Below are 72,089 nucleotides of genomic sequence, written 5' to 3'. Positions count from 1 at the left end.
ATGCTAGCTTGAGAATAATTAAAAGAGTGGTCGAAATCGATGGCATGTCTCGTCAATGCAGTATAATTATCCTCATGTTCATGGATATTGCGTTTATGTTCGGTTATCCTGGTGTGTAGTTGTCTACTAGTTTGGCCTATGTAAGCCTTGTTGCAATGATTGCAAGGTATTTTGTAAACTACACCCGAGCGATTGCCCAGGGGTAAGGGGTCTTTACCCGAATCAAACATCGAGGATATATCATGTGCACATTTGCCCACAAATTGAATTTTGTATTTGGAGAATGTTCTGTTAAGTGACTCAAACAAACCCGCAACATATGGGATGGAAATATAGCTTTTTTGAATGGTTTGCGTAGTAGTTGTATCGAAATTGTTGTTAGGGCTGGTAGATGACAAGATGGAATCATATTTAAACTTTATATGTTTGTTAAGCAGGCGAGGTGGATAGTCGTTCTTAAATAGTACCTGCTGAATCAAGGACAAATTTTTATTGTGAAATTCCATACTTGAGAGACGGATCGCTCTGTCAACTAAGCAATTGATCGTTCCAATTTTGTATGATCTGGGATGGTGAGAATGGTAGTTTAAATATTTTTGTGACCAAGTAGCCTTGTGGAACCAATCAGTTTTAATGAGCTGATTGTCATTGATAATCAGGACATCTAAAAAGCTGATTTGGTGATTAGACTCTAATTCAGATGTAAATTGTAGTCTCTCTCATATGAGGTAATTTCTCTTTTATACTGCTTCAACACCTTTGCATATTATTTACATCAATATGTCTTATTGTGTCAAACCTATTTGTATATTATTTTATTTTATTTTGTTCGTGACAGATATTTAAATAAAAATGTTCTGAGGAGGGCCCCCACCAGGGCCGAAACGTTAACACGAGAAAAGTGTTTTGATTTGTGACCTTCATATCCAAGAATAATTTTAATCAATAAATTTATTGCTATAAAGAACAGGAATATTAACAAATTCACTAACTTACTTGCTCATAAAAAATCTTTGAACGAACAAAAAAACTCTTATTCAATTGGAAAAACTACCAAAAAAAATTGGTTAATTAATCTAACTGATACTCCTATTCCAGAAAATGTTACCGAAATAGTACAATTAGGTCACAAATTCGGTCGCACATATAACAAACGTGATCTTCCAGTCTTCAACCTTATTTCCAATTTTGAAGAAAAAATTACGAGTTTTTCAAATGAGTCAAGAAATCAAGCTAGATCCGATTTCACCAACCGTGTACTTGTTTTCCCAAAGTACCCCAAAAACAACACCAATAATTTTGTCACTGATCAAAAAATCCGTGAGACCATGATTTTTAAAAAAAATAACCCTGAAATCATGATTCTAAAAGCTGACAAAGGTAATACGTCGGTTGCTATGTACAGAGACACGTATAATGAAAAAATGAGACAGCAGCTTTCTGACACCACTACGTATAGAATTACTAGATATGATTTGTGTAACTCCTTACAAAATAGGGTGAATAAGCTCTCTTTTAATTGGTTTACCTCTAAATTTATAACTAAAAATCTACATCGAAACATTTCTACGTACAATAGTGTCCCTCCACGCGCATATGGGCTTCCAAAAATTCACAAAGAGGATGTCCCTTTAAGAATAATAGTCTCATTTGTTAATAGCCCGACCTATACCTTAGCCAAAACTATCAATTCATGGCTCACCACCAATATCAAACCTCCCATCTCGAGAGTTAAGGATAGTTTTTTATTAATTGATAAAATTAAGACATTGATTATCCCGGACAATTACACGTTAATATCTTTAGATGTAATTTCACTGTTTACTAATGTTCCTACAGATCTCGCTTTGCGTGCAATAAACAACCGTTGGGATTCTTTAGAAAATAAGATCCCAATTCCCCTTAGTGAACTTGAAAAAGCCTTAATAATATGTTTTGACTCCGCAATTTTTAAATTTAATAACGAGACTTATGCACAACAATTTGGTTTGCCTATGGGATCTCCTATTTCCCCAATCCTGTCAGATCTCGTCATGGAAGACCTGGAAACTTCTTGCATAAACGATCTAGGTTTTAATTTACCGTTCTACTTTCGATACGTGGATGATATTCTTACCGCTGTTCGAAATGAAAAAATACATCACATTCTTAATATTTTTAACGGGTACCATCCTAGAATACAATTTACCATCGAAACAGAAGAAAATAATGCCATCAGTTTCTTAGACGTATTGTTGATACACAGCAATAATAATATTAAGACAGATTGGTTTCACAAAAAAACATGGTCACAAAGATACTTGAATTTTAACTCTCACCATCCTTTGTCCTTCAAAATAGGCACCATCTGTAACCTTGTTGACAGAGCTATCAAACTAGCTAGTACAGAGTTCCAGGAAAAAAACCTGGCGCTCATATACAATGTACTAAGATCGAATGATTACCCTCATGGCCTATTACAACAACAAATTAATAAGAGACGCTCCTACATCAACAACATACTTGACCATAATATTGACTCTGCTTCCGTTGAAGATAACAATAGACCTGCTACTACATATATCCCCATTCCATATGTAGCTGGCCTATTTGAGTCACTTAATCGTTTATTCGCTAAATATAATGTAAAGTTTGTTGGAAAAAATTCAAAAGACCTACAACTAGTTTTTGATACAGGCAAAGACAAGATCCCCATAGGCAAACGATCTAATGTCGTGTATAAAATACCATGCAATGACTGCAATCAAGTCTACATAGGTCAAACGGGTCGACATCTCAATACTAGAATTAGGGAACACCAACGCAACATACATGAGATTGAAGAACGGCACACAGCTCTAACGAAACATAGTATCGATAAACAACACACATTTAATTACGACAACACAAACATCCTTTGTGAAGAAAACAATTACTATAGAAGACTGTTATTAGAAATGTGCAACATTGTAGGTCATACCAATTCCGTTAATCTCAGACAAGACGTTGAACATTTAAGCAATATTTACAAACCTCTAATCTCTGCCCACACAACAAATATTGTTTAACCTTAACTATTTTTATTTTTTTAAAAAAAATTATTTCGTCTCCATTTACAGTCCTTTCTACATAACTTTTCTTACAAAATATTTATTGTTTTTTGTATAATTGTTTATAATAGGTTCACCTTCACTCTGGATTATATTGTTTTCTCCCATCAGTCGTTATTCACCTGTTGATCCAATTGGTTCAACCAACAATCTTTCGTTAGACATGTAGAACTTAATTATAAAGAGCCTACCTCCACTTAATTGACACCTGTGAATTAATTTCATTGCTAAAACGACCTTCTTTAATAACCTTTTAACACTATGACATACTGACTGTGAAGAAACATAGTTCTTTAATCTTTTTAATTAATGACTACCAACTTTTAACTCCCACATATAAAATAACTTGAAGATTGACATTGTCTACCGTCACTCAAAAGAACACTGTTTCCACCAATTGTAATTGTGAATTCGACTACATCTTATTACACTTACTTAATTCAAAAGGTAAATAACACCAAAAAACATCCTTATCTCAATTAATCATAAGGTCTTACTATCAACAATATTTAATAGCTCTAAGAGTATTACATCTACAATATTTAGGTCCGATTACTTCTAGTATTATGATTTATACTATAAAATTCTTTTTTTGTTATTTTTGACAGTTTTTTAAAATAAATCGTTCTGAGGAGGGCCCATATCCGGGTCGAAACGTTAACTAAAAATACGTTTTCTTAATTGACCGATCACCAAGAATCTATAATATATAATCATCGACAAGATTGTATTACGCTAAATAAAGTACGCATGGAGTTTCCCAAGTGTAAGGATTTAGTATTTTCCAATTTTCAAAACAAAGGCACCGTTCCGTTTGTCGTATACGCCGATCTCGAATGTATATTAATCCCTGAACCTGTAGATGAATTTGAAACTCATAAGACTTGTGAAATTCAAAAGCATATCCTGCACAGTGTAGCGTACTATGTACATTGTGCGTACGATGAGACTTTATCGGAGTTCCACGGTAAACGCGGTGTCGATTGCATAGATTAGTTTATGCAACAGCTTAAAGATTTATGAATTCAAGTAGAGTCACGCATCAAATACATAATTCCGATGGAGTCTCTTACCCAAGTGCAACGCGATCGTCACATGCGCGCAAAGAATTGTTATATTTGTGGAAAACCGTTTACCCCTGAGGAGAAAAAGTGTTACGATCACTGTCACTTTACGGGTAAATATCGTGGTCCTGCTCATAATCGGTGTAATTTGAATTTCAGAGAGTCGCACACAATTCCAATAGTTTTCCACAATTTGTCCGGTTACGATTCTCACTTTTTAATAAAATCCCTCGCGTCAACTTTTCCCGGTAAAATTACACTGCTACCCATAAATAAGGAAAAATACATATCCTTCACGAAACGCGTCGATGGAACAATGATGCACTTGAGATTCATCGATTCGTTTCGATTTATGGCTAGAAGCATCGATAAACTTTCCAAATATTTGACCGATACCGATAAACGCATAACACGCAAATTTTATAATAACCCGACTCAGTTCAGTTTGATGACCCGCAAAGGTGTTTTTCCCTATGAATACGTCGATTGTTGGGGGAAACTCGATGAACCGCGATTACCTGCAAAGAAGCATTTCTACTCGCACCTCTGCGATGCAAATATTTCAGACACCGATTACGAGCACGCGAAAACTGTTTGGAGGGAATTCCATTTAGAGTCATTGGGGGGCTATTCAGATTTATATTTAGAGACCGATGTTCTTTTGCTTGCCGATATTTTCGAAAATTTTCGCGCTAGCTGCTTCAAAACATACGATTTAGATCCGTTGCATTACTACACTGCACCGGGACTTGCTTTTGACGCGATGCTCAAGCATACTAATGTAAATTTGCAACTTTTAGACAACCCTGAAATGGTGTTATTTATTGAAAGAGCCATTCGAGGCGGCGTAGCGCAATGTTCTAATCGACACGCTCGGGCCAATAATAGATTCATGGGAACAGATTTTGATCCAAACAAAGCGGAATCGTATCTCATGTATTTTGAGGTGAATAACCTGTACGGTGCAGCTATGAGCGTGCATTTACCAATCGGTTCGTTCGAGTGGGAGTATCAGCACATCGATATAACGAACCATCCGGACGATTCGCCGATCGGTTACTTTCTGGAGGTAGATTTGGACTACCCTGTAGAACTCCACGAGGATCACAAAGACTTACCTCTTTGTCCCGAACATTTCACTCCTCCAGGTAGTGAAAATGCCGAACTCGCGACCACCCTTTACCCCAAAACAAAGTATATATTGCACTATAAAAATTTGAAACAGCGTTTGAGTTTAGGATTGAAATTAACGAAAGTGCATAGAATTTTGAAGTTTGCGCAATCTCCATGGCTCGAGCCGTACATCACGCTCAATACAGACATGCGTAAGCAATCTAGGAATGAATTTGAGAAAAACTTTCACAAACTCATGAATAACGCTGTGTTCGGCAAGACTATGGAGAATGTGCAAAATCATAAAGATGTTAAATTGGTTACAAAATGGGAGGGAAAAGGTGGTGCGAGAACGCTTATTGCCCGAGCAAACTTTTACAGCTGCACCGTATTTGACACTGATATGGTTATCATTGAAATGAATCGTGTCAAAGTTCACTTCGCCAAACCTATTTACGTCGGCGCATCAATTCTATATCTGTCAAAAATCTTTTTCTACGACTTCCACTATAATTATATTGAAACCAACTTTTCGAATAAACAGGCTAAATTGATGTATACCGACACAGACAGCCTTATTTATCAATTCAATGTGCCTAATATCTACGATATCATCAAACGTGATGTAGATACAATGTTTGACACCTCTGACTATCCGCCCGACAATGTGTATGGTATTCCCCTTAAAAACAAAAAACAACTAGGGCTAATGAAGGATGAAAATAATGGTAAAATGATGACAGAGTTTGTGGGACTGCGAGCAAAGCTGTACACATTTACTACGATGTGTGAGGATGGGGAAAAATATGACGGTGGCGTAAAAGTGAGTAAGCGTGCCAAGGGTGTGAGAAATTCATCGATAAATAGCATCACGTTTGATGATTATAAGCGCTGTCTGACGGCTTACCGAGAGTTGACTCTTCCACAGTGTTTAATATCCAGCAAAAAACACGAAGTAAGCACGATCGTACAAAAAAAATTGGCTCTGAGTTGGCAGGATGACAAGCGGCAATTGGTACCCGGACAGACCGACACCGTACCTTGGGGGTTTGTCCCAGCCCCCCAATAGCTATAGGATAAACTGTAGACATAGAATTGATGTAAATATTTGATGTTTGACGCCTCGAACGATCCACCATCGGGCGGAAACGTTTCATGATCAATACGATATTTAATGGATTTGAAGTTTCAAAATGCGAATTCATATACTCAACAATTGTTTATTCATTTATTATTAATATATCAAGCAATTATTCATATTTATTCGTTTACCACGAGAAAAGTTTTCAGAAAATGAAAAAAAATTTTCAGGAAACGAAAAAAAGTTTTCAGAAAATGAGAAAATCTTTTCAGAAAACGAAAAAAAGTTTTTAGAAAACTTTTTTCCCATTTGATTAACACGTAAAAAAAGTTTTTAGAGAATGAAAAAAGGTTTTCAGAAAATGAAGAAAAGTTTTCAGAAAACGAAAAAAAGTTTTCAGAAAATGAAAAAAAGTTTTCCAAAAAATAAAATGTGTAATAATCGTATGGCAAAATTGCATATCATCATTATTATTATCATTATTATTATTATTATCATTATTATTATTATTATTTTCGTAGTACAGAGTATGGCACATGTGCGCACAAAGGAGATAAAATGTGGAAATATTTGTATATTCAAAATCTGTTATTGTAATTCGGAAAATACATACAAATTATGTTACATGTCTGTTTTATTCATCCAACTATTGTGTGAACTATCAAAACCCAACCACTTCACATAGAACAGATTCCCCCGCTTGCGTAATACTTTCTCCACAAGGTAGCCGTTGGGATATTTTACTTTGGCGAGCATTTTCTCGTAGAAGCCCCCCTCGATGGGATGATATTGATAATCGGTAAGTTTGTAGGTGGGTGGATTGGTATTTTTCACCTCACTCACGGTGAATATTTCAGTCGTCCAATTGGGTGTATAGCCTTTTTCAAATACATTCTTGTACTTGCTGATTCGAACTCGATCGCCTACACTAAATTTCCGCGCTCCATCACTTCGTTTGATTTGCCGAGGCTTGTACACGCTACGATACAGCTGTTTTTCATTCTCCGTGCTAACATCCACCGGTTTCATCCGAATCGTGCGATGTTTGGTGTTGTTGTAGGACTTCATTAAATCACCCAAAATATTAATCCACTCGTACGATCCTTGGAGAGTGAACCGCTTCCACATTTTATTCTTCAATGTTCGATTGAAACGTTCGCATATTGACGCCTTTAAGTTGCTAAATGTCGAATACATGTTGATATTGTGATGCTTCACGAGGGCTTTGAATTCGCTGTTGTAAAATTCTTTGCCTCGATCAACGTGCAGATGTGTAGGTATACGACTCTGGATCAGTACAGATTTCATGGCAGCGGCAACATCTTTCCCACTCTTGGACTTGATCGGCACCGCCCACGCGTACTTGGAATATATATCGATGATTGTTAGTAGGTATTTGTATCCCTTGTTGCACGAGCTGTATGCGGTCATATCGACGAGATCAGCTTGCCAGGTCTCATCCAGTCCGCGTACATCTACAAATCGGCGCGGATAGTTGCGTCGAGCCTGTCTGTGAAGTTCGGCAGCTATGGCAGTCTCCATTGTTCCCAACTCTTCACCTATCAATTTTTCGAATTGCTGTCCAACCACTCTAGTTCCTCAATCGATACTAATTCCCTGCTGGTCTATCCCAACGTTGGTGTTGCCTGCTCCCCAATATGTTTGATGCGATTCAACGTATTTTCAATGATTTTGTTATTTATGCGTAGCTGTTTCAACTCCTCGTTGTGATTATGCGCGAAACTCTCAAAATTTGATTGAAAAGTATCCACAATATCCACAGCCATAGACTGTAAAGCAGTATTGAGAACTTTTAAGGAAACGGCGTCGGTGGAGTGCTGCGGATCGGCTATGTTACACAATCGTTTACCGTCCAAATCATACTGATTGTCGCTGGTGGTTTTGAATCCAACGCCCGGAGGCCCTCGAATAAATTTTTTACCCCCACCACGCTCCGAGTGTCGCCCGAATATGTCTATGCTCATCACTGGACGGTCACTGAACAAATGATGATTTTATGTTTACACGCCGCTAATAAACGATTCCAGCCTCACGCAACTCCACAATAATGGAGACTATTTCGTTGGAATGACTGGTATTGCCTGCAGCCTGTGACGCCATAAGCAGCCGGAGACGATCTACAATTTCATTTGGATCATCCCAGTAGACGTAATCGACATCTTGCCCCTCCTTTCGCGCAATCTTATAGACGGGTAAGCCTTTACCTGATTTTTTCGGCGAGCCAACGTGTTGTGCAATGAAATTTCTATACTTTGCACTTTTTAAATCATCTCGAAGGCTTTCATCAGCTTGGTAACGTCTTCGATGCGCATTTGTCGTCGTTACAATTTTTATACAATTATTCTTGTCCGCGTCATTTACAACCGATGCATCGGGTGATTTTTTGAACAGTAATTCGAGTAATCCAGGTGTTCTCTCATAACTTTTATTCCCCACATTGACCAGATTATCAGTGAAATTGATCGGTGTATCGCCAATCATCATACCGCTTGTCAACTTTCGAACGCCGTATGTAGTATCCAAATCCCTCTTTTTACTTGAGCTGAACATTTTCAAATATTGTGCTGTGGAATCCGTTGTTTTCTTCACCGGTGTACTTGTAGTAGAAATTTCACCAAACTTCAGTGTTTTATCATTTGCATCCATGAAATTCCCCACATCCATATCCTCATCCTCCTCATCATCATCATCATCATCCCCGGCACTCTCGTCATCTTTTTCCTCTTCTTTTTTCATTGTCACATCCGGTAGTTCCGTTTTAATTTCACGTTTAATATGCTGCTGCTGCAGCTTTGAAGTATCCATCAATTTTTGCAGCGGTGTTACTAAAGGCTTGAATACCTCTCCCATAACCTGTTCGGTCGTGTCCTTGTCCAACTTGAGCATCTTATGCTTCAGCCGTATGACATCGGATGCTTTTGATATTTCACTCAATGTATCGCTATGCTTACGAATCTTGGCACTCTCCATGTTGCAGGCTCGATTGTTACAACGAAACTGTGCAAGTTCATGTCAGTTTATGCTTATAAAGCAGTCAAACCCCTTCCTATATCGCCCCTCATTGATTTCGCTAACCTTGTCAATTACGGTAAAACTGTAATTGTCATCATTCCAGCATGCCGAGCACAAGTCTTTAAATTGCTGATACGTCATGTCCGTGTTCACATGATCGTTGTAAATATGTTTCAGATTCATATCATCCTGCCGAAATAGCACCAATAAGTTTGCATTGTCACGCACTAGGTGTTTTGGAATGCGCGCGTACGTTTGACTTAGATAAAAGCTATCGATATCGCAATGCCTGCCCATGCTGAAGTATGCTCTGATATTATCCTGCTTTTCACAAGCCACATCGTCGAAAATCATAATAGAGTTGGGGCGAGCATCTTCCGGTTTCACAACCTCATCGTTCTCGTGAAACGGGAAATAACCTACTCCCTGCACAGGTTCTAGTAACTTTTGCAAAAATTGATACTTTGGTTGGATGAGAGATTTCGAATAAACGTAGACATTTTCGAATCGCAATCCATTGCCGTGGGTGATGAGTGCGAGAAGAGCGTTAGTTTTACCGCAATTGGATGGCCCGCAAAAAATTGCTCTCACGGTATTTGGCAGCAATTTTCCATGTCGTTTTTCTATCTTCCTCTTACCACGTCAAACCATTTTATCGAAATTTGCGATAGGTCGTTTATCAGGCTGATCTTGAAATCTCATGATGCTTCGTTAGCATGACAACGAAAACTGAGATGACGGTATATAAATTCCGCCTTTTATAGAAGTCACGTTAGTTGTTGCCTGACTATGAGGATGTGCACACGGAAAAAACGCGGTGGTGGTTTGTTAAATAAAATCATCAATCATCTCCCAGTTGAATTGCATGTGCCAGGGTATCAGTACTGTGGACCTGGAACGAAATTGGCAAAGAGGTTGGCTCGTGGAGATTTGGGGATCAATCCGCTGGATGCCGCGTGTAAAGACCACGACATTGCATACGCAAAGAATCGCGATACCGCAGCGAGAAATCTTGCCGACAAGCGCTCGCTAAGAAGGCGTGGAATCGCGTCTTGGCCAAGGACGCTAGTGTGAGTGAAAAGGCGGTAGCCTGGGGAGTCACCAACACCATGAAAGCTAAATCTAAACTCGGAATGGGCTTAGCTGCAAAGCGGCCGGAACTTGGAGTGGCTGCGAAAAAGAAATCTGGAACTGACGGGAAGAGTAAACAGCGGAAGAGAACTGTGAGTCTCAAATCCATCATCACAGCGGCAAAGGCCGCCATGCGACCGGGTTATAAAGCCGTCGAGTCGGCGTTGGCGGGTGCTCGTGCGGCCGCGCGTGGGACTGGGAAGAATATTCGTATGCCTCGCGTTATACCTGTGCCTGATAAAATTGGCGGCATCCTACCGTTTCTCATTCCAATTCTGGCCGGTCTAAGCGCTACTGGGGCTCTTGCGGGTGGTGCTGCGGGTATAGCTCAAGCTGTCAACGAAGCTAGTGCCAACAAACATCAGTTGAAAGAGGCCAAACGGCACAATGCAACAATGGAGGCGATTGCTTTGGGTAAGGGATTATACCTGCGACCCTACCGCAGCGGAATGGGCCTGTACTTACGTTCGGCAAAAAACTAGTGAAGCTGCCACACCGAGCTCTCACCAACATTGATTTACGCAACTATGCTAAAAATATGAAAATTTCGCATTTTCGAGGTGTTTTCATGCGGAATGATCTGCCGAAATCAGGACCAAAAATGCGAAAATCCGCAATTATTAATCTTGATGATAAAAACGGTCCAGGGACACATTGGGTTGCGTACACGAAAAATGGTGACCATGTTGTGTATTTCGATAGTTTTGGTGATTTAAAACCACCTAAGGACTTGATGAGGTATCTCGGTGTTGGCAGCGTTGAATACAATCATAAGAGGTATCAAGAATATGATACTGTGATTTGCGGCCACTTGTGTCTCAAATTTCTCAGCGAACAACTATAAAAAGACAGGTGTTACATGAGCAAGCATTAGTCATGCCGGAATCGTTGACGTTAACACTGTCAGGTACATCCTCCGTGCTGGAGGCTCGATATTTCCCCCCAATCGAGTTATCACCAGAGAAGAACTATGTTCTCGGACTCGTCGAGTTCCTGACATTCAATTCAATACCCAATATTCATGAGAGGTGTAATAAATTTTACCTGAAACGGGCGGACAACAGCAGAGAGAGCATCGTGATACCCACGGGATGCTATGAAATTGAGGATATTGAAAATTTTCTTCATAAGGAGCTACCCTCCGACATCACCCTCAGTCTGACAGCTAACAACAACGAGCTGAACAGTGAAGTCACATGCAATCATGTGGTAGACTTTAAGCCCAAAGATTCGATCGGCCGATTATTGGGATTTAAGGCGGTTGAGCTATCACGAAACGTTACTCATAAATCTGAATTACCCGTAGCCATACTGAAGGTTAATACTTTACGCGTTGAGTGTGGCATAACCACAGGGGCGTACATAAACGGGCGTCGAGCTCACACGATTCACGAATTTTTCCCAACCGTTCCATCCGGATATAAGATTGTCGAAGTGCCTACCAACGTCATTTACCTGCCAATCGCCGTACAGTCGATACATCATTTACAGCTGAGAATAGTCGATCAAGACGACGAGCTGATTAATTTTCGCGGCGAAACGATTACTGTACGTTTTCACGTGAAATCACTCAAATAATGGGAATCGTGTTTGAGACAAGAAAGTTGGGCAAAAGTTATAAAACTCAAACGTCATGGCCAAAAATCGTCAGTCGCCCGACACCTCTGACAACGTTTACACCGCCTACGAGACTGACACCTCTGAACGCTCGGTTTCTCCAGAGCCTAGGTCTTCGATTACGTGGAAATTCTGGAAAATAAAAATTCGTGTTCGCTGCATCCTGTGTGTTACCATGGAAGAAATAATAAGAATACAGAAACCTGTGGTATTCGATGAATCGATCGCGCACTCTGAGATTCATGCTCATCAACCGTTTGCATCATCCACCTTCCAGAACAACGATGAAATCCATATTGTTGTTCAACATCAAGACTTGTGTCTACTGCCCAGTAAAAGCTCTCTACACATTCACGGAAAAATCACAAAGGATGATGGTGTGGCTGCGGTGACGGTTACGAAATTGATCAATATGGCCGTTTGTCATTTGTTTGAGGAAATTCGCTACGAGTTGAACGGTGTAGAGATTGATCGGAATAAAAATGTCGGCATCACCAGCGCCATGAAGGGTTACGTATCCTTGACTCCAGGCCAGCAATATAGTCTGGAGAATACCGGGTGGTTGAGTGGGGATAAGGAACTAACCGATGCCGCTGGAAATTTCGATGTTGTCTTGCCGTTAAATTATGTGCTAGGCTTCGCCGAAGATTATCGTCGAGTCATCGTCAACGCTAAACACGAGTTAATTTTCACACGTTCCAACACTGATTTGAATGCCGTGATTCAGAGCTCGGCGACGGAAAACTTTAAAATCACCCTGAATAAAATCGAGTGGTTGTTGCCCTACATCAAACTGGCAGATAAACCGAAAATCCAGCTACTCAACTACATCGCCAAGGATCCGGCCATATCCATGAGTTTTCGTTCTTGGGAAACGTACGTGTATCCGATGCTCCCGTCAACAACGCGGCATATATGGTCAGTCAAGACATCGACGCAGCTTGAGAAGCCGAGATATGTCGTTCTAGGATTTCAAACTGCAAGGAGAAACGAGCCGCTGAAAAATGCTGGCGTATTTGATCATTGTCGGATCAGAGATGTAAAACTCTCCCTCAACTCACAGTGCTATCCCTACGGAAATATGAATATTGATATATACAATAATCAATACGCCATTCTCTATGATATGTATGTTCGGTTTCAAATGAGCTACTATAACAAAGAAGCTGAGCCTTTGCTATCGAGACGTGAATTTGTAAACCAAGCTCCCCTTATCGTCATCGATTGCTCCAAGCAGAACGAAACATTGAAAACTGGACCTGTGGACATTCGATTGGAATTTGACTCTAGCACTACGTTCCCACCACACACTTCTGCCTACTGCATGATCTTGCATAATCGCATTGCTGAATATAATCCGATCAGTGGTACTGTTAAAAAATTGGTTCAAGTCAATTTTGGAATAACAATATGTTTAATTAATATGGATATTGAAAATAATATGTATAATTTTACCCGTTAAAATTTAGAATAAGATAATTGAGAATACAATAAGAAAACTAAATGTAATTGGTGTTAAATAAAAAAATTGTTAGTAGCATTCAAAACGCCATTTTAAACCTTCCTTCAGGGGTCATTTCGTGGAATTTTTTCAATAGATCTAGCGGCTTCTTACCTTATCTGATTTATGTGCGGCTTTCCGGCGCCAAACAAGTCTCGACAGGAATTATTTTGTGTGTGTGTGTGTGTGTCAAATCCTATGGAAATAGCCGCCGAAAATGACCGCGGGGGGGGGGGGGGGGCTAGGGGGGGAGCTAGGGGGGAACTAGGGGGGAGCTAGGGGGGAACTAGGGGGGAGCGCCGCCATCTTTGGATTAGAACTCTCATATATACACTACTGTAATATCCCCAAAAAAGAATATTTAGAATTTGAAGATCATGCAGAAATCATAATAGGATACACCCCAATACCTAAACAACATAAAAAAAACACTAAACTAAAATCAAATGAATCAAAATTAGTAACATAAGGTATTGTTATTCAACAAATCAATATTAATATTAATATAATTAAAGAAGATAAAAAATAAGGAAAAAAATTTGATATTAAAGGAATAGAAAACTCCTTAGAAAATAATTTAATAGCATCAGAAAATGGCTGTAAAATACCAACAATTCTAACTTTATTAGGTCCTTTACGAATTTGAATTAAACCTAAAACTTTACGCTCTAAAAGAGTTAAAAAAGCTACTTTAACTAATACTATAATAAGTAAAATTAATCTTCTTAAAAAACTATAATCAATTCATTAATATAAATTACTAATTGTATAATAAAATATACATAAATAAATTCTAAATTTATTACATTAATCTGCCAAAATAGTTAACAAATTTAATAAAATTCATTTTAAATAAAATTATAATAATTCAAAATTATGGTCCTCTCGTACTAAAAATTTTTAATAAAATTAAGGATAGAAACCAACCTGGCTTAAACCGGTTTGAACTCAGATCACGTAAAATTTTAAAGGTCGAACAGACCTAAATTTTTAAGCTTCTACACCCAAAATAAATTTTAATCCAACATCGAGGTCGCAATTTTTTATGTCAATAAGAACTTTAAAAAAAATAACGCTGTTATCCCTAAGGTAATTTAATCGAATAATCTAAAATATAGGATCAAAAATTCATTAATTAATGTAAAACAAAATAAAAAGTTTATTAAATTTAATTATCACCCTAACAAAATAATTATATTTATTTCATAAAAATAAATTAATTAATAAAATAAATTTAATTATAAAACTCTATAGGGTCTTCTCGTCCTCTAATGAAATTTAAGCTTTTTAACTCAAAAATTAAATTCAATAATTAATAATTATAAGACAGTCTTAATCTCGTCAAATCATTTATTCCAGTCCTAAATTAAAGAACAAATTATTATGCTACCTTTGCACAGTTAGAATACTGCGGCTATTTAAAATTTTCACTGAGCAGATTAGACTTTTTATGTTTTATCAAAACGACATGTTTTTGTTAAACAGGCGAATTAATTTTTTGCCGAATTCCTTATAATTAACTATCATATAAATTTATATTTATAAATAATTATAATATTTACTAATTTAATCATCATTTAAATTAAATAATTATTAATTAAATTATTTTGATAAAAAATTAAATTAAAACTAAAATATATAATATATATATATATATATATATATATATATATATATATATATTTATATATATATATATATATATATATATATATATATATATATATATATAATTTATAAAATTATTACAATTTTCAAATTAAAACTAATTCTAAGCCTAAAATATAATTATATAATTTAAAATCAATTATAAAATTAAGAATTAAAGCTAATCCCTTGAAACTTTTATATCAAGAATAATTATTTTTATTAATTCAAATAATTAATAATGATATTTAAATTAAATTTATTTATCAAAAAACTAGATAACTTAAAAAACGAAAAACATTTCATTTCTATTTAAAAATTAAGAATAATTATTAAACATTAAAAATAATTTAAAATTAAATAGATCTTTTCAATTCGAGAAAAATATTAATTTATATTATTTTTTTAATTAACCCTGATACACAAGTTACAATAAATAAAATATACTTTTTTAAAAATTTTATTTTTCAAAATATTTCAAATTTCTATCAATATACAATTAAACTTTAATTTAAATTATTTTTTCTTTTAACAATACTAAAATTATAAATTCAATAAAAATATTTTTATTAATAAAAAAATTTTAAATATAAAAAATATAATTTATTAATTTCAAATTAAGTTGAATTAAACAACTATTTAATTTATTGTGAATAAAAAAATCCTTCTAAGTAATTTGAATTCTAAATACACTTTCCAGTATATTCACTTTTTTACGACTTATCCCATTTTATAATGAGAGTGACGGGCGATTTGTACATATTTAATTCTTAATTCAAATAAATATAATTGTAAATTTTACTATTAAGTCCAATTTTAAATAAATATTTCAATTTAATATCCGAAAATAAAATTTTTATTGTAATTCATTTAAACTTTAATATAAGCTACATCTTGATCTGAAATAAAATTTCTATAAAATTTAATGAAAATTTATAATTTTAAAAAAATATTCTGTTAACGAAAATAAATAAACTCAATTAATTAAAGTAAGATTTATCGCGGATTATCGTTTAATAAACAAATTCCCCTAATTAGTTTTAAATACAGCCAATTTTTTTAATTTTACAGAACATAACTATTAATTATTAAAATATAATATTAACATCTAAAATAATAGGGTATCTCATCCTAGTTTAAATCTTAGATTTCATAAAATAATATAAATATATATATATATATATATATATATATAATAATATATATATATATTTATAATCAAAAAATTTTATTTCACCATAAAATTATTTTTAATTAAATATCAATAAATTAATACAATTCATTAATTAAAAATATTAATTTGTATAAAACGTTTGACCGCTACTGCTGGCACAATTTTTTTGTCTATACTTTTATATTATTCATAATTCTAAATTTCTTTAATTATTAAAATTAAATGCTGCAAAAAAAAATATTTCTAATTAATTTAAAAAAATACATGCAGAAAAAAATAATAATACTAATATAAAAACCAAAATCAAACTTTAATAAAAATAAATAAAAATTATAATATATATCTTAATATATATAAATCTCGTGTCACGATGTTTGTCCTCAATGGACTCCTAAACCACTTAACCGATTATAATAAAATACGCACACCATGTGCAGTTCGATCCAACTTGAGAGATAGGATAGTTTAAATCTCAAATTATAGTCGCAATTTTAATTTATTGCTAATTATTTGTCTGTTATTATTTGACAGTCACAATTATCTGTTAACTCCAAATGATTCTAACAGATGTCGATACCTTTCGACTGGGTTGAGTAAGTAATCAATAGATGGCGCTGCTATGGTAAATCTACGAACGTGTCATATAAGCTACATTTTAACAGCATAATTACCACGTGTTGTTGACGCTATAAAATTAATTAAATTTATTTTGTAGTGAACGAAATACCGTACAATTCAATTATTTCCACTTTTTAAATTTTTGGTGTTAGCATAGCCGGCCACGTGTTACTTAGACTGAAGTGTAAATTGCATTCATATTATAATGAAGATAATACAGTGAAATTAATCCTGTTTTTTACTTATTTGTGCTTCATTGATCAAAACTTTATAATTTAACAAAAACTTTAGCCACAGCAACGCGTGGCCGGGTCATCTAGTATATATATATTATTTAGTGTAATAAGCATAAAGATTTTTGAAGTCTTTAGAAATAGTTTAATTCTATTATTAATAAATAAAATTAAAAAACAAATTTTTATTTAAGACTTTGAAGGTTATTAGTTTAATTAACTTAAAATCTTAATTTTATAGTTAAATATATAACATTAAATTGCAAATTTGAAATTATAAAAATTATTAAAATTTTTCAAAATTATATATTAAAATATAATATAATAAAATAAATTATTAATATAAAAAAAACATTGAACAAAATAATTATAAAAAAATGAAAATTAGATATAAAATTATTTAAATTTAATTTGAATATTAATTTTAAATATAATAAAGTAGGTAAAATTAAATTTATCTAATAAAATAAAACAATTAATGTAAAAATAATAAAAATCAAACATTCAATAAAAAATTTATTATTTACTATTAAAATAAAAACAAAAAACTTTGAAATAAAAACAAATATAGGTGGAATACCAGCTATTGATATGAATATTATTATAACTATAAACTTCATAAAATATCTTATATTATTAAATTTATAAACTTGATTCAAATAATTTATATTAAAATAACTAAAAAAAAATACAAATTATTAAATTATTTAAAGAATAAATTATTAAATAAATTAATAAAATATAAAAATCAATTAATATTGACATAAACATCCAAGATATATGATTAATAAAAGAATAAGCTATAATCAATTTTAATGAAGTTTGATTTAATCCTAATAATGAACCTATAAATCCGGACAAAATTATTGATATGTAAATAATTATTCTAATATTATTATTAATTAAAATTAATGAAGGAGCAATTTTTTGAATAGTTAAAATAAAAAAACAATTTAATCATCTAATGTTATTAATAATCTTCACCAATCTTCAATGAAATTGACTAGCTCCTAATTTTAAAATTAATCTAATTTGTAATAAAATCATAAAAAAATTTATATTCATGAAAATTAAATCCATTTTTATTATTAAAATTCTTATAAATAAGAAAGAATAAGCCCCAACTTGAATAATATAATATATCATTAAAGAATTATAAAATTTAGACAATTTATTACTACTATTTATTAATAAAGGAATAAATGATGATAAATTTACTTCTATACCTATTCAAGCACCAATCCATGATAAAGAATTAATAGTAATCAAAATACCAAAAATTATTATTAAATAAAAATATTTATTTGAACTAATTAATTGTATAAATTTTTAAAAAAAAATTAAATTTATGACTAAAAATTATAATAATTATTTATAATATATACTATAAAAGTAATTATTATAATATTACATAATTTATTCTATCAGAATAACCCTTTTTCAGGCATTTTATATAAAAAGAAAAAAATTAAAATTTTTATCTATGAGGTATGAACCCATTAGCTCAATAAGCTTATCTTTTTATACATTAATATAATAGAATATAAATGGAGGTAATGACGTTATATAATTTGATGAAATAAAAAATGATTTATTTAAATAAATTATATAATAAATAACGCAGGTGCCGATAATATTCCAGATGCCCTGCGATTGCGAGACCAAATGATCCAACTCGCCCAAGCAGAAGGCTTTCCCCTTCGCAAGTGGGTTGCCAACACTCCCGAGCTTCTACAAGATCTGCCTCCGGAAATGTGTTTGCGTCCATCATGGGTTCGCATCGGTGAAGACGGACCTGTAAATGAGCTGGGAATTCACTGGGATCCTCAGGCTGACAACTTTCGTTTGGCTCCACCACAACTCGCGCCTGTGCAACGCACAAAACGCGAGATACTTGCCGCGGTCGCAAGCATCATTGACCCATGTGGATGGCTTGCACCCGTCACTTTATTGGCCAAAATGTTGATGCAGGATCTGTGGCGGGCTGGTCTGGATTGGGATCAACCGTTACCGGCGTCAATGTCAAGGCGCTGGGACAGTTTCAAAGGGAACTTGGGACGGATTTCGGAAGTCAGTATTTCTCGTTGGTTAAGGACCTCACCTGGGCATGCTGTAGAAATGCACGCCTTCTCTCACGCCAGTTGCCGTGCAATGGCTGCAGCTGTATACATTAGAGTTTCTCAAGATCCATCCGTTCATACTGCATTGTTGATAGCCAAGACCAAACTGGCTTCAATCAAGAGCTTGCGTCCTAAGGAACAAACCAAGCCTCGGATGACTATTCCACGACTGGAATTAAGAGCAGCTGTAATAGCTGTAAAATTACTAAGAACTGTAGCCGAAGATTTAAAGATTTCCAATGACAATTGCTGCGCTTGGACCGACTCTAAAATCGCCCTTCATTGGATTTGCTCGGACGAGCCTGTCGGCAATTCGCTGGTGGACAACTACGTGAATCAAATACAAGAAACGTTTCCCCGCGCCGCATGGAGACATGTATTCAGCGAATTAAATCCAGTAGACGTCGCCATACGAGGAGCTGAATTGACTCAACTCTTGCACGAACGTTCATGGTTTGACGGACCCACCTGGCTCTCAAATCCGTCTACTTGGAAAGAGATCCCGTCACATCCTACTCCAGAAGCAGTGACCAGCCATGCTACCACCGTTTGCGAGAATCTGAACTTGAATCCATCTTTCGTGAACAAATTTTCAAGGCTACTGACTCTGCTGCGATTCCTAGTGAGATTACGTCGTTGGATACGAATTCGGCTTCAACGCACGCCCACTGCCGTTGTTCTGGGGCCCATGACTGCCGTTAAGCTTCACGAAGCCTTTCTCGCATGCGTTCAACTCAGTCAAAGCCAATACTTTGCTTCTGAAATTGCGAGTCTTCGGAGCGGGAACAATCTTCCCAATCGCAGCGTGCTACGAGGATTAGCCGCTCACGTTGATTCCAAGGGCATTCTTCGCGTAAGTGGACGCTTGCAGCACTTCCTACTATCCTACGATGAACGTCACCCACCAATATTGTCTGGAACTGATCATCTGGCTTGGCTGATCATCAACTGGGCGCACGAGAAATCACTTCACGGGGGCTTTCAATCAACATACGTCCAAGTCGTTCGTCGAGCGTGGATCATCGGTGGCAAAAGAAAAATTCTGACTTTCATCCAAAATTGCGTGATCTGCATCCGCTCTTTTCCCCGCCCATTGGAACAAGTTATGGGCGGGGAGAAATCCGGCTCAAAGGACCATGAATAAACTACGATGTTGGCTAGGCGAATAAATGAAACTCTAATGTATACAGCTGCAGCCATTGCACGGCGACTGGCGTCAGGGAAGGCGTGCAGTTCTACAGCATACTTATTGGGGCAAACTTTCTCCCGACCTTTATGCGGTCCGGGGTCCTGCGGAAAGACACGACAATGGCTATTAACAATGCAGTATGAACGGATGGATCTTGAGAAACTCTAATGTATACAGCTGCAGCCATTGCACGGCGACTAGCGTCAAAGAGGGCATGCTGTAGCGCGCAGCGGCTACCACAAACGAAATGGAAAACAACAATATTCTTGCCGCTCAGCAGGCGCTGCTTACAGTAATTCGCAACTTCACTCAATTTGTGATGAATACGCCAAATGATCAATGGAGCCTAGGACAGGTGCAGGTGCGATTTGAAATGCTGAACACCTATTGGGCAGATTTCCAAGGCAACCATCTCGCATTGATCGAGGCAGGTGCAAACGCAGCAGATGGCTACAACGGCGACGCAATCTACGCAGAAATCGAGAACCTCTACATTCAGTCGCAATCAAAACTCTACAACCTTCGCGATCAGCTGATTGCAACTTCGTCTAGAACCCCAGTCGCCCCAGGAGAGATAACACTATGCTCCCAGCACTCAAGGTCTAATAATAGCCGTTTAGCACCGATGAACATACCTACGTTTTCCGGACGCAGAGAAGACTGGGAAGCATTCCGCGACGGATTTTTCGCTATTGTTCATGAAGACGACCAACTCAGCGACGTGCAGCGATTATTTTACTTACGCAATCATGTTGAAGGAGAGGCCGAACAAGCCGTATACAGTTTCCCAGTCACTGGAACGAACTACGCTGCAGCCTGAGAATTGCTGACTACTCGATACGAGCACCCGAGGCTATTGGTGTATGATCATCTCAACTCCATACAAGACCTACGTAAGCTCACTAATGAAAACTCCAGTGATCTTCAGCATCTATGTGATTCTCTCGAGCGCCATAGAAAACAACTAAAAGCTCTAGGCCGTCCAGTCTCTAATTGGGATGATTGGTTCATTTCGATCGCAGCCAATCGTCTAGATCCAGAAACACGCGGCAAGTGGCAAGAAGAACTGGAAAGATCAGATACAGCTACCGTTGATCATAGAACAAGAATGCCGACCTACACCACACTGATCAACTTCCTGAACAGACGATGTCAAACACTCAAATCGATGGAAGGTCCAAAATGCACTCTAAAACCTTCGGCGAGACACCCACCAGGTCCTTCATTCGAGCCAAGAAAAGTCGCATACCCAGTTAAGTACCCTAACGCTTGAACGTTTTTCACTAAAGGCTCAGAAAGCTGTGGATATTGCCAGAGTGATCATTACAGCGGGCACTGCGAGGGATTTCTTGCGCTGCAACCTTCAGCACGCCGTGACCTTGTGGCAAAAGCAGGATTATGTTTTAATTGCCTTCGATCAAATCACACTGCTCGATTCTGTCCATCTCGACTGGCTTGCTCTGTGTGCGGAGCACTGCACCACACTTCTCTACATGAAGAACAGAAACGAGCGGGGCCACCTGTATCTGCGCCTATTCCTATCAAGCGAAGCAAAGAGAGTGGAAATTCAACCAATAATCTGAAGTCAACGACTCCTCCATCCACCAATATGTGACTAGCTATCCTGCCAACAGCGATGCCGCAAATTGGCAGCGATCGTGGAAGAACCATCTCTGCTCGAGTAATGCTAGATTCGTGCTCTGAAATATCACTGACTTCGATTTCTTTCATTCACCGTGTCAGTGCTTTGGCAAAACGTGTAGACATGAGCATCAGTGGTGTTGGCGGAGAATTCATCGATCGCTCGCAATTCAAATCACGTCTACAGATACATCTTCCCGACTTGGACAGCCCCGTTGATTTTGAAGTATACTGCATAAAACGCCTCGGTCTGAGTACGCCAACTACTCAGATCCCTCAGAATGTTCGAGAGCTTTGGCGTCCCTTGCAATTGGCAGATGAACATTTCGATACACCAGGTCCTGTGGATATACTTATTGGGGCAAACCTTCTCCCGACCTTAATGCGGTCCGGGGTTCTGCGAAAAGACACGACAATGGCACAAAACACCGCATTTGGATGGATCATTTCGGGCTGCATCGCTCAACCGACGACGTCAACCAATACTCGACTCTGCCTTACACAAGCTGGTGTCAAACCTCATTGGTATCAACAACTATTTCAACTTATTCAGCGATTTTGGGAAATTGAGAACGTGCCCCATGTCGTGAGACAGTCGCCAGATGACAAGATTTGTGAAACTATCCTCAGTCAGCATCAACGTGACGCTCAAGGGCGTTACATTGTACCACTGCCTGTTCGGACAAACCTCCTTCATCTGCTCGGCGAAAGCTTACTCGGTGCTCTGGCTTCACTGGCTGCGCTTCTCCGACGAATGAAAAGAGATCCAGCACTGGCTCGAGCCTGCATAAATTTTATGAACGAGTATTTGAGATGTGGCCACATGAGAGAGCTACCTGAGGAAGAAATACATCAAACTGACTCACCGATATACTACATACCCTTTCATGGGATTTGGCAGAGAGGAGATCTCGAACAGAAGCTGCGCGTAGTATTCAATGCGTCACGGTCTACGTCTAGTGGGTGCAGTTTGAATGACGTTCTGTACACCGGCCCTAAACTCTAGACCACCTTGTGGCGCGTGTTAGTTATATGGCGTATTCATCAAATCGCCTTTAGTACTGACGCTCAAATGATGTACCGTCAAATACGCATAGCAAAGGAGCACTTGAGGGAGCTTTCCAGTGTGAAATTTTCAAAAAATCGATTTTTTTTTTTTTGCTTTATCGAATAGTATACACTCTACCGAATATTCCCTGAAATTTTCATGCCGAAATTCAGATTATTTTGGTTACTGTACAGCATTTTTTGAAAGAAGGCAACGGAGCGCTACAGCTGACGCGTCGGCCGTCTGCCCGTGCGACCGTAATTTCTATTGTCTCGTTCCTACCTGCACGTACATGAACTTGGCTCACCAATTGTCGAAAATGTGAATTCGGACTATTGCATAATTTGCCGTTAATTAGCCGTAAATTAGTCGCGCGACTTATTTTTTTGTCGCACTCAATTTTCAAAAAAAAAGCGAATGGCGTGCTAAATTCTTGAAAATCAATCAATCACTGTGTGTGGCAACTAGCCCCAAAGCACGTATTCTGCGGCAAGCAGATAGTAGAAATCGCTACGCAGTGTGCTGTGTGCACCTTCAATGAAGGTTACGACCCAATTTTAAAAATTTTGAAGACGATGGGATGCACGATAGGGCCGAGCGTCGCAGATTTCGCCGCTAAGTACAAGAATGCGCGCATCACCCAAGCAAACCGCCGGACGTCCCTGGATAGCAAAGAGGCGAGGACAGCTCGTCGGACTGAACAATCCATTGAGCACGATCTTTTCGAAGAAGCAGAAGGGATATTGTATGGACCTGGCATCGCTGATTGACCGTAAGTAAACGATTTACCTAAAATTTCCTCACTTGAAACTTTGAACGCGTTTTTCTCGAAACAGCATTTTTCAAAACGGTGTCCAACTTGGAGGGCAGAGTTTTAATGCTATCGAGTTGAATTTTTTACACAATATTCTTAACGTCATTGTTTATCGTGCTATAGAAGCTTTTTTTTTTTTTTTGACATCTTCCTATTTTTTTGTAAAAAAAACTGCAAAAAAAAATGCTGAAATCGATACTTTTTGTTCAAACCGGCGCCATTTTTGCAAAAAAAAAAAAAAAGAAAAAAGCCTCCATAGCACGAAAGCCAATTATAAAGCGATCAATAATCTTTTTGTGTTTTTTGTTTCAGATCAAAATTGTGACCCCCAACGTGGACACCACATCCAAGTGCATTTTTTGCAACAATTGTTTCATCATTTTTATAGATATTAATTAATAAATGAATCGATCTTCAAAAAATTGTTTTGTATTCTTCAATATCCAATTAATATACAAAAAAAAAAACCAGACCGATTAGATTATTTTTTCTTTAAGAAAAAAAATCGCGAAAAACAGCGATTTTTCGGGCTGTCACACTGGAAAGCTCCCTTAAACTTACAACAAATTGTTTGGAGTACTCACGAGGATTTACCTGTCAAGCATTATCAGCTCCTCACCGTCACTTATGGCACGTCATGCGCGCCCTACCTCGCTCTTAGGGTGATGAAACAATTATGTGACGACGAAAAGGAGGGTCGTGAGGATGCAGCGAGAGCTTTACTCCACAAGAGGTACATCGACGACATTTTCTCTGGTGCCGATAATATTCCAGATGCCCTGCGATTGCGAGACCAAATGATCCAACTCGCCCAAGCAGGAGGCTTTCCCCTTCGCAAGTGGGTTGCCAACACTCCCGAGCTTCTACAAGATCTGCCTCCGGAAATGTGTTTGCGTCCATCATGGGTTCGCATCGGTGAAGACGGACCTGTAAATGAGCTGGGAATTCACTGGGATCCTCAGGCTGACAACTTTCGTTTGGCTCCACCACAACTCGCGCCTGTGCAACGCACAAAACGCGAAATACTTGCCGCGGTCGCAAGCATCTTTGATCCATGTGGATGGCTTGCACCCGTCACTTTATTGGCCAAAATGTTGATGCAGGATCTGTGGCGGGCTGGTCTGGATTGGGATCAACCGTTGCTGGCGTCAATGTCAAGGCGCTGAGACAGTTTCGAAGAGAACTTGGGACGGATTTCGGAAGTCAGTGTTCCTCGTTGGTTAAGGACCTCACCTGGGCATGCTGTAGAACTGCACGCCTTCTCTGACGCCAGTCGCCGTTCAATGGCTGCAGCTGTATACATTAGAGTTTCTCAAGATCAATCCGTTCATACTGCATTGTTGATAGCCAAGACCAAACTGGCCTCAATCAAAAGCTTGCGTCCTAAGGAACAAACCGAGCCTCGAATGACTATTCCACGACTGCAATTAAGAGCAGCTCTGATAGCTGTGAAATTACTAAGAACTGTAGCCGAAGACTTAAAGATTTCCAATGACAATTGCTACGCTTGGACCGACTCTAAAATCGCCCTCCATTGGATTTGCTCGGACGAGCCTGTCGGCAATTCGCTGGTGGACAACTACGTGAATCAGATACAAGAAACGTTTCCCCGCGCCGCTTGGAGACATGTATTTAGCGAATTAAATCCAGTAGACGTCACCACACGAGGAGCTGAATTGACTCAACTCTTGCACGAACGTTCATGGTTTGACGGACCCACCTGGCTCTCAAATCCGTCTACTTGGAAAGAGATCCCGTCACATCCTACTCTAGAAGCAGTGACCAGCCATGCTACCACCGTTTGCGAGAATCTGAACTTGAATCCATCTTTCGTAAACAAATTTTCAAGGCTACTGACTCTGCTGCGATTCCTAGTGAGATTACGTCGTTGGATACGAATTCGGCTTCAACGCACGCCCACTGCCGTTGTTCTGGGGCCCATTACTGCCGTTAAGCTTCACGAAGCCTTTCTCGCATGCGTTCAACTCAGTCAAAGCCAATACTTTGCTTCTGAAATTGCAAGTCTTCGGAGCGGGAACAATCTTCCCAATCGCAGCGTGCTACGAGGATTAGCCGCTTACGTTGATTCCAAGGGCATTCTTCGCGTAGGTGGACGCTTGCAGCACTCCCTACTATCCTACGATGAACGTCACCCACCATTGTCTGGCACTGATCATCTGGCTTGGCTGATCATTAACTGGGCGCACGAGAAATCACTTCACGGGGGCTTTCGATCAACACACGTCCAAGTCGTTCGTCGAGCGTGGATCATCGGTGGCAAAAGAAAAATTCGGACTTTCATCCAAAATTGCGTGATCTGCATCCGCTCTTCTCCCCGCCCATTGGAACAAGTTATGGCTCCCCTGCCTCCAGAGCGCGTCATTCCGAGTGATCCCTTCGCTTACACCGGTGTTGACTATGCAGGCCCACTTAACGTTCTTGCGGCCAAGGGTCGCGGTTGTCGTGCAACTAAAGGATATGTTGCTGTATTTGTGTGCCTTCGATCAAAAGGAGTGCACTAGGAACTCGTTGGTGACCTTACAACAGAAAGCCTTCAAGCGGCATTGGAACGATTTACCAAGCGACGTGGCAAACCTAAAGAAATTTGGAGCGACAACGCCACGCACATTCATCGTGCGGACCGTGAGATGAAACAAGCTCTCCGCTTTCTCAATTGGGATCAGGTTGCAGACGCTCTCGCCACTGAAGGTATCACTTGGAAATTTATTCCCCCTGCTGCTCCTCACTTCGGAGGGCTGTGGGAAGCTGGCGTGACGTCCTTCAAAAGACATCTCAAACGAGTTGCCGGCCCAAGGAATTTGACATATGAAGAGTTTTCCACGTTGCTTATCGGTATTGCAGCCGTACTGAATCGCCGGCCTCTCTCTCCGCTCTCCAGCGATCTCGATGATCTAGAAGTTTTAACAGCTGGCCATCTGCTAGTTGGAAGACACCTTGGGTCGATACCCGAAGTTCCTGCAGATGACAGCAATCTAGACCACTTGACTCACTGGAAGCTTGTGAAAGCAATGCGGGACGAGTTGTGGAAAAGATGGAGCCGAGAGTATTTAAACACGCTACAACAACGCCAAAGATGGTTGCGTCAGCGCCCCAACTTAAAGGTCGGGGATCTAGTTTTCATCTTGGCTCCGAGTTTGTTACGTGTCAATGGCAGATGGCCTTTGGGACGCGTAATTCAAGTTCATCCGGGACCTGATGGGAACGTCTGCACCGTGACCGTTCGTGCTGCTACTGGCGAATACGTCAGACCTATCGTTAAGTTGGCTCTTATCCCACTCGCCGATCCTGCTAGGCCAAATGGTTCTCACCGCTAAACGAGTCTGGCTTTGGCGGGCGGCATTTGGACATCTATTTTCGTTCACGGAACGAGGCGGGCGGTTTGTTGGATTTTCTGCCGCTGCTACTGAGCTGTGAGCACGGGCCGCTGCTGCGCGCGCAGCTCCTCTCTGGAGTCGTACGGCCGCCTGGCTTCGCTGCGGCGTCAGTCCTCGCTCCGTCACGCTGAGCTACGTACGCTGCCTTCGATAGCGCCTACTTAATCTTATATTCTTTAAACATTTTGAGATCCAAGTTCTCTCTTGTATATGTCAATCAGAGTGATTCAATTTTCTATTAAAATAAACCTGAACTAATTTGGAGCAACTCAGGAGTTTCATTTATTCACCTAGCCATCATCGTAGTTTATTCAATATATATATATAGTAATATTATTATTCTTAAATTGTTTTCGCTTATTGTTAACTACGACTTTCAATTATTCTTTCAATTATTGTTTACATTGTGTGCTCTGAAAAATTTTTTTTTTTGTATTTTCTTTAGGCCGTTAGGGGATTTCAATCCTATGGCTTGTTTAATAAATTACATTACATTACATCATTATTATTATTATTATTATTGTCACGTTCTGGGAAGAACATCCCGAGAAATCCTTCACAATTTCTCGTTTAGCCTGTCCTTGTTTGGAATTTTGCTGTATGTCGTGCCAACTATCACTGTGCGTGATTGAAATAACTCGCTCTGCACACACTTCAATTCAAAATTCACGTTTATTCAATGTAATATGTTCGTTAACTGGTTTTCGAGGTATGGGTTTGTAGTATTATTCACTTGTGAATAGAAAGTGTTCTTCCTTTTAAGCAACAACTGTAAGAATGTATGTAAGTGTTTTTACATTTTGGAATCTTACTCTTCTGATGCGAAGCCCGTAAGACAGTCAATGACCGTCTAATAATTGAAATGCGGATATGCATTATCATTAATTACGAGGACTTTTAATTGTTGAAGATATAAAATTGATAAATTTGATAAACTGGTAAATTCGAAAAATTAACGGCAGAGCCTGGAATCGAACCTGGTATCTAGAGATGCTTTACCGGAGCCTTACTCCACTAGACCACCTAGCCGCCCTGACTCTGATGTCGTTAATTCCTCTCATCACCAGTTATTCCAAATTTGTTTTCTTGTGCTTTTGTATGTGTGAATAGAAAGTGTTCTTCCTCTTAAGCAACAACTGTAAGAATGTATGTAAGTGTTTTTACATTTTGTAATAAATTGTAAATAAAATGTGTGAATAAAAAGTGAATTTCTATTCACACATACAAAAGCACAAGAAAACAAATTTGAACTAACTGGTGATAAGAGGAATTAACGACATCAGAGTCAGGGCGGCTAGGTGGTCTAGTGGAGTAAGGCTCCGGTAAAGCATCTCTAGATACGAGGTTCGATTCCTGGCTCCGCCGTTAATTTTTTGAATTTACCAGTTTATCAAATTTATCAAATTTATATCTTCAACATTATTCACTTGGTTAACTGTTCTGAAGTTCGAAGCTTCTGAAGATAAGTGCTCTATGAATGAACGATAATTGACGTTTTGGATTTCGAGGTGTGCAATGGTCTGACGTCTCAATTGGTTCTGTTTCTTCCGATGTCTGAAGTGATTCTAATTTGCAACTGTCTAGTTCAAAAAAAGATCTTGAATAGTGGGAGGTCTGGAAGAGACTCCTGATTGGTTTTTGGCTACGTCAGTGCAAGACGATTGGTCTTAAAGAGGCCAATCGGTGCATTGCTGACAAGATAGTTAGTTGCAAGAATGCAATTTGAATTCTCAGAATGATACTTTGTAAACTGCTTGTCCTGTCTTCTCTCACGTTCCTTAAGTTTGATCAGTGAGAATTCGCGAGCCTGAGTTAAAATTGAAGATATAAAACAAAGAAATGAACATGATACATAAACGATTGTCCGTGCGAGATCATTGCACACCAAGATAATAACCCAACCTATATCTATATGGTTCTTAAAGGCTATGGTATGAGCCGGTGTGTTCTCCTATGATAATTGCATGTCGGTCGGTTACAATACAGAGAGGGTGCAGGCATAATTATCGGCTGGGACGTAACATTATTATTATTATTTGTTTAGTCGCTTGACCAGAGTTCTTCTCTAACTCCAATCGGGATGAGTGAGTGAAAGGGTGAATCAATAAATAACACGACTTCGCGGGAAAGACAAGATGCTTGCTTCGGCATAAAAACCCTCACGGGGTAGAGGGCAAAGCCGAAGCAAGTCAAATGTTTATTAACTGCAAATCGAATTACCATAAGACAGGATAATACGGTCGCTGGTGCGTTCCTTGTCAACTGGATTAAATGATCATTCAATAATCTTAAGTCAACTCCTCAAAAACTCATATGAGTAAACCATAAGCCGCAACTTCCGACGCGAACGTGGAAGCGGGTGATGGGGAGCATCAAGGTAGCCCGTAACCATGCAAACAGTGGTCCCGACGTCTCGAGGATCCAACGCTGAAGTGCTCGGGTGACAATATGTCGCTGCGTTGACGCTCGCCCCGCAGACGGGCACTTTCGATCACCGGAGGGTGAACCGCGTCTCCCTAGACCAATCTCAAACTCATAAATCCTAAAACTACGTGAAACAGAATAATCGACGTGCGTGGGTGAAGGAAAAGCCTAACACGTCCTACCTATTTGAGCGCTCGAGACTAACTAATTTGCGCTGCGTCCTCACTGGCCAAGCGAACGTACGTAACAGACACTTCGAGTCTCGGCCCGCGACCTTCTGACGCGGACAATACAATAAATACGTAATTTGAATCACTATAACGTTGAACTGATTTTAATGTGAAATAAGGAAGTAAATCTGTTGTTGTGACTTTTTTTCACCTTATACGTGATGAATAGGTACAGCATACGAATATAACGAAAACTAAGATATTTACTGTCATAAAATTGCAAACTAACATAATAATAATAAAGTTGCGTGAACATCCCGCTCGCTTTCGTCCGACGGACGAATCCTCACGCCTCTGACCTCGACCTACGCACCCTTGCCGCCACCTTCGAGATCTAGCGGGCATAGACAAGAAGTATGCCGTCGTAGAGTGGTAGTTGCAGTTTTAATCGTCACCACCCACACAAGGCTATCCGGACCCGGGTGGAGTTCGATTATTCTTCCTAGCAGCGACTTCAACGGAGGCTGATTGTCATCCCGGATTAAGACAGGTCTCCCAATGCAAAAGTTTTCGTGAGTCTTTCTCAATTTTTTGTTCTTGCAAGTGAAGTAGATACTCAGAGGACCAACGTCTCCAGAACTGATTTCGAATGCGCTGTAGTAACTGAAACCGGTTTAAACGGTTCTTAGGTTCGTCCGAGAGATCGTCCTCTGGGAGTACGGCCGACGTGCTTCCCCCTAGGAAGTGGAATGGTGTCAACGCATGGAGATCCTCAGGATCGGAGCTTAGCGCACCCAGTGGCCGTGAATTGAGACAGGCCTCAATTTCAACAAGAACCGTCGGCAACTTTTCAACGGTGAGAGTATGCTCGCCCATGACTGTTTTCAAGTGGTGTTTCACCGAGTTGACTCCTGCTTCCCATAACTCTCCGTAATGGGAAGAAATTGGGGATATAATGTCACGAGCGCCGCATATTTACTCAAGACTATATTACCGATTATATCAATTATTATTATCTCTAGAAACAAGGAAGCATAGTTTTAGTTAGTCTATATAAAATATTTTAATTATTTGTTATTTTATTTTGTCTGATTTGGTTTTGGATGACCTTGAACAACACTGTCTTAATAAACTGGACTTCAAGCCTTCATTCTTTTTCAGATACGTAGACGACATAATTACAGCTGTCCCTTCGCATAAAGTCGCAGAAATGCTTTCAGTTTTCAACAGTTTCCATCCGAGACTACAATTTACATCTGAATTAGAGTCTAATCACCAAATTAGCTTCTTAGATGTCCTGATTATCAATGATAATCAGCTCATTAAAACTGATTGGTTCCACAAGGCGACTTGGTCACAAAGGTATTTGAATTACCATTCTCACCATCCCAGATCATACAAAATTGGAACGATTGATTGCTTAGTTGACAGAGCGATCCGTCTCTCAAGTATGGAATTTCACAATAAAAATTTGTCCTTGATTCAGCAGGTACTATTTGAGAACGACTATCCACCTCGCCTGCTTAACAAACATATAAAGTTTAAATATGATTCCATCTTGTCATCTACCAGCCCTAACAACAATTTCGATACAACTACTCCGCAAAACATTCAAAAAAGCTATATTTCCATCCCATATGTTGCGGGGTTGTTTGAGTCACTCAACAGAACATTCTATAAGTACAAAATTCAATTTGTGGGCAAATGTGCACATGATATATCCTCGATGTTTGATTCGGGTAAGGACCCATTACCCCTGGGCAATCGCTCGGGTGTAGTTTACGAAATACCTTGCAATCATTGCAACAAAGCTTACATAGGCCAAACTAGTAGACAAATACACACCAGGATATCCGAACATGAACGCAATATCCATGAACACGAGGATAATTATACTGCATTGACGAGACATGCCATCGATTTCGACCACTCTTTTAATTATTCTCAAGCTAGCATTATTGATGTTGAACCTTTGTATTATAATAGGCTACTGTTAGAAATGTGCAATATCGTAGCACATCCTAATTCTGTCAACCGTAAACAAGACATAGAACATTTAAGTAATATTTACACCTCTGTGATACGACCATTGTAAATTGTCCGTTACCGACTGAGCTTTCTCTCGATTTTACCTCCTTAACAAAAAAATTGTTTTCCGTTTAACTCGTTGACTCTGCGTTCTCTGATAACTATCGAGATCGACCTCCTCCCACTACACACTAGACGTTCCACGTGTGCTCATGTGCTCTGACTCAACCATGACGGCTGTGTATTTTAATTCATTTTATCAAACCAACAATAATTATGAATTTGTGGGAGTTACGTGTCGGGAACGTAGTGTGTTTCGGTTTTTGTCTTTATTACCTGTTTTGTTCTATTTATTCATCTATTACCTACACGCATTTATGTAAATGGAAGTGTCATCTCATATGAGGTAATTCCTCTTTTATACTTGCTTCAACACCTTTGCATATTATTTACACCAATATGTCTTATTTTGTCAAGCCTATTTGTACATTATTTTATTTTATTTTGTTCGTGACAGATATTTAAATAAAATCGTTCTGAGGAGGAGCCCCCACCAGGGCCGAAACGTTAACACGATAAAAAGTGTTTTGAGTTGTGACCTTCATATCCAAGAATAACTTTAATCAACAAATCTCCAAGGTCAAGATAAATCATCTTCATAAAATATTTTATTATAACCAGTTTGTGGAGTAACCGAGCGCAACGGCGTAGTTGGACGGCCAGCAACGTCAGCGTCTTCGCGCCCGCCGGATCCCGGGTGTAATCGACACCGGGATAAGGCGAGCGCGGAATCACGCGCTTCGAGGATGACTGTCGCGAGGCGAGCCTTTGTTCCGGAATTGTGTATTTAGCGGAAACGCCGAATTGTAAATTCAGCGGAAACTCGCTCGCCGCCCGACGTTCCATGGGGTGTCGGACGAGCGAGCGAAGTCAGTCCCGTCTTGAGACCGTCTAAATAACGACATCAACGGAACCCGGCTCCTTCGAAGCGACCACGTATAGAGATATAAATCCTTTTTCCAAAACCGAAGATTAGAGCGTCATTGCCTAATCTACCCACGGCCGTGAAAGGTTACTCGCGTCGTGGTGTCAGTCTTACGGAGCTAAAATAAGTGCAAGCGTTAAGCCACGAACTCTATAGAACAGTGTAGCCTGTAAGTGAGTGTGTGAAGGCGTGTATACTTCGGCACCTTCGAGGCCGAAGCTGCAAGCGAGAGAGGGAGAGAACGTGAGTAGTATAAGAACATATTGTAAGCTTCCTTGTTTAGAACCTTTTCTGCTTTTTAGTTTTTGATCCATTAAACATTTTTACTTTGCTTTCCATCAAACCATTGGTACAATAAATTGGAATCTTCAAAACCTATTCCCAGGGAACGCCCTGTAGAGGACGTTCACCTACCAACCCACCTAAAAATTAAATATGAACCTCTGTGAGATCTTGGAGGGTTAAAGCCGTCGCGTGCGAGACCGCTCCGCACGTGACAGACTAAACTGGTGTCGGAAGTGGGATCCAAGGTGATTTTCCTTGGGAATTGGAAACGAGGATTCCATTTTTTTTAGTTGAAATTCAAAACCACAAAAATTTTTTGAATTTTTCTTATTTTTAACAAACGAGGGAGTCGAACTATACGTAATTGAATCGCTTATCCTTTCAATATCCTTCCCTACCCCCGGACTTACCAACATGCCAAATCACGCTCAGGCCAGAGACGCCGCCGATATGACGGCCGACCTGGTGGCCAGTGTCTCCACTATAGTGGAAAATTTGACTATTCAAAATGATTTCGCGAACATACCCGAATTTGACGGGAAGAACATGCCGTTACGGGATTTTTTGCAAGACATCCAAAACGCGTCCATGTTCGTGCCAGCCGCGGCAGAACCGCAGTACCTCGGCGCAGTAATATCGCGATTACGCGGGGACGCGCGAAACTGCATCTACGGCGAGAAGATCGAGAGCATGGCCGGGTTGGTGAAACTGTTGGAGAATCGACTCGCCCGCGGACATACCTACGATTACTATACAGAGGCGCTGTCGACGGTCCGGATGAAACGCGATCAAACCGTCGGGCAATTTTACGACAAAGTCCGAATTTTGCTAAGCGGGGGAAGAAGCGCGTTCAGGTCATATTTTGGCATCGATCCGCCGGAATTGAACCGTGACCCGCTACATCGAATCGCACTAGGTTCGTTCATGAAAGGGTTGCCTACCCATATCGGAGCCGCAGTAGATTTGCGAGAGCCGGAAAGTCTCGAAGCAGCCTTCCAAATCGCCGAAAAGCTAGCGCTTCGAAGTAGCCAATGGAAAGGAATCGAGTCGAGCCAGGACAAAATGGCGCGTGTTCTTTACGCTCGCTATAACTCCCGAACTCCTCCGAAGTTGTAAACTGCGCGCGCGTACGAGTGAGCAAATAAGCATCCCCTTGAAGAACGCGAATCTGAAGGAGGGATACTTACCGCGAATCGAAACTCGACCGGGTGTGTTTATCGGAGAAAGTATCGTTGCCCCTACGGGAGGATTGTGCTACGTCTTAGCAATAAACACGCTATTCGACGACATCGAATTAGAAATCGAGCCTCAGGAACTCGAAGATTTCGAGCCATATCGGAAGAACGGCTATTGGAGCGGCGAAAGCTCCGACGGTAGCGGTGTAGCGACTACTCCGCCGACGGATCGAGTAGAAGCCATAATTGAATCATTGCGGTTAGATGGGCTCAATGAGGTAGAGCGTGCACATGTTATAAGTCTCATAGAGGAATACCCTCGCATGTATAAGCTACCTGGCGATAGATTGCGATGCACGGATCAAGTTCGCCATCGGATCCCGACGGTGGACGAGCTCCCGGTAAACGCAAAACAGTACAGATTTCCTGTAGTGTATCGGTCGGAACTGGAGCGGCAAGTTGAGAAAAAGCTGAGCGAGGGAATAATTGTTCATTCACGCTTCCCGTATAACTCGCACGTCTGGATAGTTCCCAAAAAACCCGACTCTCAAGGGAATCCGCGGATGCGCATGGTCATCGATTTCCGTAAATTGAACGAGAAGACGATTTCCGACGCGTACCCCCTCCCGAATATGATAGAAATACTCGAACAGCTGGGAAAAGCCACGTACTTTTCGACATTCGATCTAGCGAACGGCTTTCAGCAGATCCCGATGGATCGGAAAGACGGTCCAAAGACAGCGTTTTCCACGATAAACGGGCACTACGCGTACGCTCGCATGCCCGAAGGTCTCAAAAACGCGCCCGCGACCTTTCAGCGCCTGATGGATCGGGTGCTGATTAGGTTGCAAGGGACAGAACTGTTTGTGTATCTCGACGATATTGTAGTATTTGCGGAAACTCTCGAGGAGCATAAGACTAAAATCCGGCGTCTCATGCAACGTCTCGAGAAAGCTAACCTCGTCCTCGAACCGGAAAAATGTGAGTTCTTGCGTAGCGAAGTCACGTATCTCGGGCATATCGTTAGCCGCGACGGGTTGCGAATGGACCCGAAGCAGCTAGAGGCAGTGTGTAAATTCCCGCACCCAAGGACGCAGAAAAACGTGCGGCAATTTCTGGGACTCGCCGGTTATTACCGTCGGTTTATTCCGGATTTCGCAGCCATATCCAAGCCCTTATCAGACTTACTCAAAAAGGGAAAACCATTCGTATGGGAGCGAGAGTAGAAAAACAGCTTTCGCAGGCTTCGCAAGGCCCTCTGTCGAGAACCGATCTTACAAAACCCCGATCTATCTAAACAATTTATCTTGACGACCGACGCCTCGGAATTGGCACTCGGAGCAGTATTGTCGCAAATTCACGATGGCCACGATCTACCGGTCGCGTACCACTCTAGAATCTTCACTAACGCTGAAAAAAACTACGGAACTACGGAACAAGAGTGTCTGGCCATAATCGATTCAATTGAACATTTTTCCACGTATCTCTATGAAAGAAAATTTGAGCTCGTAAGCGATCACGAGCCTCTCAAATGGATGCGTCCTACGCTCGATCCAGGCAAGAGGCTCAACAGATGGAAAATTAGGTTATGTAAATACGATTATGAATTCCAACATAAGCCAGGGCGTGAAAATGTAAATGTCACGTGCGGAGCGGTCTCGCACGCGACGGCTTCAACCCTCTAAGATCTCACAGAGGTTTATATTTAATTTTTAGGTGGGTTGGTAGGTGAACGTCCTCTACAGGGCGTTCCCTAGGAATAGGTTTGGAAGATTTCAATTATATTGTACCAATGGTTTGATGGGAAGCAAAGTAAAAATGTTTAATAGCCCAAAAACTAAAGAGCAGAAAAGGTTCAAACAAGGAAGCATACAATATTTTCTTATACTACTCACGTTCTCTCCCTCTCTCGCTTGCAGCTTCGGCCTCAAAGGTGCCGAAGTATACACGCCTTCACACACTCACTTACAGGCTACACAGCTCAATGAAGTTCGTGGCTTAACGCTTGCACTTATTTTAGCTTCGTCAGACTGACACCGCGACGCGAGTAACCTTTTACGGCCGTGGATAGATTAGGCAATTACGCTCTAATCTTTGGTTTTGGAAAAAGGGTTTATATCTCTATTCGTGGTCGCTTCGAAGGAGCCGGGTTCCGTTGATGTCGTTATTCAGACGGTCTCAAGACGGGACTGACTTCGCTCGCTCGTCCGACACCCCTTGGAACGTCGGGCGGCGAGCGAGTTTCCGCTGAATTTACAATTCAGCGTTTTCGCTAAATACACAATTCCTGAACAAAGGCTCGCCTCGCGACAGTCATCCTCGAAGCGCGTGATTTCGCGCTCGCCTCATCCCGGTGTTGATTACACCCGGGATCTGGCGGGCGCAAAGACGCTGACGTTGCTGGCTGTCCAACTACGCCATTGCGCTTGGTTACTCCACGAACTGGTTATAATGAAATATTTCATATAGGCTAACTGATACTATGCTTTCTTGTTTCTAGAGATAATAATAATTGATATAATCGGTAATATAGTCTTGAGTAAATATGCGGCGCTCGTGACATCCCTCCCCCCTTAGGTGTCGATGCCCCCATCGACTCGGTGCGCCGGGCCGACGGTGACACGGACACTGGAGGGTTGGCTCACCGCTGACCGCATATTTCGAACAATTGGTATTTACATTGTTTGTGTATTGCACATACGCTCTTTCATGACCCGCTCATACACACACACGACACTTTCTGGTTTTGGCTTTGTCACTCACTTGTCACCACACTGCTGGCTCGTCGCTCGGTCGTCCTTGCGTCTCGCCAGCTGCGTCGCCCTCGTGAGCTTCGTCCTTGGCGTCCTCGGGTGTCCTCAGACGGCCTTGGTGTCCTCGTTTCTTTTCGTCTCTGCTGGCTCGGCCTGGAGGGTTGCAAGTGGAGGTCCGCTTGGTGATTCCTCCCACCGGATCAGATCCTCGACGACCTCCGGTTCATCCTGCAGGACGTCCGAGAGGTTTGCCGGAGATCCTGGCGTTGCGGTTGGCATCTCACCGGCCGGTTCTTCCCAGCCGATCAGGTTGCCTTCGGCTGGTGCTTCCTCCTTTGCGGGTCCAAGGAGTTGGTTCATTTCCCTTTCGAGGGCGATCCAACGGCCCAGGATTCGCGTGCGGACTGCGGGGATCATCACCTTGGTTAACCTCCTGTAGTCGATCAAGAATGGAGCCTCCTCTCCCCCCAAGACGACCAGGTGGTCGGTTTGTACCCCCTTTTCTTTTGTGTCCCGCCCGGTTTGTACCCCCTTCTCCTTTGTGTTGGCAGGTAGATGGGGTCGTGACGTCGTCGCCAGCACGGGTGCGTCGGTTTTCCGGGTTGGTTTGACCTCTCGGGTGGCCTTAGGAGCTGCTCGTGCGGCAGAGGCTTCCTTTTCGCCGAGGAGGCGACCGAAGGCTTCGACGCAGTGGCCCGCGTGTAGGCGCTTCAGGTAGCATTCCTCCCAGTGCTGGTTGTCTCCGTTCCTCCCGCAGGTCAGACAGATGCCGCGCCTCACCTTGTCCACCGCCCGGGTCATCGTTGCTGAGGTCGTCTTCGCCGTCGGAGGTGCCGCCAGCTTCGATGAGACGGTCGAGACCGCCGCCTCAGCCGGTGCTGGTTCGGGTGCTGTTACTCGTGGCGGTGCTGGTACTTGTACCGGTGGTCGAATCGCTATGTCGTACTTTGATAAGCACGAGATTGCGTGGGACAGCTGCTCATTTCCCGGTCGGTCTTCCATGGGTGTTATGTGATACTCGTTGTTGCTGCGAAGCTCTGCGGCGGCCAGGGCCGTCGAAGCTAGAAGCGCCCACACGCACAACATCGTCGAATTGGTGGACGGTGGCTCGTACTCCTACACTGGTTGTTCACGCGTCTCGCTTTCTCACTCCCGCACTCTTCTGCGAACACATGCAGATAACATGTTTACACACGCTTTACTGGTACCTCTCACACTCATACTTGCGCACCCTCATACACATGTTTGCTTTGCTCACGGCAATTACTGCGTAGCTCAGCTGTACATTCCGTTATATTTTTTTTTTATGGTACAACTTCAGCAAACTGGCTAGCGGCTCATACCACTGCCAGTTTTACCTTGTCGGCATGCTTCCTTATCCTTTTCCCATTCTCTGCCTCCAGTATTATATTACTATGGTCAGTTATTTGGACGATTTTATATGGGCCATAATATTGGGAGTCGAACTTACCCTCACGAGGTTCCTTAAGGACATAGGCAAGGTCGCTCACTTTACCTGGGAAAGGACGGACTTTCTTGTCGTAGTATTTTTTGGTTGTTTCCTTCGCGCGATTTTGATTTTCACCGGCCATTTCAAGTATTTCGGAGAGGCGTTTTGTTAGCTCGATAATATACGAATTATACGTGGATAGTTTTTCGTCCACGGGGAACTGACTCGGTAGCCGAGGCAGCCTCCCATACACGATTTCGTAAGGGGTGAAATTTGTCGCCTCGTGCACGCTAGTGTTATACGATAATTCCGCGTAAGGCAACAATCGGTCCCAATCGTCGTACGTACCTGCATACTGCTTTATGTATTCCGCTAACAGTATGTGACTTCGTTCGAGCGCTCCGTTCGTCTGTGGTCGATAGCCGGAAGTCGTTATTTGCTTTATGTGGAAGATTTTGGATATTTCGCGTAGTAAATTTCCGGTAAAGGCTGCTCCGCGATCAGTAAGGATCGCACGGGGAGCTCCAAATTGCGCAATTAATCGCCTCGCCATAGCTTCGGCGATCGTAGTCGCTTTTAAATCGGGTATCGGTTCCGCTAAACAATATTTCGACAGGTGATCTTGCATGGTTAGTATGTGTTCATTGCCATGTGGTGTTGTCGGCAACGGACCCACCGTATCGAGTGACACCTTATCAAAAACGTCAGCCGGCGTATCAGTAATGAGCATCGGCTCGCGCGTCTTCGCCCGAACCAATTTACGTTCCTGACAGCCCTTGCAGCGACGAATATAATTTTGCACTTCATTTCTCAGCGGAGGCCAATAAAAACGTTCACGGATTTTACGATAGGTCTTGGTTACCTCTCGATGGCCTCCGACAAGACTCGCATGAAATTCCTCAATTATTTGCGAGTGTTGTTCGTCCGGTGGTCGTCGAATGGCACCGTAGCATATCGTGGTGACTATGTTTGTTTTACCGAGTATCCTGTTTAACCAATCGAGCAGTTTTGTGCGCGGCAGTTCGTCCGTATAGTCTCCCGAGCGTGAAATACGAACCGACTTCACGGCCGCTTGTTGAAGGGCGAATTTAAAATTCTCGAGTCCCTTGAATATGTGCTCGGCGCTTGTTTCGTCGTAGTACCGTTTTTTAATAACAGTACTATAAATTTTATTGGAACCATACGGAGTCACCCCTATTTGTCCGATCGATAAATTCCGGTCTTTAATTGTTTGTCCATCTATCCGACCTAGGTCAGCGAGTAGTTGTCCTACTGAGGTTGATAGTTCTCCATCCGCAGAGATGAAATGGACTAAGTTATCTGGTTTGTTTGCTAGACATTCTCGCGAGCTAATTATCGTACTTGTCTTTGCTATAGGGTTTTCTTGGTCAGTTTCCTCTTTACTGGACAAGTCCAGTGAGGACGACGTGATCGAGGACGAATTCGTGTCTTTCGATCCTATTATGATGGAGTCATCAGGAATAATTATAAATTCGCTTTTATTACCGGTGGACTTTTCGGGAGGTGTAGCACGTGGTAACGCACGTGGTTGGTATGGTGTAGACTTTGCAGCCGGGGCCGCATCGTTGCTGGGCAATGACCATCTCACCGTGGGGTGGGGAGCGGGCAGTAGAGAGGTCCGAGCGGGCTGCGAGGTGTCGGGTTCGCGCTCGAGTACAGGGGCCATACTTGTCTTGGGTCTCACTCTCGCGCTTACTCGCGGCATACTCTCTCTCTCTCAGCTGGTTGCTCATCGTTTTCGTCGTCCGCCTCCGTTCCTTCTTCTACCGTGCGTGATGATATCTTCTCCCTCGCACTCAGCCGCCGTACTAGTTCCTGATCCGATGGTGACTTGAACCTACCTTCTTACGCTTTCAAGCGGCTGGCAAGCTCAGCATCTCCGGCGATGTCATCGAAAGGGTCTCGTTCTTGGAGAATCATCCGGGCCTCCGCTTCTACCTCATCCCCCTCCGACAGATGATCAGGCCAGTCAAAATCTGTTTTATCAGGCCCTTTTTTGGGGTCACGGGAGGATTTGGTGTGATGCCGCTCTTCCAAACGCCATAATGATTCGTTGAACTTGTTAATTGAATCTTCAAGAGTTGCCGTTACCGTCTTTGTATTATCTGCTTCCGATTCCTCCGTGCTTCCATCTGAATCGTTGCTGGGGGCGGTGAGCGCGATCGTGATAGTGGCAGGTCTCTGGTCAGACGTCGCGCTTGCGGATTCTGATGAAAACACCGTCTCTTGGGGACCTCCGAGGGGCTTGACCTCTACGGGGGGTGGAGACTTTGGTCTTTCCGGAGGAAGTAACTGTGAGGGCAACATACTGCGGTGCAAGCGCTGTATGGGTGGCCCTGAGCTCTCGGGTTCAGATCCGGAGGGTTTCGCGTCGGCGGGAGGTGGGCGCCTCGCGGGTACTGTAACGACCTTCCCGCGCGTGCGTGTCGCCACCGGGCCTGAGCTCTCCGAGCTCCCCTCTCTTCTTTCGGGTACTGTTGGCACCGTGGGCACGTTGCGTAGGCGCGAACGTGTGCGCGACGCCATGACTGATGCGTCGGCCTTGGACGGGCCAGCTGATGTCTCAGGTGTCGTGTCTTTACGATTACCGGAAGGTTTCGAAGATGAAGGCAAAACCTGAGCCTTCTGAGGGACGTTCGTCTCTACGTCCGAATCACTTGTAGACGAGAGTTTCTTTAGGTCTACGGAATCACGGGAGAGTGCATCGGCGTTTACATTTTCACGCCCTCGCTTATGTTGAAATTCATAATCGTATTTACATAACCTAATTTTCCATCTGTTCAGCCTCTTGCCTGGATCAAGCGTAGAACGCATCCATTTCAGAGGCTTGTGATCGCTCACGAGCCTCAATTTTCTTTTATAGCGATACGTGGAAAAATTTTCAATTGAATCGATTATGGCCAGACACTCTAGTTCCGTAGTTCTGTAGTTCTTTTCAGCGTTGGTGAAGATTCTAGAGTGGTACGCGACCGGTAGATCGTGGCCATCGTGAATTTGCGACAATACTGCTCCGAGTGCAAATTCCGAGGCGTCGGTCGTCAAGATAAATTGTTTAGATAGATCGGGGTATTGTAAGATCGGTTCTCGACAGAGGGCCTTGCGAAGCCTGCGAAAGCTGTTTTTCTGCTCTCGCTCCCATACGAATGGTTTTCCCTTTTTGAGTAAGTCTGATAAGGGCTTGGATATGGCAGCGAAATCCGGAATAAACCGACGGTAATGACCGGCGAGTCCCAGAAATTGCCGCACGTTTTTCTGCGTCCTTGGGTGCGGGAATTTACACACTGCCTCTAGCTTCTTCGGGTTCATTCGCAACTTGTCGCGGCTAACGATATGCCCGAGATACGCGACTTCGCTACGCAAGAACTCACATTTATTCGGTTCGAGGACGAGGTTAGCTTCCTCGAGACGTTGCATGAGACGCCGGATTTTTGTCTTATGCTCCTCGAGAGTTTCCGCAAATACTACAATATCGTCGAGATACACGAACAGTACTGTGCCTTGCAACCCAATCAGCACCCGATCCATCAGGCGCTGAAAGGTCGCGGGCGCGTTTTTGAGACCTCCGGGCATGCGAGCGTACTCGTAGTGCCCGTTTATCGTGAAAAACGCTGTCTTTGGACCGTCTCTCCGATCCATCGGGATCTGCTGAAAGCCGCTCGCTAGATCGAATGTCGAAAAGTACGTGGCTTTTCCCAGCTGTTCGAGTATTTCTATCATATTCGGAAGGGGGTACGCGTCGGAAATCGTCTTCTCGTTCAATTTACGGAAATCGATGACCATGCGCATCCGCGGATTCCCTTGAGAGTCGGGTTTTTTGGGAACTATCCAGACGGGCGAGTTATACGGGAAGCGTGAATGAACAATTATTCCCTCGCTCAGCTTTTTCTCAACTTGCCGCTCCAGTTCTGACCAATACACTACAGGAAATCTGTATTGATTTGCGTTTACCGGGAGCTCGTCCACCGCCGGGATCCGATGGCGAACTTGATCCGTGCATCGCAATCTATCGCCCGGTAGCTTATACATGTGAGGGTATTCCTCGATGAGATGTATAACATGTGCACGTTCTACCTCATTGAGCCTATCTAACCGCAATGATTTAACTATGGCTTCTACTTGATCCGTCGGCGGAGTAGTCTCTACACCGCTACCGTCGGAGCTTTCGCCGCTCCAATAGCCGTTTCCCCGATATGGCTCGAAATCTTCGAGTTCCTGAGGCTCGATTTCTAATTCGATGTCGTCGAATAGCGTGTTTATTGCTAAGACGTAGCACGATCCTCCCGTAGGAGCAACGATACTTTCTCCGATAAAAACACCCGGTTGAGTTTCGATTCGCAGTAAGTATCCCTCTTTTAGATTCGCGTTCTTAAAGGGGATGCTTATTTGCTCACTCGTACGCGCGCGCAGTTTATAACTTCGTTTCTCCGGAGCGATTTTCGCCGCTAACATGCGCTTTGTAGGTTCTGCGTCGGATGGAGGTAGGCCTATGAAAGGCTTGGGTCGGATGGGATCGCTTGAGGTAACTAGAGTATTATGGTGAAATGATATTTCGGCTTTTTCCGCGAAAAAATAAGGTTTATCGATTACCGCATCGCTTCTTAGCGGCAGGTTTCGTAACACATAAAACTTGGCTGGTTTTTCAGAGATGTGGAGGACAACTGAGCCGAGTGTCGGAATATCCGATTCCTCTAATCCTGTTACCCATATTCTATCGTCAGTGTTTACAATTAAGTCTGGATCGAGGGCATCGAGTTTAATTAAACTGGCTGATGAACCCGTGCCGAGAAAGAATTTTCCCTTCCTGTCACAAAGTTCGGGAGCACTTAGTTCGACTACTGGGGTCTCCTGGTCGGTGGGGGTCCAGAGAACGAGACATCGTTCTCCAGGAACCTCACTGACTGTTGGTGTTCTCGGGGTCGATTCGACTCGCTCACTCCGCTCGGGCTTGCAGGGGAATTCACCCGGCGAGCCCCAGGACAGTTTAGAGGCTCCCTTTGCGGGAAACGTCCCGGAGGTGACCGTTGCATTAACGGGCAGCACGGGCAACACCTGGTTTGTTTACAGCAATATGTATATCCGCAAGGTGTTAACGAACTAGTATATGACTTTCCCATGGCAGTCTCGCGGTTATCAGACGTTTCCGCGGGTTTAGAAAAAAATCCGGTAGCCGGTTGTGGTGACTGGCTTCGATAAGTAGATGTCGGTTTACCTTCCCGAGCCGTCGGCGACGGAGTTCGGGAGTTATAGCAAGCGTGAAGAACACGCGCCATTTCCTCCTGGCTCGACTCGATTCCTTTCCATTGACTGCTTCGAAGCGCTAGCTTTTCGGCGATTTGGAAGACTGCTTCGAGACTTTCCGGCTCTCGCAAATCTACCGCGGCTCCGATATGGGTGGGCAACCCTTTTATGAATAAACCTAGCGCGATTCGATGGAGCGGGTCCCGGTTCAATTCCGGCGGATCGACGCCAAAATATGACCTGTACGCGCTTCTTCCCCCGCTTAGCAAAATTCGGACTTTGTCGTAAAATTGCCCGATGGTTTGATCGCGTTTTATCCGGACCGTCGACAGCGCCTCTGTATAGTAATCGTAGGTATGTCGGCGGGCGAGTCGATTTTTCAACAGTTTTACCAACCCGGCCATGCTCTCGATCTTCTCGCCGTAGATGCAGTTTCGCGCGTCCCCGCGTAATCGCGATATTACTGCGCCGAGGTACTGCGGTTCTGCCGCGGCTGGCACGAACATGGACGCGTTTTAGATGTCTTGCAAAAAATCCCGTAACGGCATGTTCTTCCCGTCAAATTCGGGTATGTTCGCGAAATTATTTTGAATAGTCAAATTTTTCACCATAGTGGAGACACTGGCCACCAGGTCGGCCGTCATATCAGCGGCGTCTCTGGCCTGAGCGTGATTTGGCATGTTGGTAAGTCCGGGGGTAGGGAAGGATATCGGAAGAATGAGCGATTCTATTACGTATAGTTCGACTCCCTCGTTTGTCAAAAATGAGAAAAATTCGATAAATTTTGTGGTTTTGAATTTCAACTGAAAAAATTGAATCCTCGATTCCAATTCCCAAGAAAAATCACCTAGTATCCCACTTCTGACACCAGTTTGCTCCGTCACGTGCGGAGCGGTCTCGCACGCGACGGCTTCAACCCTCTCAGATCTCACAGAGGTTTATATTTAATTTTTAGGTAGGTTGGTAGGTGAACGTCCTCTACAGGGCGTTCCCTGGGAATAGGTTTGGAAGATTTCAATTATATTGTACGAATGGTTTGATGGGAAGCAAAGTAAAAATGTTTAATAGCCCAAAAACTAAAGAGCGGAAAAGGTTTGAACAAGGAAGCTTACAATATGTTCTTATACTACTCACGTTCTCTCCCTCACTCGCTTGCAGCTCCAGCCCCGAAGGTGCCGAAGTATACACGCCTTCACACACTCACTTACAGGCTACACAGCTCAATAGAGTTCGTGGAATAACGCTTGCACTTATTTTAGCTTCGTAAGACTGACACCGCGACGCAAGTGACCTTCTACGGCCGTGGGTAGATTAGGCGATTACGCTCTAATCTTCGGTTTTGGAAAAAGGGTTTATATCTCTATACGAGGTCGCTTCGAAGGAGCCGGGTTCCGTTGATGTCGTTATTCAGACGGTCTCAAGACGGGACCGACTTCGCTCGCTCGTCCGACACCTCTTGGAACGTCGGGCGGCAAGCGAGTTTCCGCTGAATTTACAATTCGGCGTTTTCGCTAAATACACAATTCCTGAACAAAGGCTCGCCTCGCGACAGTCATCCTCGAAGCGCGTGATTTCGCGCTCGCCTTATCCCGGTGTTGATTACACCCGGGATCTGGCGGGCGCGAACACGCTGACGTTGCTGGCTGTCCAACTACGCCGTTGCGCTTGGTTACTCCACGAACTGGTTATAATAAAATATTTCATATAGGCTAACTGAAACTATGCTTCCTTGTTTCTAGAGATAATAATAATTGATATAATCAGTAATATAGTCTTGAGTGAATATGCGGCGCTCGTGACATAAATGCCGATGCACTTTCCCGTAATCCCGTAGACCTAAAGAAACTCTCGTCTACAAGTGATTCGGACGTAGAGACGAACGTCCCTCAGAAGGCTCAGGTTTTGCCTTCATCTTCGAAACCTTCCGGTAATCGTAAAGACACGACACCTGAGACATCAGCTGGCCCGTCCAAGGCCGACGCATCAGTCATGGCGTCGCGCACACGTTCGCGCCTACGCAACGTGCCCACGGTGCCAACAGTACCCGAAAGAAGAGAGGGGAGCTCGGAGAGCTCAGGCCCGGTGGCGACACGCACGCGTGGGAAGGTCGTTACAGTACCCGCGAGGCGCCCACCTCCCGCCGACGCGAAACCCTCCGGATCTGAACCCGAGAGCTCAGGGCCACCCATACAGCGCTTGCACCGCAGTATGTTGCCCTCACAGTTACTTCCTCCGGAAAGACCAAAGTCTCCACCCCCCGTAGAGGTCGAGCCCCTCGGAGGTCCCCAAGAGACGGTGTTTTCATCAGAATCCGCAAGCGCGACGTCTGACCAGAGACCTGCCACTATCACGATCGCGCTCACCGCCCCCAGCAACGATTCAGATGGAAGCACGGAGGAATCGGAAGCAGATAATACAAAGACGGTAACGGCAACTCTTGAAGATTCAATTAACAAGTTCAACGAATCATTATGGCGTTTGGAAGAGCGGCATCACACCAAATCCTCCCGTGACCCCAAAAAAGGGCCTGATAAAACAGATTTTGACTGGCCTGATCATCTGTCGGAGGGGGATGAGGTAGAAGCGGAGGCCCGGATGATTCTCCAAGAACGAGACCCTTTCGATGACATCGCCGGAGATGCTGAGCTTGCCAGCCGCTTGAAAGCGTAAGAAGGTAGGTTCAAGTCACCATCGGATCAGGAACTAGTACGGCGGCTGAGTGCGAGGGAGAAGATATCATCACGCACGGTAGAAGAAGGAACGGAGGCGGACGACGAAAACGATGAGCAACCAGCTGAGAGAGAGAGAGTATGCCGCGAGTAAGCGCGAGAGTGAGACCCAAGACAAGTATGGCCCCTGTACTCGAGCGCGAACCCGACACCTCGCAGCCCGCTCGGACCTCTCTACTGCCCGCTCCCCACCCCACGGTGAGATGGTCATTGCCCAGCAACGATGCGGCCCCGGCTGCAAAGTCTACACCATACCAACCACGTGCGTTACCACGTGCTACACCTCCCGAAAAGTCCACCGGTAATAAAAGCGAATTTATAATTATTCCTGATGACTCCATCATAATAGGATCGAAAGACACGAATTCGTCCTCGATCACGTCGTCCTCACTGGACTTGTCCAGTAAAGAGGAAACTGACCAAGAAAACCCTATAGCAAAGACAAGTACGATAATTAGCTCGCGAGAATGTCTAGCAAACAAACCAGATAATTTAGTCCATTTCATCTCTGCGGATGGAGAACTATCAACCTCAGTAGGACAACTACTCGCTGACCTAGGTCGGATAGATGGACAAACAATTAAAGACCGGAATTTATCGATCGGACAAATAGGGGTGACTCCGTATGGTTCCAATAAAATTTATAGTACTGTTATTAAAAAACGGTACTACGACGAAACAAGCGCCGAGCACATATTCAAGGGACTCGAGAATTTTAAATTCGCCCTTCAACAAGCGGCCGTGAAGTCGGTTCGTATTTCACGCTCGGGAGACTATACGGACGAACTGCCGCGCACAAAACTGCTCGATTGGTTAAACAGGATACTCGGTAAAACAAACATAGTCACCACGATATGCTACGGTGCCATTCGACGACCACCGGACGAACAACACTCGCAAATAATTGAGGAATTTCATGCGAGTCTTGTCGGAGGCCATCGAGAGGTAACCAAGACCTATCGTAAAATCCGTGAACGTTTTTATTGGCCTCCGCTGAGAAATGAAGTGCAAAATTATATTCGTCGCTGCAAGGGCTGTCAGGAACGTAAATTGGTTCGGGCGAAGACGCGCGAGCCGATGCTCATTACTGATACGCCGGCTGACGTTTTTGATAAGGTGTCACTCGATACGGTGGGTCCGTTGCCGACAACACCACATGGCAATGAACACATACTAACCATGCAAGATCACCTGTCGAAATATTGTTTAGCGGAACCGATACCCGATTTAAAAGCGACTACGATCGCCGAAGCTATGGCGAGGCGATTAATTGCGCAATTTGGAGCTCCCCGTGCGATCCTTACTGATCGCGGAGCAGCCTTTACCGGAAATTTACTACGCGAAATATCCAAAATCTTTCACATAAAGCAAATAACGACTTCCGGCTATCGACCACAGACGAACGGAGCGCTCGAACGAAGTCACATACTGTTAGCGGAATACATAAAGCAGTATGCAGGTACGTACGACGATTGGGACCGATTGTTGCCTTACGCGGAATTATCGTATAACACTAGCGTGCACGAGGCGACAAATTTCACCCCTTACGAAATCGTGTATGGGAGGCTGCCTCGGCTACCGAGTCAGTTCCCCGTGGACGAAAAACTATCCACGTATAATTCGTATATTATCGAGCTAACAAAACGCCTCTCCGAAATACTTGAAATGGCCGGTGAAAATCAAAATCGCGCGAAGGAAACAACCAAAAAATACTACGACAAGAAAGTCCGTCCTTTCCCAGGTAAAGTGAGCGACCTTGCCTATGTCCTTAAGGAACCTCGTGAGGGTAAGTTCGACTCCCAATATTATGGCCCATATAAAATCGTCCAAATAACTGACCATAGTAATATAATACTGGAGGCAGAGAATGGGAAAAGGATAAGGAAGCATGCCGACAAGGTAAAACTGGCAGTGGTATGAGCCGCTAGCCAGTTTGCTGAAGTTGTACCATAAAAAAAAAATATAACGGAATGTACAGCTGAGCTACGCAGTAATTGCCGTGAGCAAAGCAAACATGTGTATGAGGGTGCGCAAGTATGAGTGTGAGAGGTACCAGTAAAGCGTGTGTAAACATGTTATCTGCATGTGTTCGCAGAAGAGTGCGGGAGTGAGAAAGCGAGACGCGTGAACAACCAGTGTAGGAGTACGAGCCACCGTCCACCAATTCGACGATGTTGTGCGTGTGGGTGCTTCTAGCTTCGACGGCCCTGGCCGCCGCAGAGCTTCGCAGCAACAACGAGTATCACATAACACCCATGGAAGAACAACCGGGAATTTACTACGAGAGGGTGGTCCCCCTCCGCCTGCAGCACGTGGACTGGAGAGTCACCGTGTTTATGGATATAGACGCTTTCACTACGGATTCACCCCCCGCTGAAAGGCAGTTAAACGAAGCGTTCAAGGCATGCTGCGGGGTCACGACCAAGGAGGCTTGCCGTGAAATGACAAATTTGGACTATCTTCTAGGACTCATGCAGCGCGCTAAAGAAATGGCAGATAACCTTCAAGCCATTTCTCACAACTCCAGACTTAGTGCGCCAATAAAGCCGTTACGATTCCGAACCATGAAGAAACGATCGGTGCCGCTCGGTTTTATTGGGTCGCTTAGCAAATCGCTATTCGGCAAAATGAACGAAGAGGATGCTACGTATATCAATGCGCAGATCGATCGATTGTTTAGTGACTCATACAATCTAACTTAAATAATCAGCAAGGAAATACACGTAACCCACTCAAGATTCCAGGAGTTGCTTGAGAACATCTAATGGAATTAGACATGGTTGATAAACTGCACGCGCGAATTAATCAACTATCCAACCAGACGAGTATGATGATGCGCCGGAACGTCGTAGCGAACTTCGCGTACCGAGTGGAGGCTAAGGTCAAGCAATATATCCAGACAAGCGAGAAGTACTTGCACGCGATATCGATGGCTAGAGAAGGACGCTACGACCCCAGTGTGTTAACAGCGACGCAGCTGACCGCCGTCACAAAGGAAATTCAGACTCGGGCACCCGATTTTGAATTTCCCCTCGCGACCGAGTACCTACGAGGAGAATCGTTGTCCCGCGTAGTTAATACGGATATTGTGTTTCACTCGGGCAGGATCCTCATTGTGGTTTATATTCCCCTGCTTGAGCGAGCGGCTTATCATCTTTACCGAATGCACGCGTGGCCAGCCTCCCAACGCGGAACGCTACTAAACGGATCGGCTCATATTCAACCGTCGGCGCCGTATATAGTTGTGTCGGCAGACCGCCGTACATACTTCATGGCGGACTCTGTATACATTAACGAATGCACCAGTGTAGAGCGCCGTTACATCTGCTCGATGGAGACTCCTCTGAAGGAGGTATCGACATCGCGGCAATGCGAGGTAGTGATGCTAATAAACCCCTCAATCGACGCATATAGGCACTGCGACGTGAGGACACAAACGACGGACGACTCGTTCTGGAAGCATCTACCCTCCCAGGGTGGATGGCTCTATTCGCTGCACGCACCGGAACATCTCCATATACTCTGTCCGGCAAGGATGGAAGTCTCAACTACGTTGAAAGGTGCCGGGATACTCCACCTCAGCGCTGACTGTGTTGGACGCACCCGAAGTATCTCCCTCACTGGAATGCGCGTTTACGAGAGTCGTGAACAATACTTTTATGCGCCGGAAATTTCACTGAATATCTCTCTAATTGCCCCCAGCTTCGGAGAACCGTTGGAGGGAAAATTAGAAAACTCGGGACAAGGCAACATACTGTCGCAATATACCGGGAAGGGCTCAGCATGGCGAATGTCACGTGCTGACGAATCCCTGGACGACGTGCAACAACGACTTTCAGAAATCGCCAGCCTACGCCGTGACAAGGAGAAACAGCACGTCTTTTTCACGACCGGGTTTGCCCTGGACCTCCTTCTCGGAATAATATTGGTTACCTACATATGGCGAGCCAACATCTACAAAGTGGCTAAGTGGATTGGGTTGCCATGCGGACGCCCGAAGCGTACGGCACATGCAACTCATTACGAAGACATCGAGCTAGCCCAGACAAAACAGGCCCCGCGTCGAGACCACGGCGGCGCCGGAAACCCGAGTGCTGCCCCAGGAATTGCCCCGCGTACACGGTACGAAGTGGTAAGGGAAAGAACAACGGGTCAACCCAAGAGAAGAGGAGGAGAGTCCTCTTGCCCCCTTCCCCGCCAAGAAGCTGAGGCGGCATATTAGGAGAATAACACCCTCAGAGACATCGAGACTTCTCCCACTACAACGCCAAGGGGCAGGAGAGCCAGAGGGACTAACCAACGCCATTCGATCCCCGGAGTTAGACCCGAGTAGTCGCGAACTTCAGAAAAGGATTCAGTGTACTTTGAAATCGAGAGGAAATATCCGACGCGATCTATCTTCATACGTTTGCCAGGGCGACGGCGAACAAGAAGTGCGCGGTCTGCCACGAAAGCCAGACACGTTGCACCAGCTGGGTAACCTGTTACTTGAGATGGGTGGATCAGGCGGGTGGATCTGACCTCAGCCCCTGTCCTCTGTGTGCAACAGAGCGACCGGGAAATGAGCGGCTGTCCCACGCACTCTCGTGCTTATCAAAGTACGAAATAGCGATTCGACCACCGGTACGAGTACCAGCACCGGCACGAGAACTACCACCGACACGAGTAACAGCACCCGAACCAGCACCGGCTGAGGCGGCGGTCTCGACCGTTTCGCCGAAGCTGGTGGTGGCAGCGGTACCTCCGACGGCGAAGACGACCTCATCAGCGATGACCCGGGCGGTGGACAAGGTGAGGCGCGGCACCTGTCCGACCTGCGGGAGGAACGGAGACAACCAGCACTGGGATGAATGCTACCTGGAGCGCTTCCTTTCGCGCCGGAGGCCGGCAAGCGCTAATTGCACACTCTGCGGCGAGAGTGTCGGGAACAGACCGGGCCTACACGCGGGCCACTGCGTCGAAGCCTTCGGTCGCCTCCTCGGCGAGAAGGAAGCCTCCGCCGCACGAGCAGCTTCTAAGGCCACCCGAGAGGTCAAACCAACCCCGAAAACCGACGCACCCGTGCAGGTGTCACGTGCGGAGCGGTCTCGCACGCGACGACTTCACCCTCTTTGTTATTACCGAGGTTTATATTTAATTTTGGTGGATTCGGAGGCGAACGTCCTCTACAGGGCGTTCCGTGGGAAAATGGTTTGGAGGATTTCAATTATGTGGTACCAATTTTGAATGGAAGCGAGTAGAAATATTTAATGAAAAACTAAAAGGCAGCAGGGTTATCGACAAGGAAGCTTACAGTATTTTCCTATACTACTCACGTTTTCTCTCTCTTTCTCTCTCGGTTGCTGCTTCGGCCTCGAAGGTGCCGAAGTTCGCTCACCTTGACACACTTGCTTACGTACTACACGGCTTGATTAAGTTCGTGGCTTTGCGTATTGCGCTTAATTCTAACTTCACAGACTGATGTCGCGACGCGAGATGCTAGGACGACTGCGTATAGATTTAACGGGAATTCTCTCTCTGATCGTCGGAGACCCAAGACTGATAACTCTTTACTCGACAGCTCTGAAGGAGCCTGATTCCGTAGATGTTGGTTTGATGCTGTCTCTAACGGGACTGTCTTCGCTCGCTCGTCCGACACCCCTTGGAACGTCGCGCGGCGAGCGAGTTTTCGCTGATGTTTGCAATTTCGAACAAAGGCTCACCTCGCAACGGTCATCCTCGAAGCGCGTGATTTCGCGCTCGCCTCATCCCGGTGTTGATTACACCCGGGATCTGGCGGGCGCGAAGACGCTGACGTTGCTGGCTGTCCAACTACGCCGTTGCGCTTGGCTATACCACGAACTGATTATGATAAATATTTCATATGTACTAACTAAACCTATGCTTCCTTGTCTCTAAAGATAATAATAATGAAAAAATGATAATTGTTATGATCGGTAATATGTTACAATTTCGGGTAAATGTGGGGCGCTCGTGACACAGGCGACGACGTCACGACGCCATCGACCTGCCAACACCAAGGAGAAGGGGGTACAAACCGGGCGGGACACAAAGGAAAAGGGGGTACAAACCGACCACCTGGTCGTCTTGGAGGGAGAAGAGGCTCCCTTCTTGATTGACTACAGGAGGTCAACCAAGGTAATGATCCCTGCAGTCCGCACGCGAATCCTGGGCCGTTGGATCACCCTCCAAAGGAAAATGGACCAACTCCTTGGACCCGCAGAGGGAGAAGCACCAGCCGAAGGCAATCTGATCGGCTGGGAAGAACCGGCCGGTGAGATGCCACCCGCAACGCCAGGATCTCCGGCGAACCTCGCGAACGTCCTGCAGGATGAACCGGAGGTCGTCGAGGATCTGATCCGGTGGGAGGAATCACCGAGCGGACTTCAGTACGCACAGTAACAGTATGCACATCTCGTCGGATCTGTTGTTGAATCCGAGCTTACCTGAGGCGTTGACATGGTGTATTACTGATGTTGATCAATCGCTCATAAGTTATTCTGAAATCAATAACTTGAAATTAAGATGTTGTGTGGGTTCATAACTTCTAGTATGAAAATCTAGTTTTCACTGCAAGACCCATGCTTAATGATGGACGAAACATTAATAATATTCTTACCGACAGCACGGCTTTTTTTGTTTCATTCTTTGTCTCGAGTATCGTATAGAATGGTTAGAAATTCATATATTTGTAGCTAAGCACTGACTAGGACTTGCACTGAATATTCTCACTGAGCAGATCGTAGTTGACGAGTTGAAATCGTGAAGTGAAATGACTAAGCAGGCACGTGAGCGCTTCGCTGATATGTTTTTATTTACGTTCGGAAACATATGGGGCGTTTCGCTGAATGGTGGGGGACGCACGACACGGCGTAACACAAGTCCCCTGCGTCTTGCGTTCACGCGTTACATCGAGAAGGCGCCACTTACACTAGCGGCGCCACTTGAGCTATGCAGCTTACCGACAGCTTTGCTGATTTTTTCATCCATGTTATTGTAAAAAATCGGACAAACTCTATTTCAACCTCGTTAATCGACTTCGAAAATTCCGACATATCCGAAATCAGCGTAAAAATTATATTGTTCACATCTGTTTGTTATGTCTCACAACTACTCCAACTATGATCACCCGATAATTTAACCCAAAGAATGATTTATCTATGGATTCTTATCGAAAAATGTGAAATTTTTGTCGTTTTATTATTTCTTCAATATATTGCAGGCCGAATTTTAAAACTTTTTTCTTCAGGGAATCTATAGTAAAATCACGTCAATTTTTCTCATAATAGTAGCAAAATATGTACACTATAAAATATACTTTTTAAAAGAAGATTCGAGGATTTATAATACGCCTCAGCATAAAAAAAGTTGCAAATATTTTTTCCATAAATTTTAACATGTTTTAGATTTTTCAGAATTTTTTTTAGATTTTTCGGTCGCCTCTTAGTATTCAATAACTGCAAAAATCGAAAAAGCACGTTTCTTCGTCAGAAAAACCCATCGGAATCGATGTAGAAAGCTTTAATTTTGCACAAAATTTTTTTTTTTTCGGGTTCGGAACTTGGCAAAAAATCGGTGCCACCGTCACGTGCGGAGCGGTCTCGCACGCGACGACTCAATCCTCTAGATTTTCGCAGAGGTCTTTATTTATTTTTATCGTGGATACGTAGCTGATCGTCATCTACAGGGCGATCCCTAGGAAATGGGTTGGAGGATTCAATTATATTTTAATAGAATGTTTTATGGAAAGCAAGCTTTTAATGATAACAATAGAAATGAAATAGCAATCGAGAGAAATGTGGGACGAGGAAACTTACAACGTTTCAATCTAATGTTTGCATGCACACACCTACTTACTCTTTGGTGGTTCCTACTCCAAATTCTCACTCACTCTCTCGCTCAGTTATGATCACTCTTATCTCTACACAACTTGATTGAGTTTGACGCAAAACTTCAAGCACTTATCACTCACTTCGATAGACTGACGCCGCGACGCGAGAAGCCTTCCCGACCGCGTATAGATGAGAATATTACCCTCCAATCGTCGGTGGCGGAAAAGGACTTATAACCTCTACACACGGTAGCTTTGAAGGAGCCGCGTTCCGTTGAGGTCGTTCTTAGTTATCTCTAACGGAACTAACTTCGCTCGCTCGTCCGACACCCCTTCGAGCGTCGGACAGCAAGCAAAGTTTTTGCAGATTTTACAATTTAGAACGAAGGCTCACCTCGCGATGATCATTCCTGAAGCGCGTGATCTCGCGCTCGCCTCATCCGGGTGTTGGTTACACCCGGGATCTGGCGGGCGCGGGGACGCTGACGTTGCAACGGTCAACCACGCCGTTGCGCTTTGGTCGTACCACGAACTGTTTTATATAATGGTTAAATTATATGAATATAATAATGAATTTAAGGTTATGCTTCCTCATCTCTTTTAAAAGCGATATTAATAATTAATAACATATTGGTACATAATGATATATTTGGGTGTGCATACATGCAGCGTTCGTGACACCACAAAATTCGGTGGGGGCGGATTCACCATTCTTATCTGGCTTGACCCTTTTTTACCCCCACAACGCCCCGAATGCCCTTGTTGAACACAATCACGTTTGACGATTATAAGCGCCGTCTGTTGGCTTACAAAGAGTGGTCCCATCCACAATGCCAAATACATAGCAAAAAACACCAAGTTAGCACCATCGTACAGAAAAAATGTGCGCAGAGTTGGCAAGATGACAAGCGACAATTAATACCAGGGCAGACCGACACCGTACCATAGGGTTTCACCGCTACCACCGATAAACTGGCTATAGGATAAAACTGCAGGCATAGAACCGTTTCAAAATATGAATCATTGCTCAATATCGTATCGTCTGGCTTGTATTCGTGCTCTCTGAGCGTTTAGATTCGGAGTCGCGAAGATTGTGGGAAGCGGAGCCGAGCCACGGTGACCTCTCGGTGGGTATAGGCTCTCTTGGTTCACTCCCGAAATTCACGGATCTTATAAAGTTTTTGGAACGGAGATCTCAGGCCCTGAATATAATCGCGCCCGAATGTCGAAAGAAGAAGAGGTCGGCTTCAACACCCTCTGTGGGACCCCAAGCTCGCAAGGTTTTCCACGCTAGTTCTTCACGATCAACGAAGCCAACATCGTTTAAATGCCCGCTCTGCTCCGGTACTCACCCCATTTCAAAGTGCTTCAAGTTTTAGGCGGAGGCTCCTTTTGAGCGGTTCGTTAGTATCAAACAATTGTGGCTTTGTTTCAATTGTCTGAAACCACATAAGGCAAGAGATTGTTCGTCAAGCGGACGATGCACGGTTAGTCTAAGACGACATCACACGCTCTTGCATCTCGGCGTTCGTGGAAATTTTCAAGGGTCGAGCCAAAGTTCGGGAGGTTCTCGGGGTCCAGAAGGAGGTGGATCGTCGTCAAATCCTCCTGTTCTAAGTTTGAATGCGGCGTGTCATTCTGTCAACGGGCGAAGAGTTCTCCTCGCCACAGCGCGAGTGCAGGTAATGGATCCGAACGGCAGGAGCACCTACGTGCGAGCACTTCTCGATCAGGGTTCGGAGTCGTCATTTGCTTCGGAATCCATAGTGCAGTTGCTAGGGTTAACAAGGAGAGGCGCTTCCGTAACACTGTCAGGACTTGGTTCCACTGCAACAGGAACTGCGACCGCGAGGACGCAGCTGGTTCTGCGGTTCCGCACCGACCCTAATTTCGAGCTTGAAGCAGACGCTCTCGTCCTTCCAAAGCTCACCTCGTGTCTCCCATCTGATAGATTTGGTAATCTAGATTTGAAACAATTTGAGGTTCTCACGCTAGCGGATCCGAACATTTCGGTTTCCTAAAATGTAGATGTGATTTTGGGCGCTGATGTTTATGGCCAGTTGCTCCGTTCCGGTTTAAAACTGTTCCCTACCTCACAATTTATCGCTCAAAGTATGGCTTTCGGCTGGGTGACTTCTGGTATGGTGCGGTCCGACCAACGGCGAGCGGACAGAGCTCTCTCTTCCTTGCCAACACAGGCACTTCATTGCTCGCTTGAACCAGATTTGGAGCAGACCCTACAACGCTTTTGTCGCTCGAGTAGATTGCTCCGAATTCAAGTAGACTGAGGCCCGAGGACGAGATGGCTGAGTGTTCATTCAAAGAGACTCACAGTCGCGACTCACGAGGTCGGGACGAGGTCCGGCTTTCTGTGAAACCAGACCGTCCTAGGGTAGCTAACAAGGCTAGATCAATGGCGCTCAAATCTCTTTCAAGTATGTAACGTCGACTTTCGCGAGACGCTCGATTGGCTGAGGCGTACGGTAGCTTCATGAGGGACTACGAACGACTGGGACATATGACTCGAGTTCCGGTCTCAGAAATACAATGCGAGGACGCGTGGTACCTTCCACATCATGCGGTGATTCAGGCTTCGGGTGACAAATGTAAACTTCGTGTTGTTTTTGACGCCTCTCGGAAGACTTGCGAAGGGCCCTGTCCGAATGACTTTTGTGGTCATAACCCCCCCTCCAGGGCGATCTTTCATTGATCCTTTTGAATTGGCAAAAATATCGTTTTGCGTTTACCGCGGACATAGTGAAAATGTTCCTGCAGGTTCTGGTCAAGCGCGAAGACCAGGATCTGCAGAGAATTGGGTGGGCGCCGACCACTGACGCCGTTCCTGTTGATTACCGTTTGAATACTGTCGCGTACGGGACGACTTGTGCTCCATACCTGGCCATCCGCACGCTTTCGCAGTTGGTTATTGATGAAGGGGTTAAATTTCCTCTCGGAGCTGAATGTCTCAAAGCAGAGACGTATGTTGACGACACCTTCGCAGGGGTGGAAGACCTTTCTACCACGGTTCAGAAAAGACTCGAACTTATAGAATTGTTAAAATTGGGTAGTCTCCAGCTCGAAAAATGGTCCGCAAAGCATTCCGATCTTCTGCCACCTCAGGCACGATAGAACTCTTCGAAAGAGATCTACGGCGATGCGTTGGTCAAAACCCTCGGGATTCTTTGGATCCCATCGCAGGATGATTTCCAGTTCCGTTCAGCCGACGTTGAAGAGCTGTCCACTGCTGCAACGGAACGTTCCATCCTTTCGAATATCGCTCGTTTGTTTCACCCACTCGGATGGCTAGCTCCAATCACTGTGACGGCGAAAGTCTTGATGCAGGATTTGTGGATTCAGAAGTGCGATTGGAACTCACCTCTCCCGGCAGAATTTCGTAAGCGATGGCATACTGAGTATAAGTCGTTGACACAGTTGCCTCCTCTATCCATCCATCGTTGGTTAGGGGTTGCATCTTCACATGTCTACCAGATTCATGGCTTTTCCGATGCGTCTTCTCGCGCATATGCAGCCGTAGCATATTTGCGAATTGATGAGGGAAATGGTCGGTTCAGTGTTTCGCTTCTCACCGCAAAGAACAAGGTGGCTCCCGTCAAAATGGTCAGTATCCCGAACTTAGAATTGTGTCGTGCTGCACTTCTCGTTGACCTTCTTTGTCATGTTAGAAAGCTCGAATTTCTTAGCTCTCTCCCGGTCTACGCATGGTCTGATAGTCAGATAGTTCTTAAGTGGCTTCGAAAGCACCCATCTCACTGGAAAACCTTCGTCGCCAACTGAGTGTCGCTTATTCATACCAAACTCCCATCCGCCACATGGGCTCACGCCCCAACGAAGAAAAATCCAGCATATTTGGCTACTCGGGGCTCAGACCCGGCAGAGTTAGCGCAAAATAACAACTGGTGGTGCGGTCCCCACTGGCTCTCTGAAACATTTGAACAATGGCCACAACCAACAGCGATTCAGCAAACCCTCCACGTAAAGACCCGGCCGGACGAACCGCCGATTCTTACGCAATTCTCGAGCTTGACTCGTCTCATACGAGTGGTAGCCTTCTGCAGACGCCCCCTGCTCATTCTCCGCAGGCCTCGGGACGGTTTCGAATCGCCTTCCTCTTTTTTCTCGTCCAACGAGCTGGCAAAGTCGCGATTGGTGGTCATTCGCTTGTCGCAGGCAGCTAGCTTTGCCCCAGAAATCGAACTGTTGAAATCGGAAGAGGACTTGCCAAATAGCAGTAGAATTAAGAAATTCCGTTTCTGGACAAGGATGATGTCTTGCGGGTGGGAGGCCGCCTTTCTCAGGCTCGTCTGACTTTTGACCATAAGCACCCCTCAATTTTAGCGCAGCGCTCCGTTCTCAGCGCGTTATTTGTGCAGTCCGCTCACCGCCTCTGGTTGCACGGGGGACCCACTCTGACGACTAGCATCTTGATACAGCAGGTTTGGATTTTGGGTATGAAAAGGTTGATCAAATTGGAGATCCGACAGTGTGTGACCTGTCAACGGGTTAAGCCACAATTTGCTCACCAACTAATCGGCGACCTGCCTGCTGACCGAGTACAGTCGGGACGATGACCTTTTTCGATAGCCTCGATGACGCGGGTCCGGCCCAGGTCTGTACTACGAAAGGTCGCGTGCACGAGTCTTACAAGAGTTACATAGCGGTCTTCGTCTGTTTTTCTAGGCGAGCCATCCACCTTGAACTTGTGAGTGATCTGATTACCGCCTCGTTCATTTGTGCATATCGTCGATTTGTGGGTAGGCGTGGTGTCTGTCAGCGACTTCACAGTGACAACGCTACTGATTTTCATGGCGCAGATAATGAGCTCAAGGCTATGTTCCAGCGAGCCTCCGAATTTTATCGAAGGGTGACGGCTCTCCTCGCGAGCGATGGCACTGATTGGAGTTTTATTGTCACGTGCGGAGCGGTCTCGCACGCGACGGCTTCAACCCTCTAGGATCTCACAGAGGTTTATATTTAATTTTTAGGTGGGTTGGTAGGTGAACGTCCTCTACAGGGCGTTCCCTGGGAATAGGTTTGGAAGATTTCAATTTATTGTACCAATGGTTTGATGGAAAGCAAAGTAAAAATGTTTAATGGATCAAAAACTAAGAAGCAGAAAAGGTTCTAAACAAGGAAGCTTACAATTATTTTGGTCTTATACTACTCACGTTCTCTCTCTCTCTCTCGCTTGCAGCTTCGGCCTCGAAGGTGTCGAAGTATACACGCCTTCACACACTCACTTACAGGCTACACTGCTCTATAGAGTTCGTGGCTTAACGCTTGCACTTATTTTAGCTTCGTAAGACTGACACCGCGACGCGAGTAACCTTTTACGGCCGTGGGTAGATTAGGCAATTACGCTCTAATCTTCGGTTTTGGAAAAAGGATTTATATCTCTATACGTGGTCGCTTCGAAGGAGCTGGGTTCCGTTGATGTCGTTATTCAGACGGTCTCAAGACGGGACTGACTTCGCTCGCTCGTCCGACACCCCTTGGAACGTCGGGCGGCGAGCGAGTTTCCGCTAAATTTACAATTCGGCGTTTTCGCTAAATACACAATTCCGGAACAAAGGCTCGCCTCGCGACAGTCATCCTCGAAGCGCGTGATTCCGCGCTCGCCTCATCCCGGTGTTGATTACACCCGGGATCCGGCGGGCGCGAAGACGCTGACGTTGCTGGCCGTCCAACTACGCCGTTGCGCTTAGTTACTCCACGAACTGGTTATAATAAAATATTTTATATAGACTAACTAAAACTATGCTTCCTAGTTTCTAGAGATAATATTAATTGATATAATCGGTAATATAGTCTTGAGTAAATATGCGGCGCTTGTGACATCCCTCCCCCCTTAGGTGTCGATGCCCCCATAGACTCGGTGCGCCGGGCCGACGGTGACACGGACACTGGAGGGTTGGCTCACCGCTGACCGCATATTTCGAACAATCGGTATTTACATTGTTTGTGTATTGCACATACGCTCTTTCATGACCCGCGCACACACACACACGACACTTTCTGGTTTTGGTTATGTCACTCACTTGTCACCACACTGCTGGCTCGTCGCTCGGTCGTCCTTGCGTCTCGCCAGCTGCGTCGCCCTCGTGAGTTTGGTCCTTGGCGTCCTCGGGTGTCCTCAGACGGCCTTGGTGTCCTCGTTTCTTTTCGTCTCTGCTGGCTCGGCCTGGAGGGTTGCGGGTCAACATCAACATCAGTAATACACCATGTCAACGCCTCAGGTAAGCTCGGATTCAACAACAGATCCGACGAGATGTGCATACTGTTCTTGTATGCTTAGAGCATTAAAGGGCCGGCGAAAAAGAATGAGCGATAATGGCGGATGTTCGAAATACTCTGTAAGAAGAGGCAAAGTCTTGAAACTTGGGGATATTCTCTGCAATCATTACAGGTTGATTCCATAGAGCAAAAGTAATAGAAATAGCACTGAATCATTATCGACATCTGGCTCAAGAAAATCAGGATCACAACAAGTAACAGAGTTTGATGGATCTCGCCAATGTTCTATGCCACAAGTTGATGATGAAGATTGAGACCTCTATGAGTTGCCAACGCAGACATATTCACTTTCTTTACACTAATCTCGAAGGACTTCTTTACAACAATCTTCTGCAGTGATACCTTTACAAAGTTCCACAGACACTCCATCACAATCGTCCACTGGCAACCTATCATTTGTAGTGCAGGAGCCAGTCAATGTCGAATTGGTAGAAATGCCTTTTCCACGGGCAGTGTTAACTCACAAATACTGCTTTCTTTGTTACTCATCATCACCAATCGTCACTGTCACTTCTGAAGCTCGATTGCAAGCATTCCAGAAAAAAAAGATCTTCATTCCTAAAGGAAATCGTTGTTGCCCAACTCATCTGATAAGAAACAAATTCTATTCAGATGGTCCAGCTGCGGTGAAAATACATGCTGGTAACAGTATGATTGAAGTATCAGCCTTGACGTTTTTCCTGATTGACTTGTCGAATGGCCAAGAATTGAAGCATCAAATTAGGGATGGTACTCTATCTGATCAACGTCTGGAAGCATTGACTGGGCTCAGTTACGCAAATCTGAATGAGCTGTCTGGGAAAATGAAATCGATGAGGAATTCCAAGACCCGTCACATTTTGCAAGCACTGGTAGTGTTTCTTTTCAAAATGAGGACTGGGAATTCGAATAGTATAATTGCATCTGTACTAGGGCTTGATCGTGACCAGCAAGTTTCAGGTTATTGTGCAGAAGTTGTGAACTCTTTTGAGAAAGATATTTTACCAGAGGGTTTTGGATATTTTAGCAAATCAAGGGATGATCTTGTGGAACATCAAACTTCGGATACAGTGAAGAAACTGTATGAGCTCGAGGACCAATTAGTGCTGATATTTGATGGAACTTACATTCGGCATCAGAAGAGTACGAACAACAACTATCAACGAAAATCGTATTCTGGACAGAAAAAGGTCACATTGAGTAAACCTTTTACTATTTTCACGACGAATGGGTACATTGTTGAGATGGAGGGGCCTTTTTACGCTACTGAAAACGATGCTAAAATAATAAGAATATTGCTAGACAATTCAAATGGTCTCCAACGAATTATGAGGCCAGGTGACATTTGCGTAGTTGATCGAGGATTCCGAGATGTGCTGCAGCAATTAGAAAAGAGAAAATATAAAGTACTCATGCCAGCATTAAAGCAACGTAGTCAGCTCACAACTGCAGAGTCGAACAACTCTCGATGGGTTACAAAAGTTCGTTGGGTGGTCGAAGCAGTTCACGGCATCTGTGGCTGGAAATATAAGCTACTTCATCACTCTTCAGATAATAAACTACTCCCAAAGGTTCAATCACTCTTCAGGATTGCTTGCTATCTGAATAATATCTTTGGGAAGAGGTTAAATTCTGATGTTGGCATTACGGATGATATTATTGAGCAGATGAAGTCTAGGCGTAATAGCGAGAATTCATTGGCAGAAGAGGCAGAGTTGGAGCGTTCGAATCGCCGAAAAAACGCAATTTTAACAATAAGCATCAGCTGATTTGCTTGATTTCCCGGAGCTAACCGAAAAGGAATTGAATATACTCTTTACTGGTTCATACCAGCTATCTCAAGCAGTATCTTACCTTGCTGAAATAATGAACGAGGATGGAAATATTGCACTCAATTATTTGAAAAGATTAGAAGATGCAAATCACACAATCGTTCAAGTTCTTGTGAGGTCGAGACACATTAATAGAAAAACTTATAGATGCTACATTGATTATACTCGTGATTCCCAAGGATCTTCTGGAATTCGCCGTTACGTTTGTGATTGTCCAAATGGCAAACGAACCGTTGGTTGCTGTTCACACATTGCTGCGATCGTTTATCATCTATCTAATGCTCGATATCTATCGAAAATCATAAGACCAGCTAAAATCCTCACAGGGCTCTTTGATGTAGAAGAGGTCAATGCCGTTATCAACAGTGATAGCGATGAAGATTGAATATGTAGCAATATAAATATTAGGAGTTGATGCTTGATCAATAACATTTATAGAAACTCAAATCACACTTATTATACCAATAACATTTAATAATAAACTCGAATTAGCATCAAAATCCTACTGATTACATCTGTTTGTTATGTCTTACAACTACTCCAACCATGATCACCCAACAATTAAACCCAAAGAATGATTTATGTATGGATTCTCATTAAAAAATGTGAAATTTTGTCGTTTTTTTTTTTTCAATGTATTGCAGGCCGAATTTTGAATTTTTTTTATTTAATTTGCAGGGAATCAACAGTATAATCACATCAATTTTTGCCGTAATAGTAGCAAAATATATACACTACAAAATATATTTTTCAAAGGAAGATTCGATGATTAATAATAGGCTTTTGTATAAAAAAGGTTGCAAATTATTTTTCCGTAAATGCTCACATGTTTCTGATTTTTCAGAATTTTTTCAGATTTTTCGGTCGCCTCTTAGTATTTAATAACAGCAAAAATCGAAAAAACACGTTTTTTCATCAGAAAAAAGAAAGCTGTAATTTTCAACAAAATTTTTTTTTTAGGTGAGGAACTTGGGAAAAAATCGGTGCCACAAAATTCGGTGGGGGCAGATTCACCATTTTCATCCGGCTAGACCCTTTATTTCTGTGCCTCCGGTGTTAAATTCAAAACCATCGCCGATAACCAATACGATATAGATAGCAAACGATTGTGTAATATCATTCATCGTCAGATGGAAAACGATGCCGTTTCCATGAAAGTTCTCAATTAAAGTGTACAGCGAGCGACTGATAGGCTCCAGAACGATGTCGATTGTGGAATTCATGCCATTGCAGCAAAGATTGCGAATAATGTCAAAGAAATTCTCGATATTATAAGATCCATGCCTGAAAGTATCAGAAGTTTAAAGCGCCATTTGCATGATGCGATAAACTGTCGAAGGTATAACATGGTCGAAACATGGTGAATGAGCTTCACAGACCCCGCTCGGCGCAATTATCCACGCCGGTTCGTAGATGTGCGTGGACTGGATGAGGCCTGGTAAGTTGATTTCGTTGTCATGTCGACATACAGTTCATACAACGAGGGATACAAATTCTTACCAACAATCATCGATATTTTTGCCAAGTACGCATGGGCTGTGCCGATGAAGTCCAAGAGCGGGAATGATGTGACTGCCGCCATGAAATGTGTGCCGTCCTAGAAACGTATACCCAACCATCTACACATTGATCAAGGCAGAGAATTTCACAAGAGTGAATTGAAAGCCCTATGCTGCAGCACAATATCAACATGTATTTGACATTCAGCAACTCAAATGCGTCGATATGCGAACGTTCCAGTCTAACATCGAAAAAATAAAATGTGGAAGCGCTTTACTCTTTTAAGATCTCACAAGTGTAAGAAATGCCGAAAAACGAATAGCGGAATGATTCTATATTTATTTAGTTGGTACAAGCGTATAGTGTCGCGTATAACCTTAAGTATTAAAAAAGACGACGTTGCTTGCTCGGAACTCTATTGAGAAGTGATCGCCGTCTCGCCGATCGAAACGTTAATCTCTTGGCAAACCGTGGGGCCCACTTGTCCTAGGTACTTATCGCCTTGCATAAACAGTCCAGGCTGCAGGCGCCAAGTTACCAAAACCAGAGACGCTCGTCCCAAGTGCCTCCCTCTCGTAAAGATGAGCGCCGAGAGAAGTCGTCGCTTTCAGTCGTCCATCCTGACGTACTCGCGTCCTCGCGAAGGTGTAGTATCCCAGGTCTCATAATTGTATACTCAGTTGCGCTACGTTCGGGGTGGGGGGGGGGGGGGGAGCATGCAGATGTCGATGTTCCTCGTCTTGCTATGCTTCAGGTTACTCTGCGCTCGTCTAAAAACATAAGACAATATTGAAAGTTTGCAACGCAACCCCTTTTCACACCACTCAGCATGCTAACCGGTCGTAGGCTGTCAATGTGGTTTGTTATGTATCATTGCCCAGTTACTCGCTCAAATATGTATTAATTTCATGCCATGCTTTATTTCATCTGCTAGTGCCAACAAACCCCAGCTGGGCTCAATCAATCGCTTAGTGCTCATTAAACGATTCATGCAACGATCGTATTGATCCAATGGTTCTATCGTTCGGTCACCCCGTCATTCCAGATCCGTGACCGCTTGATCATTCACCATGATCACATATCTTATCGCACATAGTGCCAATGATCCCGAGGTCACCCCGTCATTCCGGATCCGTCACCATCGATTATTTCCGACGATCGCGCATTAACACATATAATGCCAATCGTCACCCGGTCACCCCGTCATTCCGGATCCGTGACCGCTAGATAACCTATCATCCCCTGATGACACAGCCTGAACCCCTGCAAGGGCTCACCTTCCACGTCACACTTCTCAGAAGGGCCCGAGACCCGAGGCTCGTCCTCGCTAACGTACAATTCGGTGTCGCTGACTCCCGTATTCCAAGGCTTCAGTTTGTCACCCGGGACCACGCCACAATACGGCTTCTGCGTGCGCTGAGCACCCTTGAAGTCCTCGATGACGTACCTATCACGGTCTAACACCGTAGTGATTCGATACGGCCCAGCGTACTTTGGCAACAACTTTTTACTTGCATCATCATTCGTATAGATAACGCGTCTGGTAACAACGATACCTCCGCAACTAAATTTCCTAGGAGGAGGTCTCCTCTTATTGAATCTTGCTTCTTGCTCGCTTTGATTTCGCCGCATAACTGCACCGGCTGCCTCCGGAGTTTTTTTTTCGGTTTCCATCATACCGTGGGTCTCCTATACCGTTGAGTATTTGTGACTCGATCACGTTGCGAGGTCTAAAACCCAGCAATAATTCCGAGGGGTACTTTCCGTTGCCTTGTTGACTACGTTATTCACCCCCCACACTACTCGTGACAATCCTGATCCCATCTCTTTTCATCACTTGAACTAGCCGCTAACGTGCTAAGGATCGTCCTATTGTATCGCTCGATCTGGCCATTCGCCCTTGGAGTGGCTACTGCGGTTGCTATGTACTTTACACCTCTTTCCTCACAAAAGTCTTCAAATTTCTTACTCGTGAACGCACTTCCTCGATCACTAATAATACGTTGCGGGTACCCGAATGTTTCACCAATGCTAGTTAACAATCGTTCAACAAATATGGTTTTTGTGTTTTTTACTGCCCCTGCAAATGCAAATTTTGTGAACGCTTCTACCACTACGAGCAGATACGAATTGTTGGTCGTACTTTTTACGAACGGTCCCAAGTGGTCTATCTGTACCATGTGCATTGGTATCGAGATTTTTTTTATCGGGTTTAAAAAACCTGGCCGCTTTCCGGCCGGTTCCTTATTATGAAGACACTCCAAACACGTGGCATCGTAACGTCTCACATAACGCCGCATCGAACCAAACCAATAGTCCGCCTGCAATTTCTCGAGCGTCTTTGTCACCCCGAAATGACCCATTTTGTCGTGGCATAGTCTCACAATTTTTTGTCTCGCTGCCTTTGGCACAGCCCACTTGAGGCCGTCCGGCGTTTTTCTAAACACTCGGTTTCCCTTGAGCACGTAATCAGATTTGATCTGTTTTCTTCAGCGTCTTTCGCTTCTCTATTCAACACTTCGTGTACGTATTTTAATCGCGGAAGTTGCATTTGAGCGATCAGCAGCCAATCTCCGAGTTCGATATGTAATAACCCAACATCATCCATCTCTCTTGATTTATTGTCAGTCCCGTCTGGATTGCGGCTGAGTGTGTCGACATGTGGCATCTTCTTTCCAGCCCTGTACTCGATAGAACAATCGAATTCTTGCAATCGCATCAACCACCGCGCTACGCGTGGTAGTAGATCCGGTTTAACAAAGGTCGCGCGCAACGCACTACAGTCGCTTACGATTTCAAACCGGACTCCTAGTAAATAAACCCGAAATCTCTGCAGACTATTTACGACCGCGAGCGTTTCGAGCTCATACGAATGATATTTTTATTTCTCTTTAGTGGTCTGTCGGCTAAAGTAGGCAATTGGTTTTAAATCACCCTTGAGTTGTTGTTGTAACAAAATACCGCCCAACCCTAGCTGACTCGCGTCCGTGTGTAACTCGATCTCTGCACTTTGCTTATATATTGCTAGAATAGGCCTAGAAATGAGCTTTTGCTTTAATATGTCGAAGGCACGCTGCTGGTCGTCCCCCCGACACCAAGCTACAGTCTTTTTTGTCAATGTAGTAAGCGGTCGGGCAATAACAGCGAAGTCTCAAATAAATTTTCGGAAATAGCTTGCAAGACCGATGAACTGTCTTACCCCATGCACGTTCAAGGGCACTTGAAAATTTTTTACGGCCTCGATTTTGTGACTATCCAGCCGTATCCCTTGCTGGGTCACTTTACCCGAGGTAGTCGACCTTTGTTTCGAGAAATGTGCATTTATTCATATTTAGTTTCAGTAGTGCCCCTCGCAATGCCCGCAACACCAACTCCAGCGCATGCGAACCCGATGTGACATCCTTAGATGGAATAAGAATATCGTCCATATACGCTAGGACAGAAATCTGACCCTTGAGTGGATGTACTACTCTGTTTATTAAGCGTCAAAAGACTGCGGGCGCGTTTGCCAAACCAAAAGACATTCTCAGAAATTCATACTGCCCGTCCGGTGTTACAAAGGATGTTTTCTTCATTGACTCCTCTGTGACAGGTATATGATAATATCCCGAAGCCAAATCTAAACTCGTGAAACAAGCGCTCCCCTGCAGACTGTTTAATTGGTCTTCGATCAACGGTAGTGGGTATCTATCTATCCTCGTGATTGCATTTAATGCGCGATAATCGACACACATCCTAATATCCCCGTTCTTTTTGCGTACTAGTAAGATGGGACTTGCGAACGGAGAATTCGAATCTCACACGATTTTATTCTCCTTCAACTCGTCTATAATCTTACTGACTTTTTCCCGCTCTGAGTAAGAGAGTCGATAAGGTCGATAAGTCACAACTGAATCGCTCTTCAATTCTATTTTGATTTCCGCGGTTTGAGTCGCTCCTAGTTCCGAAAAGTTCAATGCAAAACAGTCGCGATATGAGTCAAGTTGTTCGAACAAACTTTTCTTCGTATTTCCCGATACTCTAGGATCGACTTTGATTTGATCTTTTGGAAGGCTGTTTTTCTCTGCACTTCAAATTCTAAAACCTACTCGAAATTTACTTTCGGCCGGGGACTCTGATCTTGCTAACTCCGCTCTAGCCATAACTATTTTTTTGTGAATTGTTAACGATTGATCCGACAAGTTGATAACTGTTAATGTTCCCGGTGTAGTTCTAATAACGCACCTCGGGATGTAATATTCTCTACCCTCTTCGCCTCGTACGCTCAGCTCTACGTATGAATCACTAGAGTAATTATTCTGCACCGTTACCTCAATATCCGCTACGTGAGGCGGTGGAATGATAGTCTCCTCCGCTGCCCTCAGAATCAACTTCTGTGGTGGCAATTGTTCTACCTCGAGAAGTGTGTTACCCGCAACCTCGGCCCGACGCTCACGTACCAGAGCCGGCCCGAGAGGCGCGAACGGATCCGGTGCGGGCAAATTTACACGTAACCTTATGGAAAATACGCACAACCTTAAGCACAGCGTAAATGCCCGCGCCGCCGCTCCGCGCAGCCACTCGGCCTTACTCGGCCAAGCTTACGGCTGCCGGCCGGGAGAGACTCACAACTCTCAATTCTCCGGCAGACACATAACTCCCAACTCTCCGGCAGACACTCCAACAACCCAAAAACATCGACTACACAACACCTTCAGCTCCAGCCAAAGAAAAATAAAGAGAATCGCAAAATAAACCAACAGTCTTTTTCAGGATTCTTTTCATTCTTCTTGTATCCTCCTCTCCCTAGCCACCTTTCTCTCTCTTCCCGACACACCCCCCCTTCCCTAAGCGCTTCTCTTTCTCTTTTCGTCCTTCTCCACCGCCACCATTCCACCCCTTCTCACCACCCCTTTCTCGGGCCCACACGCCCGAAGTCTGGACGATCCCGGACCAAAACCGGCCCCCAAGGCGCCGCCAGAAGCAAGTTCCGCGGAGGCCTGCATCCAGAGACCTACGCGGCCTATCTCTCGTAGCTTCTACGCCGCCGCGCCGGGCCCGCGCGGCGTCCGTCTCGCATCATAGGACCTCGCCAGCGCCCCTAACCTCTCTCACCTCTTCCTCGGTCCCTTCCTCGTGTTACGTCCAGCATACCACTTCTCTCTATTTTTCCTAATCGCTAACTCTCCCATAGTTCTTACATTAATCTCATGGTCTCTGTCCTGTCCTCTTATCTCTACGTAGTCTCACGCTATTCACTATCGCGCTTACTCATCAAATTCCATTCCCTACTCCTAGCATTGTCACACCTTTTCTGCACCCGTACGTTTCACGTCTCGAGGAACACTCCTATTCTAACTCTCAACCACGTCACATCTAGACTTCTTACATGGCTTCATACAGCACACTTCGTTTTTACCGCCATCTGAGCTTCCTCGAAATAAATATATAAGTAATATCTCAAACAAACCCTACGTTATTCAATCCTCATCCTGATTTCCGGTTATCCTGGAACTTAAAAGCGAAGCCAACCAGTTTACTCTTACCGCTCAGGAGTAACTCTACTCACGGACGTAACATTGGTGGCAGCGGTGGCCTTCGCTTTCCGGAAATCCAGTGATACAATTTTACGTGTGCGCTACGCATGAAGTGCCATCTGATAGATCGGTTCTGAAGTGTGCAAGCTCAGTGATGTTAATACAAAAGTAATACCACTGTGTGATAGTGTTGAAGACACTCTGAAAGCCATATTCTACGTTTAACGCAATCAACGATCTCTGATTCACACAAACGTCACAGACAAATCCGTATCTCCAAATCGATATTGCTGAAAGACTATCTCCTGCTGCTACTACGACGACATCTTCATTCTTCACGACTTCTAGTACGACACAACGCACACCGACGTCATCACCGGCTACAGACACGAAATCGCTGGACCAACATCCTCACGGAAGAATGCAACATTTTATTCCGTTCCTCCTCTTCATCTTCACTTTGTAAGTCGACAAATCCTAGATTAAAATTTACAACATGGCTACCGAAGGCACTTTTCCGCAACTGCCTCTTAAAGATGCATTAGCTCTGATTCCCACGTTCAATGGCACTAATATGCCCGTATCCGAATTCATAACTAAAGTAGAATGCGCAGAACAAGCTGTCTTAGCCAGAGAGCTGAATTTATTCTCCACACTCATTCGCACGAAAATCGAAGGCGACGCCAGTAAATATATAGAGTCAGATAATCCGGATTCTCTTCGAGATTTGCTATACTGCCTAAAACAGGCCTACGCGTCTAAACAACACCTCCCAGATATCCAGCTAGACCTCGCACAATCGGCACAGAGGCGAAACGAGAGTGTTCTAGATTACGGTGCTAGAATAAAACATCTGTTAAGACAAGCGTGCGAATCAATAGATGCCTCAGAATCTATCAGTGATGCTCAAGTGCTAAAGAAAAATATCAAAGAGACCGCAAGACTAAGATTTATCAAAGGATTACTAGACGAATTAGAAATTAGAGTAGCTCATGAGAATCCACAAACCCTACAAATGGCTATAGACACGGCCACCAAGACTGAAAAACTATTATCAGATAGACTTAAACTAGCCTCATACCGTGATACTAACTACGAAACACAGAACCATATAAAATGTGGTATATGTGAATTCACCTATCACATCAATGAATATTGTCCTGAACAACCTTCCGTATTAGTAGTGTGTAGATACTGCAAGAAGGCAGGTCATAGTATAGAAGAGTGCAGAACGAGGCAGCGCAACAACACAACTTGCACGCAGTGTGGTGACAAAGGCCACTCAAACGATAATTGCCGCTCAAATCGTTCCCAATATCCCCAGAATCCAAAATTCTACCAAAATTCAAGAGTTTTCCAAAATAACACTAATCGTCAACAACAGAACAATCCCAATACCCAATATCGAGCAAGAGACCCGACAAACCAACCTTTAGACCAGACGCGAAATGACAGTCAACGCTCACAACAGTATAACACACCAAATCCTTCACGATCGAACTTCAGGGTTAATTTCGTAACACAAGACTACTCGAACGAGAATTGCGATACAGGCATCCACCCGGAAGTTTCATACGAAGCAAAGCAACATCGCGAATATTCAGGCAACGCGAGCCATTTAAACGAGTTCAGGGACGGCCGCACGGACGCATCGACCTCCCTCAGACCGGAGCAGCGTCCAAACCAAACGTCAGCTCCGTACAATTAGAATCTGGCCCTCCACAGATTCGAACACAATGCCCGCAGTCTTTGAATGGGTACGTGACACTAATAATAGATACTGGCGCTAATATTAATCTGTTAAAAATCGATGAAATCGACCCAAGAGTCCACGTCACAAAGACGGACATTAGGCAGATTTCAAGGATAACGGAAGAATCCATCAGAACAATAGGAAGTCTCTACATCGAGTTAGCTAATACACGCCACGAATTTCATCTTGTCGATAACTCCTTCCCTATCATCGAAGACGGTATACTAAGTGCAGACTTTTTACGTTCGGAAAAGGCGACTATCTGTTTCAAAAACAACTACCTTATCTCTCGCGAAACCGGCGTTATTCCCTTTAACAGGCATAGAACCAACACAAAAACACCATCGCGTATCCTCATAACATCTGTCACACAAACACCGAAGGTTCGAATAACCACCGGTGAACGCACACGACAACCCAGCGCATTTATAGTTGACACCGGTGCTGATGTAAACATAATTGAACTCGGAGCAATACATCCGCATGTTCCGTGTAAATTACTCGAAGGTCAGATCCACGTTACTAGTGCTATACATGAACCAATAAAAGTAGTAGGAACAACTAGCATTTGAATCGGTGACAACCTTCATATATTCCATA

The 72,089-nt window shown here is 43.7% G+C and overlaps 2 protein-coding genes and 1 long non-coding RNA gene across 4 annotated transcripts; 1 reads left to right on the top strand and 2 right to left on the bottom strand.

Moving 5' to 3' along the window:
- The first annotated feature begins 12,144 nt into the window (after window positions 1-12,144).
- Window positions 12,145-13,752, top strand: LOC138191301 (uncharacterized). Its single transcript, XM_069137945.1, has 2 exons — window positions 12,145-13,495; window positions 13,727-13,752. Exons 1-2 carry the CDS (start codon window positions 12,145-12,147, stop codon window positions 13,750-13,752), a joined length of 1,377 nt encoding a protein of 458 aa, XP_068994046.1.
- A 701-nt stretch (window positions 13,753-14,453) lies between these two features.
- Window positions 14,454-48,732, bottom strand: LOC124222872 (uncharacterized). 2 transcript variants are annotated; one of them, XR_011177620.1, is made up of 2 exons: window positions 48,715-48,732; window positions 14,454-15,464 (listed from the first exon to the last, which is right to left on the bottom strand). It is a non-coding gene; the product is annotated as an uncharacterized lncRNA (long non-coding RNA). The 2 variants fall into 2 exon arrangements; XR_011177619.1 differs by lacking the exon at window positions 48,715-48,732 and adding an exon at window positions 16,760-16,780.
- Window positions 17,760-18,240, bottom strand: LOC138191245 (NADH-ubiquinone oxidoreductase chain 2-like; the record flags this gene model as incomplete). Its single annotated transcript, XM_069137753.1, is given in 2 exon segments — window positions 17,760-17,993; window positions 17,995-18,240. Coding segments are annotated over 2 exon segments (480 nt in total), but the record flags the coding sequence as incomplete, so codon positions are not given.
- Window positions 48,733-72,089: the final 23,357 nt, after the last annotated feature.

This window comes from Neodiprion pinetum, chromosome 7 (genome assembly GCF_021155775.2).
Source record: "Neodiprion pinetum isolate iyNeoPine1 chromosome 7, iyNeoPine1.2, whole genome shotgun sequence".
NCBI classification, from domain to species: Eukaryota; Metazoa; Arthropoda; class Insecta; order Hymenoptera; family Diprionidae; genus Neodiprion; species Neodiprion pinetum.
Note: the sequence above shows the minus strand (reverse complement) of the source record. Positions and strands in the feature narration are given on the sequence as shown.

Bases quoted from the DNA above. Each gene is read 5' to 3' on its own strand.
- LOC138191301 (XM_069137945.1), top strand. From the start codon at position 12,145: ATGGCCAAAAATCGTCAGTCGCCCGACACCTCTGACAACGTTTACACC. The intron at 13,496-13,726 runs GTACTGTTAAAA...TTTTTTCAATAG, and splicing joins TGAATATAATCCGATCAGTG to ATCTAGCGGCTTCTTACCTT.